The 72,089-nt window shown below is 38.6% G+C and overlaps 1 protein-coding gene across 7 annotated transcripts; it reads right to left on the minus strand.

Annotated features, from left to right (window-relative positions):
- Positions 1-3,159: 3,159 nt before the first annotated feature.
- On the minus strand, positions 3,160-41,445 carry LOC142179384 (uncharacterized). 7 transcript variants are annotated; one of them, XR_012707377.1, is made up of 14 exons: positions 41,371-41,445; positions 41,040-41,131; positions 40,861-40,926; positions 12,467-12,691; positions 11,395-11,934; positions 10,526-10,858; positions 10,001-10,219; positions 9,166-9,498; positions 8,998-9,063; positions 8,659-8,877; positions 7,859-8,158; positions 3,997-7,691; positions 3,678-3,783; positions 3,160-3,562 (listed from the first exon to the last, which is right to left on the minus strand). XR_012707377.1 is itself a non-coding variant. In XM_075249160.1 (12 exons), the coding sequence occupies exons 2-11, from the start codon at positions 40,921-40,923 to the stop codon at positions 4,020-4,022; spliced, it is 5,970 nt and encodes a 1,989-aa protein (XP_075105261.1). In that variant the 5' UTR covers positions 40,924-40,926; positions 41,040-41,219; the 3' UTR covers positions 3,160-3,562; positions 3,997-4,019. The 7 variants fall into 7 exon arrangements, 1 of the variants encoding a protein (XP_075105261.1); XR_012707375.1 differs by lacking the exon at positions 41,371-41,445 and having other exon boundaries at positions 3,678-3,727; positions 41,040-41,219; XR_012707376.1 differs by lacking the exon at positions 41,371-41,445 and having other exon boundaries at positions 41,040-41,219.
- Between the last annotated feature and the right edge of the window lie 30,644 nt (positions 41,446-72,089).

Raw genomic sequence — 72,089 nt, forward strand, 5'->3', positions numbered from 1 at the left:
ATTATCATGTGACAGAGTCAAAATTGGATCCAAGGGCAAAAAAGGCTATTTTTATGAGAATTACTTCTGGAGTCAAAGGATATCGCTTATGGTGTCCTATGACAAAGAAATTAATATTCAGCAGGGATGTTACCTTTGATGAATCTGCTATAGTAAATAAGGTAACAGAAGATACCAAATAAAATAAAGGTGCTTCTAAGCAGGTGGAGTTTGAGGGAAAATTTATTTTTCCTACACAAGAAGCAGAGGAGGAAACAAATGAAGATTACCCTCTGGAAGGAGAGCCAGTAGAGGAGATTCCAACTCAGGAACCTCAATAACAACTTGAATCAATAGCAACCAGCAGGCCAAAAAGAACAATAACGAAACCTGTTCGTCTCATAGAGACGGTTGCTTGTGCAACCTCAATTGTAGCTGATGATGTTCCTACCACTTATAAAGACGCTGTCCAAAGTTCAGAAGAAGATAAGTGGAGGATTGTCATGAATGATGAAATACAATCCCTTCATCAGAATCATACATGGAGATTGGCCAATCTCCCGAAGGGAAAGAAAGCAATTGGGTGCAAATGGGTATTTGCAAAGAAAGAAGGATTTCCTAACCAATTAGATGTTCGCTACAAAGCAAGATTGGTGGCCAAAGGATATGCTCAAAAGGAGGGAATTGATTACAATGAAGTGTTTTCTCCAGTTGTAAAACATTCCTCCATTAGAATTATATTGGCTTTGGTAGCACAATTGGATTTGGAACTAGTTTAGATGGATGTAAAAACTGTGTTTTTACATGGAAACTTGGAGGAGGAAATCTACATGACTCAGCCAGAAGGATTCAAAGTTGTTGGAAAAGAAAATATGGTGTGCAAACTTGAAAAATCGTTGTACGGATTGAAACAATCTTCTAGACAATGGTACAAGCGATTTGACGAGTTTATGTTGCGGCAAGGGTACAAGAGAAGCAAATACGATCATTGTGTGTATTTGCACAAGCTTAACGATGGTTCCTTTGTATATCTTCTCCTATATGTTGATGATATGTTGATAGCTTCCAAGAATTCGGAAGAAATTGATAAGTTGAAGATTCAACTAAAGAAGGGGTTCGAGATGAAGGATTTGGGTGAGGTAAAGAAAATTCTTGGCATGGAGATAATTAGAGATAGACGTTCAAAGAAACTCTATTTATCTCAAAAGGAATATTTGAAGAGAGTACTTCAACGTTTTGGCATAGATGACAAGACTAAGCCAGTTAGTACTCCATTTGCTTCCCATTTTAAGATAAGTACTATTATGTCGCTAATGGATGAAGCTGAACGAGAGTATATGTCAAAGGTACCATACGCAAATGTTGTTGGTAGCTTGATATATGCAATGGTTTGCACAAGGCCTGACATTTCACAAGCTGTTGGAGTTATTAGCAGATATATGCACAATCCAGGGAAGGAGCATTGGCAAGCTGTGAAGTGGATTCTACGGTATATTCATAATACTGTAGATGTCGGGTTAGTTTTTGAGCAGGAAGACAATCAGTTTATAGTTGGATATTGTGACTCAGATTTTGCGGGTGATCTGGACAAACGAAGATCAACTACTGGTTATGTGTTTACTTTTGCAAAGGCACCAGTTAGTTGGAAGTCTACTTTGCAGTCAACAGTTGCTTTGTCTACAACAGAGGCAGAGTACATGGCTATTACAGAGACTGTGAAAGAGGCAATTTGGCTTCAAGGATTGATAAAGGAGCTTGGTGTTGAACAAAAAGGATCACAATTTTTTGTGATAGTCAAAGTGCTATTCAATTAGCGAAGAACCAAGTTTATCATGCAAGGACGAAGCACATTGATGTTCGGTATCATTTCGTACGAGAAATCATAGAAGAAGGTGGAGTCACAGTGAAGAAAATTCATACTACGGAGAATCCTGCTAATATGCTGACAAAGGTGGTGACTGCGGTCAAGTTTCAACATTGTTTGGATTTGATCAACATTGTTGAAAACTGAAGATTGAAGATGAAGACACAATCAAAATTTGTTATTGAGAGAAAATTGAAGATGTGAAATTTTGCCAAGGTGGAGATTTGTTGAATTTGGCAAATCTTTTGTCCCACATCGGTGGGAAAAGAAGGGTTGGGGGATTTTCCCCCTATAAAAGAAGGTTTAATGTTTAGGATTTATACGCATCTCTCATTTGTCTTCTCATCTGTTTAAGACATTTGTATCTTCTCTCTTTAGTATTATTTCACTTGTATTTTTGGAGTGGAATAAAATATTGCTTGTGTCCGAGGAGTAGGCAAAATTAGTCGAACCTCGTAAATTCTGGTGTTCCCTTTATTGTTGCTTTATTGTCTTATTTATTATTTGGTGGCTGTCATAATTTTTGGTATAGTAGTTGTGACTTATTCACACTATATACATTTGGCTTCCGCAACAGAAGCTTACTGATGCTGCTAACAGCTTAGGGGGTAAACTTAAGCACTACACTTAAGAGTCACTTGAACCTTATGCTTTATGATTTTAACATTCGCATTTTTCACTTTACTTCTTTGGTAACTCGAGCTGCTAAGCTTATGTTCTCATTGCAGTTGCACGAAGTACATTGAAGCACATATGTAGAGACTATGAGATTTACCGGTGGCCACGTGTTAAATCAAGAAAGCATAACTGCTTCCTCTCTCAAGCGGAGTTATTACAAGCTGTTGATAGACAACCTTCAGATTCTGGTGCGAGACACCAACAATATGTTGATTTTTCTCCTAGAAGTGGCGCAAAATCCGCAACAAATTCAAAGGAATTGCATGTTCCCATGCAAAGTGAGAATTTCATAAGCGTTAAGGTAACTTATGGAAATCGAACAGTGAGGTTCCCACTCTCATTTTCATCGGGGAAAAGGAATTTGGAAGAAGAAGTAGAAAAGAGAATAAAGTTAGTTGGAAATTCGTCGATCAGGTATGAAAATGAAGAGAAAGATTTGATATTGATAACTTGTGATTCGGACTTGCACCATGCAATGCACACATCAAGATCATTAGGTAGGACCATCATAAAGATGTTGGTGGAGATTGAACTTGACTACAATCACATAATTGACTCCTGTTAAAGTCTCATTGCCGCCCATTAGTTGAAATGGCATGTTTGAATGCAAAGCAAATCTGTCAAGAAAAGTGGAAGTACTAGTTCAAGAAGCTCCACAATACTTTGACTGATCAACATGAAGCTGATACAAAAGAATTTACAACTTATAACACAGTTGAAGGAACAAATCAGGAAAAGCATAAAGCAACTGCTCATAGGCCTATTGAGGGAAAGAAAGTGGAAAATTCTCAACTAGAGGAGCAAAACAATGCACTTTGAACTTGTTTTTCTTTCATCCCATGTGCATCAACTTGTTGCGCCTCACCACTGGCAGCCACTGAGGTAGGTATAAAGACTGGAGAATTTGAATTTTCTGCATTACAGTTGAAGTTGCACCACCATCTACTCTTTCTTCACTGTTATGTAAAGTGAATACACATGTAGCCTCACCTCCAAATGCGTCGATTGGCTGAATTCTTGGTGCGTGTGAATTCCATCAGCCTGCATCACAATTATAACTCTATGCTGGGCTGATTGTGAAAGATATATAAAAACTTGAAAAAGCTGAGATATAAAGTAACCTCTACTATTTTCATATAGTACAGAGGTTGCCGACCTTTTGTTTCAGTTACTTCTTGCAATCCTCCAAATCCACTTCCTACAGCACTATTCTCATCGTTGCGGAGAGTCAGCATCCCAAAAAAGATATGATATGCAAACAACTAAAGCCATGCCCAAAAAAGAAAAGAAAAAGTATACAATAACAACAATTTGAAAGAACAAATGCTGGAGTATATTTACCCACAAAATGAAGAAAAGAAGAAAAGGAGAATGTATTAGATGCATTTGGATGTATTCCTTACATGCATTCTGCAAAAGATAATTACACATATAATGAATGAAATGGAGGAGGTAATAAGTTTGTATATACTCACATATTTTCTCAGTGTAAAAGTGCTCAAGACTTATGAACAAGGACCTGAATCCTGTCTTCTCCCATCGTATCTTCAACATCTTGCTTAATCTTCAGAGCAGATTCTTCAAGTTGAGGGCTCCACTTCAGTTCGATACTTTTTAATGAACAAATATCCCCGAAACTAGGCGGAATCTCCTCAAGCTTACGACAGTCCCGCAGTCGTAATTTCTCAAGCGCAGGAAAGGATTCCTCTCTAACCTCCCACTTAGCAAGATTCACTCGCTGCAATGTCAAACATTTGAGATTCTGGAAGGTGTCTTCCTCCCCCATGTTCCATTCTTCCCCCTCGATGATTGCGTCTTTAAGGTACAGCTCTTCAAGGTTGGACAGTATTCCTATTGTTGATAGTGAATCAGATGTCAGAGGAAACTCACGCAAACACAACATTTTCACACTCGAAGGGAAGTGAAAATCCCAAAGCCGATTTGTCGCTATAGAGAGCGCACTATCAATTGAATTTGAACTTATAAAAGTTACTTCGAGAGATTCTAGTTCATTTAAGAAGTCCAATTTCGGGAACCAATATCGCCCTGTTGAACAATCCCATGATTCCTTGAGATCAAATCGAAGCTCGTGAAGATTGGGAAACCTTTTGAAAATATCCTCTGTGTCTTTTGAATGGGAAACTTCGAGTCCCCGTAATAATCTCATGCTCTCTGACTTTGAGTCCTCTGCTACCAGTATTGACTCATTCTTATCCAAATCAAAGAAGGAACAATTATATATAGCCAGCACTCGCAACTTTACAAGATTCCAAATTGTTGGTAATAATACCAAGGGTGGTCCATATTTATTCACCCACAGAGTTTCCAAATTCAAGAGATTTGAAAAAGGCGAAAGAGATTTAACTTTTGTCCGAATGTTTAAGTACCTCAAATGAACCAATGTGCATATTTCATTCAACAAAGAATCATTCACCAGAATAAAAGAGTCATCCAGTTGCAACACTCTAAGAAGCCTCAAGTGTCTTAGGTGACAGATATCATTAAGACTATTGTCACCAAACTTGTGTCCAGTTATCCTCAAAGAATAGAGGTGTTTACCAGAATGCATATTGTTACACCACTCACGATATGCAATGTTCATTTGACGTGGCATCAAATCTGAAGAAGATGATGATGGAGCACTTGAACTTATCAAGTCAAACAACTTTTCCTCTCTTGCTTTTATCAAACAAAACTCATGCACAAGATCATGAATTTGGCAAGTCCGATCGTCACCTATTTTATTAAAAGAATTTACCAAGCTACTGGAAAATAAATTATCCAGATAAATCCCAACCACTTCTTCCACACTCTTCATATCTCTCTGCTCCAAAAATCCTTCAGCAGGCCATAAAATTTCCAAATTACGGACTGGAATTACTTCGTCCTTCGGAAAACTTGCAAGGTGAATCAAGCACGACTTTAAGGGATCAGGTAAATTATCATAACTTAATGCTATAACCCTCATCACGTCCTCTTCTTTTTGGAAAATAAAGGAATTCAAATTATTTCGAACTTCAAGCCACACACTCCTTTTCTTTTCCTTCCCTGCAATGACTCCAGCAATCAAATCAACCACCAAAGGAAGCCGTTTGCAGTTTTGGACTATCTCTTCTCCAACATCCAGTAGTTCATCAGGGCAACTTTCTTTTCCAAAGACCTTTTTCTCTAATAACTCCCAACTTTCTTCCTGTGTTAGCAATCGAAGGTCAAGAGGGTCACTATGGCGTTGTGCATCCATAGCCACTTTCTTTTCTCGAGTTGTCAAAATAATTCGACTTCCATTCTCAACTTCAGGAAAAGGTCTTGTCAACTCTTCCCATGCTGCATTGTCCCACAAATCATCTAAGACTATAAGGTACCTCTTTCCAAACAGATGTTTCCGTAGCTCATTAGCAACATCAATATTCTTACCGAATTTCGAAGATGAGCCAACAACTTGATTAAAAAGTTTTTTCAGCAACTCTATCTCGTCATACTTTTGATCGACTGTACACCATGCACGGATGTCAAAATGACCATAAACTGACTTATCATTATACACTTTGTACGCCAAAGTAGTTTTACCAGAACCCGGCATACCAGTGATCGAAATGACATCTAGCGTTTTTGGTCCACTGGTGAGCTTCCTAATTATCAAGTATGTCTCCTCTTTAAAACCTACGATTATTTTACCAGCTATTGATGACTTGCACTCAACTGGCTTGTTTGGAGAGTTCACAACAATGACGCCCATGTTCTTGGGAATCTTCTCAAATAAACTTGAGACTCTTTCTTTGATAAGATTGATCTTTTCTATGGCAAGGGGAAGTGAGAAAATAAGATGTAAGAGACCATTTTCTCTTCCAATAATTGAATTAATGATATCTTTTGTCTCGTATGCCACATCTAAAACACATGCCCAGAGATCTTTATACAATTTTTGCTCAACAATCCCGAAGAAAGATCTTATGAATTCTAGATCGTCTTTCACCAGCCTGATTTCTTCCTTTATCAAAGCAACTAAATAAGCATTGGAATTGAGCAAATCATTTAGGTGTCTAAGTAGAAGATGCATGAATAGGGGTGCATCACTCAAGGGAAAACAGAGTTGAGATGAGTCCGGGGCTTTCAAGTAAACATCTTTGAGTTCTCTCTTGAGGAGTTCAATATTTTCGAGCAAGCCTAGAGTTGCACTGTTTGTTTTATTGGTACTCTCTGCATTCTTTGATTTCACTTTTAAGTCGCGAGCAATAGCTGATACGTCTCTGGTAAGTGCTCCAACACATGCTAGGAATTCAAACAATTGGCCATTATGAACAAAATCCTTAGGCACATCAGTGAGAATGATTAATAGGAACTCTATCATGGTATGAATGTTTCGAGCCCCTGGAGTGCTAGCGGTAATAACATTTACCATGTGCTCTTGTAGATGAATCAGATATGCTCTAAGAATGTCCGGAGAGGTTTGTAGGAGCTGCTCAATGAAGCGTCCAACTTCTGCTGATTTTGAAGCTTTCAAATTTGTAAAACATATGTGCATAACCTCCAGTTCAATTGGAATAATCTTCAAGAGTAGATGTGCTAGTTTGAAGAGTCGAGAATCTCCAGGAAACTGATCATCCCAATGGAAGCGTCCTACTCTCTGAGCCATTAGTTGAAACTGAGGTAGGACATGTTCAACAATCTCATGCCCAACACAACCATTCACTATCAACCCATGGAAATCTCTTATGTTGGCACATACATTCTGAAGAATCTCATATTCAGTCACGAATGGAGAAAGTTGTTCAGCCCAATACTTGGAAAGATGAGGGAGATTCTGGAGGAGGAAGTCCAACTGCTCCCCAGTCATGGAGGCACTTGATTTAGCAAGATAACATGAGCCGATACAATATTCCATATTCTCCACCAGGCGAGGATGGATATGATGCATGCCTTGTTTGAACTGCATGTAGTAGCCAAAATCATATAAAATTGTTTCAACTTCTTGTCTTCTGCGAGTCATTATATAATTAAAATTTTCCATATTTGAATAAGAAAGCTGGACATATGTACAAAAGAATGCCAGCTTCAATTTTAGCTTTTTAATTAGATCCACGTCAACTGCTTTTTGATTTTCTTCATTCTTTAAGCTCTCTATGAAATCCAGAATATTGACAATGTCCTTGCGAAGAGAAGAAAGTGACACCTGCCAAAAAGACCAAACATTATATCAAATTCTCCCAAAGAAAGACTGGTTAATTCTCTATATATTATGTTCTTAGAGTTTGAGCAACTGCTTATGTATCCAAAATAAGCATGTCAAGAAAATGGTTTACTATGCATATGTTGAAGGAGGGAATAATCACAACATACTTCACGGATTTCAATGTCTTCAACCATAGGTTCCTTTGCTGAAGTGGAAGGAGTAAGTTTTTGCAAATAAATACCAATAGCATCAAGATACGCTCCACAAAGCCCGTGAAATCCTACAATAGCTACACCTTCTTTCATCACAAGTGAAAATGGGGTTCCACCGGCATCAGACCCAAATGGTCCATAATTATTTGCATTAGTTATAAAACATAGAGATTTTATAACGCAATGGCCATTATAACATCCAAATGTCCCCTTGATGCCTGTTAAATATTCCAATGGAGTTGCCTCAATAACAACCTGAGATTATTGCAAATCACATATCGGTTAAATAAGTAGCAGAGTCGGGAATTTTGATAAGAATTCCGAAAAGTGCAAGAAGGTCATATTAAGATTCGAAATTTGTGACCTAAAGTAAATTTGGACACTTAATTGAATCCTCTCACTGCAAAGGAAGCGGCAAACTTAAATATGAATCAACCGGTGCATTCATATCTTCGACTTGAAAGATACCAATATAATATAGATTTTACGTTGTGTGCACTGGAACTGCGAAAAGTTGCGACACTATCATATTAAGTTGACCAATAATGTTATTTTTCATATCAAGAGCCTGGTAAGGTAACTTGAAGGCCGTAAGATAAAAAAATTACATGATATAGCTGGTTCAATTGTCTTGATAATTAATTATTATTTTTAATAATTTAAGCTCATTAATAGGACATGACACAAATTTAACTTGAGAAAAATGTTCCAATCATGAGAAATAAATATGTCGACCATAATATTTTTGGACTTACCTTATTTATTCGACCTCCATTCCCACCAAACTTTGGTGAGTCTATGGTAGTACCTTGTTCAGTAATGGTTTTGAACATGATGGAGTCTATACAACCTCCATGAGCAATCAATATTTCTTTAATGTGACTTTTCAACTTGTAATTCCATTCTGATCCACCAGTGCCTCCCCATGGCCCCACCAATATCGAGCCCACTTGATCGTAACTCACTTGATTTCCCTTCACATACATAACAAATTAGATCAATGGCTCCATTATCAAATTTTATCCCTATATTGGTAGTATTATTTTGCAGTGAACAAAAAAACAGAATGAATAAAAGAAGAGATGGCAAGGTACCATTGTTGGCAATTTACTTTTACTTTTTGTTATTTTCCCTTTCTTATGGTCACTTGATCCTGATCCCTATATAAGGTGTCAGAAGAATAACATAAATTGATTAATGAAAGGGATCTCAATTAAGGAAGTAGAGGTGATTAAGCAAACAAGCGAATAATCACAACATACGTCATGGATTTCAATTATTTCTTCAACCATAGGTTCATTTGGCTCAATTGTTTCATCTTCAAGTTCCTGTGCTGAAGCAGGGGGAGTATATTTCAGCAAATAAACACCAACAGCATCAAGGTACGCTCCACAACGCCCGTGAAATCCCACAATAGCTACACCTTCTTTCATCACAAGTGAAAATGGGGTTCCACCACCCTCAGACCCAAATGGTCCATAATTCTTTACATTAGTTGTAAAACATAGAGATTTTATAACCGAATAGCCATCAAAACATCCTAATGTACCCTTGATGCCCGTTAAATGTTCCAATGGAGTTTCCTCAAAAACAACCTGAGATTATTACAAATCACATATCGGTTAAATAAGTAGCAGAGTCGGGAATTTGAAAAGAATTAGAAAATTGCAAGAATGTCATATTAGGATTCATAATCGGTGACCTAAAGCAAATTTGGGCACTTAGTTTAAAACCTCTCAATGCAAAGGAACCGGCAAACTTAAATATGAAGCAATGGGTGCATTCATATCTTTGACTTGAAAGATGCTTATGTAACTATAGATTTTATGTTGTGTATACTAAAAATGCAAAAATTTGCTACACTATCATATTAAGTTGACCAATAATGTGATTTATTCATATCAAGAGCCTGGTAAGATAACTTGAACGCCGTAAAATAAATGAATTACTTGCTATAGTTGGTTCAATTGTCTTGATAATTAATTATTGTTTTTACATAATTTAAGCTCATTGCTATGACATGATACAAATTTAACTTGAGAAGAATGTTCCAATCATGAGAAATAAATATGTCGACCATAATATTTTTGGACTTACCTTATTTATTCGACCTCCATTCCCACCAAATTTTGGTGAGTCTATGGTAGTACCTTGTTCAGTAATGGTTTTGAACATGATGGAGTCTATACAACCTCCATGAGCAATCAATATTTCTTTAATGGGACTTTTCAACTTGTAATTCCATTCTGATCCACCTGTGCCTCCCCATGGCTCCACCAATATTGAGTCCGCTTGATCGTAACTCACTTGATTTCCCTTCACATACATAACAAATTAATCAATGGCTCCATTATAAAATTTTATCCCTATATTGGTAGTATTATTTTGCAGCAAACCAAAAAGAAATAAAAAATAAAAACAAAATGAATATAGATACATTCATGTAAACGAAGAGATGGCAAGGTACCATTGTTGGCAATTTACTTTCATTTTTTGTTATTTTCCCTTTCTTATCCCTATATAAGGTGTCAGGAGAGTAACATAAATTAATTGCTTAATGAAAGGGATCTCAATTAAGGAAGTAGAGGTGATTAAGCATACAAGCGAATAATCACAACATACGTCATGGATTTCAATTATTTCTTCAACCATGGGTTCATTTGGCTCAATTGTTTCATCTTCAGGTTCTTGTGCTGAAGCAGGTGAAGTAAGTTTCTGCAAATAAACACCAATAGCATCAAGGTACGCTCCACAACGCCCGTGAAATCCCTCAATAGCTCCACCTTCTTTCATCACAAATGAAAATGGGGTTCCACCATCCTCAGACCCAAATGGTCCATAATTCTTTGCATTAGTTATAAAACATAAAGAGTTTATAACCAAATGGATACCACAACCTCTAAATGTCCCCTTGATGCCTGTTAAATATTCCGATGGAGACGCCTTAATAACAACCTGAGATTATTGCAAATCACATATCAATGAGATAAGCAGAGTGAGAAATTCTAACAAGAATTCAGAGAAAGGTGCAAGAATGTCACATTAGGATTCGAAATTAACAGGTGCATTCATATCCTTATCTTGAAAGATGCTTACAGCAACAACAACAATCCAGCATAATCCTATTAAGTTGGGTCTAAGCAGGTTAATGTGTGCGCATACACAGTTTCCGAAAGACCCTGGCTAACTTGAAAGATGCTTATATAACTATATGATTATGCTGCGTACACTGAAAATGATGCAAAAAGTTGCCACACTATCATGTTAAGTTGATCTATAGCCTGTTATTTTCATATCAAGAGCATGATAAGGTAACTTGAAGGTTGTAAGCTAAATGAATAATCTGTTATAACTGGTTTAATTGTCTTGATAATTAACTGTTATTTTTACGTAATTTAAGCTCATTGCTATGACATGACACAAATTTAACTTGAGAAGAACGTTCCAATCATGAGAAATAAATATGTCAACCATAATTTTTCTGGACTTACCTTGTCTCTTCGACCTCCATCCCCACCAAACATTGGTGAGTCTATGGTAGTACCTTGTTCGGTAATGGTTCTGAACATGATGGAGTGTATAAAATCTCCATGAGCAATCAATATTTCTTTGATGGGACTTTTCAGCTTGTAATTCCATTCTGATCCACCGGTGTTACCCCCCCATGGCTCCACCAGTATTGAGTTCGTTTGATTACAACATACGTCATGGATTTCAATTTCTTCAACCACAGGTTCATTTGGCTCAATGTTTTTAGCTTCAGGTTCCTTTGATAAAGTGGGAGGAGTAAGTTTCTGCAAATAAACACCAATAGCATCAAGGTATGCTCCACAACGACCGTGAAATCCCACAATAGCTCCACCTTCTTTCATCACAAGCGAAAATGGGGTTCCAGCCTCACACCCAAATGGTCCATAATTCTTTGCATTAGTTATAAAACATAGAGATTTTACAACCGAATAGCCACCACAATATCCAAATGTCCCCTTGATGCATGTTAAATATTCCAATGGAGTTTCCTCCATAACAACCTGAGATTATTGCAATCGGTTAAATAAGTAGCAAAGTCGATAATTTTGACAAGAATTCAGAAAAGTACAAGAATGTCACAATAGGATCCAAAATCTGTGACCTAAAGCAAATTTGGACACTTTGCCACTTCCTTTGCATTGAGAGGATTCAACTAACTTAGATATATAAGAAAATTATATTTACCCTTTCTACATAATTTTTAGATGAAGGGGATTCAATCAAAACCTGTAACTCTGTTGGCCTTGTGTTAATCCCAAGTGAGGATCTATAGTGAAAGGAACCGGTGTGTTCATATCTTTGACTTGAAAGATGCTTATGTACTATAGAGTTAATGTTGTGTACAGTGAAAATGCAAAAAGATGCTAAACTATCATGTTAAGCTGACATATAACATGTCATTTTTCATATTTTGATAATTAAATTTTTATTAAAAAGTTTAAGCTCATTCCTACGACATGACACAAGTTAACTTGAGAAGAACGTGCCAATCATGGGAAATAAATATGTTGACCACAATTTTTTTGGACCTACCTTGTCTCTTCGACCTCCATCCCCACCAAACTTTGGCGAGTCTATGGTAGTACCTTGTTCAATAATGGTCCTGAACATGATGGATTTTATACAATCTCCATGAGCAATCAATATTTCTTTAATGGGACTTTTCAGCTTGTAATACCATTCTGATCCACCAGCACCTCCCCATGGCTCCACCAATATTGAGTCTGCTTGGTCGTAACTCACTCGATTTCCCTTCACCTATATAACAAATCAATGGCTCCATTATCAAATTTTATCCCAATATTGGTAGTATTATTTTGCAGTGGAAAAAAAACATAATGAATATAGGCACAATCATGTAATAGAAGAGAAGGCAAGGTACCATTGTTGACGATTTGCTTTGATTTTTTTTCAATCCCTTTCTCTTAATATTTCTTATGATCATTCTATTTAAAGTTATTCATTCTATATAAGGAGTTAGAAGAGTAACACAAGTCATTAGTTTTACGAAAGGGATCCGTGCTTGTGTGTAAGTATGAGGTGAAGTAAAGGAAGCAGAGGTGATTAAGCAAAGGAGGAAATAATCACAACATATGTGAGAACTAGTTAATTTTATCGTATGGTCACAAAAAATTACCAGTGAGTTATTAAGCGATCATTTTATAAATTAGTCCATAATAAAAGGGATAATGCATAAAATCCTCCCCGGCCTATGACCATATTACCAGCTACACACATTTTCTTTTCGAGGGTCCTATTACCTCCCTGAACTTTTTTTAAGTAATATTATTTACCCCTTAAAAAGCAACAACCAGATGCGTGCAAGGTGGAGAAATACACGCGCCTAAAATGTGTATTTCTTATTTTCACCGTTTTCTCCTTCTTCCTTATTTTCCTATTTGCAGGCCTTCATTACCATATCCGGCCAAAAGGCAAAAACCTCATTTAATGGGTTTTATATAATACTTGTTTGATATTGTCAAATCTGGCCGGAGAACGAAACTCCGACGAAGACCCTTGCTCCAACGAAACTCCAGTGAACGAAACCGTTTTGACAATTCATAGGTTCTTACTGAATCATGCTCGTTGCTCCCTCTATTTGTAGCTCTGTTTCTATTATTAAACATATCTGCTTTTGATTTCTAGGTTGATTTTGTGTTGTTTTGAATTTTTGCTCCGGTATTTCACCGTTGAAACGACGTCCCCCTTGTTCGTGCGAGAAGAGGTTTAGAAGCGAAGGAGACCAATTAATTTGATGTAATTAATTCTGTAATGTCCCATCAAAAGATGACACTTGTACTTGTTAATCAATTTTAAAATTATTTTTATAACTTCCACTTGCCTTTAAGAGAGTGTGCACACTCTCTATGCCACGTCAGCATTTAAGGTGGTGTTTATTACACTTTAAAATAGTTCAGAGGGGTAATAGGACCCCCGAAAAGAAAAGGTGTGTAGTTGGTAATATGGTCATAGGTCGGGGAGGATTTTATGCATTATCCCTAAATAAAAAGGAGAAATATGACAAATACTTAATCTAATTTTTCATATGTCTGGCTTTTAGTTTTTTTAGGTCTATTTCATTTTCCTTTCTTTTTTTCCTTTTTAATTCCAAAATATAATGAAAAAAATAAGGACAGTTATTATTGTCATTATTCTTGTATGAACTTGAAAAAGAATTGGAGGTGTTGAGCAAATATGAAGGTTATTGATTACTGGGGTTTGATGATGATGTTGTAGTGAAATTGTAGTTGAAATTTAAGCTTGCTTGGGTCAGATTTGGTTGAGTTTTTGTTGAATTTTGAAACCCAAAATTAAATTTGAAGTTCTTGAAAAATGTGTGATAAAATGTTCATGAAATCAAGTGTGTTTTGGAAGAACGACTCATGAAAATCGGTCGTGAGAAAAGGTGTGTGGTTGAAAATTTTGATATAGATTGAGAGGGTACTTATACCTTTTCCCAACCAAAAACATTTAAAAAAAAAAAATAGTACCTGATAAATTACAATAAACATTAAACCCAAAGAGAAAAATGAAGGGAAGAAAGCAACCAAAGGAGGAAAAAGAAAAATGCTATTAAGAGTATCAAAGATTACGAGTACTGAGAAAAGTATGAACATACTATAAAATGAAGTGTTTTTTATTTATTTATTTATTCTTCCAATTATCTTATAACTTAATCTTTTTATCAAAAGATTGATAGAACCAATTATTAGTTGATTGATAAATTATTTTATTTGATTGTTCTTGGCTTATTGCTAATTGTTGTTTTTTTCCATTGAAAAGAGCTCTTCAATTCGAATTTAAGTGCGAAAGTTAGTTAAACTACTTGTGATCAGGATTAATTAAGAGAATATTGATTAGTTTTGTTATTTGATCGGCTTTATGCAATAATCAATCGTTATACTCATGAGAGCAAATTAATAAATTAAGAATCCGAAGTAATTGGAACTAGGGATGTACGAAGAAAATCGAGAAATCCCACAAAATCGATAATCAGAATCAAACTGGAAAACAAAATCAACTGTGATTTAGTTTCGTATTTGATAAATGATGAAAAGTGCATATTTTTGAGTATATTTGCATATTAATTCTTATGTGAGCCGCAGGAATTTACGTGGTTTTCGAAGTGAAATATACTCATTATGTGTTTCTTATGTGTAGGAACGAGTTTGGATGATAAATGATCAAAAGATGATAATTCGACACAAAAAGAAGAGATGGAAAGAATTGGGAGCTCGCCCAATTTCGTGCGTGGTACGAAAACGGATGCGAAAAAGGAGAAAAATGAAGGCACAAAACAACGAAGCGAAGTGAAGGTACGGATCGCTTCGCGAACTGGAAAATTGCAAAAACTGAGTCTGCGTCCAAGTTCGCACGTTGCACGAAAGTTGACGCGCCCTCCAGCTCTCATATCCGACTTTGGATTGCCTTGGACTGCCCTCCACCCTACCTAGATCATATAAATACATCCTAAAACTACTTTGGAAGGGATGAGACACTACTTTAGGATTACACAGCATCTTTGGAGGCAAGAATACACTGGGAGCAAGGAGGAAGATTTAACCACAAGTTTTTCCATTCTTCTTCCTATTTTCTATTGTTGGTTATGAATTTTAGTATTGTATTTTCACATACTATTATGAGTAGATAATTTATTATTTAGGGTTTTGATGGAACCTTTTGGAGGATGAATTCTTTTTATGTTTGAATATAATTTGGCCTTTGAATTTCTTTACTTGTTCAACTACGTGCTTATTTCTGTTGATTGAATGGCCATCAATTTACTGTGCCTATTTATTATGTATTGCTTGGGAAATGGTACATATTTAGGTAGGTGTTGAATACCGTCACTCTTAACTTATACGAGGAATCAATGCATCAGGTTTAAAGGTGGGTTTAGGAATAACAAAGTCTTGACGTGGTCATAGTGCGCAATAAGATTATGTCAGTTAGCGTAGTTCGGGAGAATATATCTAGTAAATTATTGTAGTTGCTCGGGAGAGAATTACGACAACTGAAGTGCTCACGATCAGTAAAGAATAATTAGGCAAAATTATAGGAGACATAGCGGGAAGGATTCTAACAATTGGGGAAATCATAACTCTAGACCTCCTTAATCTTGTCTCCAACTCTTAGTATCTTTATTTGTTAATTTTCTATTTTAATTTGTTATTGAATTAGTTAGACATAGCAATTTTCATCTTTATAACTTAGAAATTGTTCGAACTTGTCTTCTTGGTAATCGTGAATAGTTATAGTTAAACTTTAGTTCTCTGTGGGATTCGACTCCTGACTTTTAGAACGGATTATATTTGCAACGACCGCTTATCCTTTTTAGGACTAGAGTTGGGCATGATCAAATTTTGGCGTTGTTGTCAGGATGCTAACGGTATAGCTGTAGGTGTACATATTTCTTGGTTGCAAGTTTGAACTTTTATTTTTGTTTTCTTGTATTTGATTTTTTTTGTTTTACTTGTTGATTTTAAAAACATGGAATCTTGGAATTATGAGATTTTTGATATTAGTAATACTACCTTTAATCCTCCTTATGCATATTGTGGAGGAAACTACCCATGGCAAAATTATCAAAATATTTTCGAGAGCGAGTTACGTCCACCAATTCAATCTTATATGTGGAATATGTGTGATATGTGTGATGGTCAAGATGGTCATTTTCATGGTTGTGAATATATTTCTTATCCTCTCCCAACCACTTACTATGATGGTTCTACTTTTTCTTGTTAAGTAACTAGGAACAAAGAACCCATGGATGATAATATGAAAGAGATCAAGGATATGCTAAGGTGCCTTGTGGAACAAAATAATGAGAACAACTGCACATACAAATGCAAGATGCTACTATTCGCAACCTGGAGGCACAAGTGAGTCAACTAGTTGAAGTATTTAATGCTCAACAAGACAATATTGTGAATAATAGCCAAGAAGAGCATGAATAAGATACCGAAATTGAGGTGCTAAGGAAGGAGGTCATAGTAGAACACCAACAATCAATCGAACTAGATTTTGAGGATGTCGATGTTATAGAAAAGATACTAGAGTCAACCAAGGACATTGATGATACATATTTAATTGACTCTAGTGTCATGGGTTTTGACGATGTTGACAGTCCCACTGTTCATGTAGTTGAGCGCATTGATCCACACTCCAAGCATTTTTTCATATTGTGTTTGGATGATGATATGGAAATAAAAGTCATCTAAGCCAATTGAGAAGTCAAGGAATGAGGAACAAGGTGCCCATATTTGGAATTTTTCTTGACAAAAAGTCAGGATTACATACCTCATGCAGAGGCTAAGAAGTGCAGAATACTACATTATTTTCTTGGGGCAGTTAGATTTATTCCACCACTCTTGGAACATAGTAGAAACCTTAGAAGCAAAACTTTGGTCCAGTTCATAAGTTCAAAGTGGATACAAAAAGTAGTTTACGTCGTGCCACAACGTTAAATCAAGCACTTGTTGGGAGACAACCCAGCTTTACTGCTTTCTTATAAATATATATATATATATATATATATATATATATATATATATATATATATATATATATATATATTTTAATTTATTATTTTTGTAGTGTCGATTTTTGATTTTCTAGGAGCATGGAAAGCAAAGTTATTGGAAGAATGCAACAACAAACCAGATGGTTAGGACTAAGTGTGAGGTATTCGCATAAAGAACCTGGCCTAGGAGAAGTCTAAATACCCCATGAGTTGCTAGTGCTTCGGCCTCTAGCCTACCAGGGAGTTTCTTTTACCCTCTTATTAGTTATGGCGTACATTGGGAACAATGCACAATTTTAAGTATAGGGTAAGAAGATTGTCTGGATGACTTTCTGTGCTATTTTAGTTGTGTTAGTTTAATTGAATAATTTTTTTTTATTTAGAAAAATAGAAGAAAAATAAATAAATTGGATTTTTCCTGACGATGGATCTCTTGGACAACCTTCTTGAGGGATTAAGGTCCATTGAAAAAAAATCTAAAATAGTTTTTCTAGTTAGCCGTAGGCAGATAATAATCTCCCTTGGTTTTTCTTTTGGCATCGGTTCTTTTCCAAGGGATGTAACTTGAATCGGATAGTTTTTTTATATTTTTTATATTTTTTTAGGAAATCGAGGGAAGAGAACTTGAGCATCTATGATTTTTGACATATTTTATATCGTGGCTTAGAGGTGGAGCATTTGAACTAAGTACTTTCTTTGTGATCTTTGTAATTATATGCCTTGAAAATATGTGTGGCTTTCTTTTGATACTGAGGCTCATCTTTCGACTCTTGTGATTAATTCCCATGTACTTAAATTTTATGATGATTGTGCTAGTTGCTTTAACTTGAGAGTCGAGTCCCAGCTATCCTGAGTGAGTCATGTGCATTGTGTGAGGTGAGATTTTGGTGTATTCTGTGCCATCCTTGCTAGTCTAGAACTTGCTCTGTGTGTGAGTCAAAGCGAAATGATTACGTCTTATAAGTTTGGGAAGTGATATAGGCTTTCTTTGATTGACAATTTTGCCTATTTGCCTAACAATGCTAATATTATCTGTAGTCAATCCTTTTGAGCCTATAAATCGTTTCTTTGGCAACCACATTACAAGCCGAACCCCTTTTGTTCTTAATCAAATCTTGTTGAACCTTTACCTCCAAAAGCACTTAAGTAGCTAGAAGACCAAATAAAGAGATTAGGGAGCTTTTGAGTGGAACCATAAAAAGGTCGAAAAGGTGCACTTGTGTATAAACAAAAAAAATACTATCCAAAAAATACCAAATTAAGGAGAGTGAAAGGAAAAAAAAAGAAAAAAAAATGAATAACACCTCCATATCTTTGTCTGAACTAGTAAATATCTATATGTTGATGTGCTTAATGAAGAAGGGCGTAAATGTGCATGTTTCATGGCAAGACATCGAATTGGTCCTGACAAGAAGGTATGCTTAAAAGTGAAGTGTAGGGTATTAAAGTGCTTAGGAGTGTTAGTCACTATTTTTTCAAATATATACTGCTCGTCAAATATATACTGCTCGTCCATAGGCTTAGGAGTGTTAGTCACCTATAAAGTCCCACTTGATCCTAAACTTTACGAGCTTAAATTAGTAGAGTCTTGCACTACGGGCAAGCCTATGGTACTAACTTGCGTGGCATAAGAGTGTCTTTGTGAGAGTGAGCGAATTCTTTATATATTTGAGTCCTTAAACTATACTTGAATTTATATTGAGTGTGGACTACTTTCTCTATGTGGTTTGTGGGTGAGGGCACATGATTTGCAAAGGATTGGTAGAGACCTTGATTTTTGAGTAGGCACAAGGAGCGAGTCATAGTGTGGAATGCATTAGAGTCAAGTTTTGAGGTCAGGATGTTAGAAGAGTCACACAGATACTTTAAATAATCTTGGCATGAGTTTAAAATATGAGTAAATGTATGAAGAGTGCATATGTTGAGTTCTAAGCGTTGATATAAAACATTATCATTGGTATGATGTTCGAGTATGTTTTTGAAGGTATTTCTTTTCTATGCGCTTAATTTTAAGTTGCTCGAGGACGAGCAAGAGTTTAAGTGTAGGGTGGTGATAAATTATGAAAAGTACATATTTTTTAGTATATTTGCATATTAATTCTTGTGTGAGTTGTGGGAGTTTACATGGTTTTCAAAGTGAAATATACTCATTATGTGTTTCTTATGTGTAGGAACGAGTTGGATGATAAATAATCAAAAGATGATAATTCGACATAAAAAGAAGAGATGGAAAGAATTGGGAGCTCGTCCAATTTCGTGCGTGGCACGAAAACGGACGCAAAAAGGAGAAAAATGAAGGCACAAAACAACGAAGCGAAGTGAAGGAACGGATCGCTTCGCGAACTGGAAAATTGCAAAAGCTGAGTCTGCGTCCAAGTTCGCGCGCTGCACGAAAGTTGACTCGCCCTCCAGCTCTCCTATCCAATTTTGGATTGCCTTGGACGACCCTCCACCCTACCTAGGTCATATAAATACATCGTAAAACTACTTTGGAAGGGTAGAGACACTACTTTAAGGTTACATAACATCTTTAGAGGCAAGAATACACAAGGAGCAATGAGGAAAATAATGTGACGACCCAAAGGGTCATCACCTATTTTCTTATCCATTTCGAGCTTCCGAGGCCTTGAAAACCTCATTTACAGTCGCCTCGATTTGCGTGCGCAATCCGGGCACGTAGCCGGAAGCTCAAATATCAAATTTATGATAATTTGCTAAGTTTTGATATTAAAATGAATAAATTTTACTTCGGTCAATATTTTGGGTAAACGGACCCGGACCCGTGATTTGACGATCCTGGGAGGTCCGTAGGAAAATATGGGACATGGGCGTATGTCCGGAATTTGAATTTCGAGGTCCCAAGCTCGAGAAATGAATTTTTAAGTAAAAATTGTTTTCTGAAATTTGTTAAGGAAAAATTGAAATGAAGATTTATTAGAACGTGCTGGTATCGAGCCCGTATTTTGGTTTCGGCGCCCGGTACAGGTCTTATATGTGATTTAAGATATTTCTGTAAAGTTTGGTTAAAATCGAACGTCGTTTGAGGTGTTTCGGACTTGAAATCCTAAATTTGAACTTGATGAAGTTTTTCGAAAAAAACTCTTGATTTTGAGGTTTGATTCAGTGTTTTTGAGGTTAATTTGACGATTTGATCGCATGGATAAGTTCGTATGATATTGTTGAGTTAGTGCATGTATTTGGTTAGGAACCCCGAGGGCTCGGGACAGTTTTAGAGGTGTTTCAGAATGATTTTTGGCTTAGAAAATGTTGCAGGTTCAGGAAGTTACAGGCCTCTGAACCCTTGAGTGTGGTCCGCAAGAAATCGCGTGCGACCGCGGAGGGGCCAGCACGGCCGCGGTCGCCTTTGTGCAGTCCGCGGTGGAGGCTGTGTAGCCACGGTCGGCCTTGTGCGGTCCGTGCAGGGTGCTGAGCTGCAGGTCTTCAGGTACGCTAGTGCAGCCGCGGTCCATTTGATGCGGTCCGCACTGGGGGTCTGAGAGCGGTATAAATAGACGGGGTTTTCAGCTATTTTTCACTTTTCAAAACCCCAAAAGCATAAGAGGCGATTTTTCAAACAACCTTTCTTCTCCAAATCAATTGTAAGTCATTTTTAACTAGTTTTCTTCAATCATTAACATCTTTTAACATGATTTCAATTTAAAATCAAAGATTTTCATGGGGGAAATTGGGTGTTTTGGGTAGAACCTATGTTTTTCTAAAATTGGGGATTTGGACCTCAATTTGGGGTCCGATTTCAAAACAAATTATATATTTGGATTCGTGGGGGAATGGGTAAACGGGTTTTGGTCCGAACCTCGGGTTTCGACCACGTGGGCCCGGGATGATTTTGACTTTTTGAGTGAAACTTTGGGAAAACTCATTTTCATGCATTGGGGTTGATTCATTTAGCACTTATTGATATAATTAAGTAACGTATGACTAGATTCGAGCGGATTGGTGGTGAAATCAAGGGGTTAAGCTATAATTGATGCTTGAGTGGTGTTCAAAGCTTCGAGGTAAGTGTTTGGTCTAACCTTAACTTGAGGGATTAGGAGTTGAGTCTTATTTGCTACGTGCTTATTGTCGAGTACGACGTAAAGGCATGGTGACGAGTATCTATACGTTGGTGTCTAGCATGACCGTAAGTCTTTATATTATGGATATTTTGATTTTGTTGTATCTTTCATGACTTAAATGATGATTTCTACATGTTGTAAAAAGCCTGTGAAAGAAATTGTGATCTTTGCACTTCGAGGAGCATTGGCTCGAGTTATATTACCATGTGTGAAAATATGTGAAATGATTGAACCCTTTGGAGCGTTGGCTCAAGTGGTAAAGTGAGTTAAGAAGTAAAAGTGAAAGAAAGAGAAAGAGTTATCAAATTGCTCCCTTGCCAGGATGTTTGTTGCTTTGTTGATTATTTCCCTTGCCGGGATGTTGAGATTTTGATATTGTTCCCTTCCCGGGACTTAGTTGTTTAATTGTATTCCCTCACCGGGATTTCTACTATTATTTTTCTACTCCCTTGCCCCATTGTTTGTGACTGTTGTTTGGGTGAGGAAGAGTATTAAAGCACGAAGGGTGATGTCGTGCATTGTTTGCTATTGTGAGGAAAGAGTGTAAAGTACGAAGGATGATGTCGTGCAGTATGATGTGTCATTCCATACCGATATTCATTGATTATATTGTAAGGAAAGAGAGTAAAAACATGAAGGGTGATGCCGTGTATATTTTTATTATTGATATTGTTTGGGTGAGGACGAGAGTAAAAGCACGAAGGGTGATGCCGTGTAAATTGTTGATTTCTGATTATGGTTGACATTTTGGCTTTGTTGCTTCTTCCTTTTATTAAGGCTTTCTATTTGGAACTGTTAACTCCCTCAACATGTTTCACCTTCCCACATTGACCGGTTATTTCCTGTATTTCTTTTCTGTTGCACACATATATATTTGAACTGCACAGGTTATTTAGTAGTCTGGTCCTAGCCTCGTCACTACTTCACCGAGGTTAGGCTAGGCACTTACCAGCATATGGGGTCGGTTGTGCTGATACTACACTCTATGCTTTTTTCCACAGATCCAGATATTGGACAACAACAGTAGCGCGGGAGACAACTTTCAGTCCACTGAGACCCCGAGGTAGCCTTGCAGGCGTCCGCAGGCCCAACATTTCCTCTATCTTTCATTTCAGTCTGTTATCTCATGTATTCGAGACAAACAGTTTATATTTTCTTTCAAACAGTTATATTTAGTAATCTTAGGAGTTCATGAGTGATGTGACATCGGTTCCTAGGTAGAGGCATATATCGATTTTTGTACTATTGTTCAGTTTCTTTAATTTAAGTTTTCCGCATGTTTATTTAATTCTGTTGTTATCATGATAGTACTGATAATTGTTAAGGAAGTAATCAGTTAAGGATTGGCTTGTCTAGCTCTCATTAGTAGGCGTCATCACGATTCCTGAGAGTGGGAAATCTGAGTCGTGACAAGTTGGTATCAGAGCTCTAGGTTATATAGGTCTCACAACTCACGAACAAGCTTAGTAGAGTCTGCTAGATCGGTACTGAGACGATTGTATTTATCCCTCAGAGGCTACAGAGTTAGGAAATTTCACATTTGTTCTTTCTTGTTGTGCAAATTTGTTCCTCAAATGCTAATTGAATTTCTACTTTGTTCTTTCCCAGATGGCGAGAACACGCGCTTCCTCATCTACCGCTCAGCAGCCCGAGCCTCCAGCAGCAGCTCCCACTAGGGGCAGAGGGCGGGGCCGAGGCCATGCCGGAGGTCGAGGTAGGGGTAGAGCTCAGCCCCGAGCAGCAGCACTAGTGGCGGAGCCTCAAGTTGATTTTGAGGAGGAGGTTTCGGTACCAGCAGTTCCGGTGGGCCCAGCTCAGGTCCCAGAGGGGTTCATTGCCACCCCAGTTCTTCAGGACGCTCTGGTCCGATAGGTGAGCCTCATGGAGAGTGTTACCCGAGCGGGTTTGCTTCCAGTAACACCAGCCACTTCTCAGGCTAGAGGAGGGTCTCAGACTCCTGCTACACGCACTCCGGAGCAGGTAGCTCCCCAGGTTCAAGTTCCAGTGGTTCAACCAGCTGTGGCTGTTTAGACGGGTGTAGTGGCTCAAACTAGCGATGGAGCGGCTATGTCCGCCGATGCTTTGTGGAGGCTGGATAGGTTCACCAAGCTCTTCACTTCTACATTCAGCGGTGCATCTACTGAGGATCCCCAGGATTATCTGGATAGTTGTCACAAGGTTCTTCGGAACATGGGGATCGTTGAGACCAATGGAGTTGATTTTGCTACCTTTCGTCTGTCTGGATCCACCAAGACTTGGTGGAGGGATTATTGCTTAGCTAGACCAGCCGGTTCGCCATCTTTGACTTGGGAGCAATTCACAGTGTTGTTTTTGGAGAAGTTTCTTCCCGTGACTCAGAGAGAGGCCTTTCGGATGCAGTTTGAGCGCCTCTAGCAGGGTTCTATGATGGTCACCCAATATGAGACCAGGTTCATCGATCTATCTCGTCATGATCTTATCATACTTCCCACCGAGAGAGAGAGGGTGAGGAGGTTTATTGATGGTTTTATTCAGCCGATTCGTCTTCAGATGGCCAAGGAGGCCAGGAGTGAGATCACCTTTCAGGAGGCGGCCAACGTGGCCCACAGAGTTGAGATGGTTTTGTCACAGGGAGGTGGTCATGGGTCGGATAAGAAGCCCCGTCATTTAGGCAGATTCAGTGGCACCTCGTCTGGAGTTAGAGATTCATATGGTAGAGGCCATCCTCCTAGGCCCTTTCAGTCAGCTCTCCAGGTCTCCCATGGTATTTCAGGTGGTCGTGGTTCTCAGGCGCATTATTCTGATCAGCAGCCTTACAGTGCACCACCAGCTCCCATCAGTGCACCGCCGCTTCAAAGTTTCCGAGGTGGTCATTCAGGTCGACATGGCCAACAGTTTCAGCAACCGAGGGCTTGTTACACTTGTGGTGATCCGGGGCACATTGCTAGGTTTTGCCCTCGAGCACCAGGTAGCTCTCAGCATCAGGGTTCTCGTGCTATAGTTCAGGCACCAGGTGTTCCACAGCCCGCCCAGGCAGTTAGAGGTGGGGTAGAGGTGCTAGAGGTGGAGGTAGAGGTCTTAGAGGTGGAGCTCAGGCCGCCCGAGGTGGAGGCCAGCCAGCAACAGGCCATTCCAGAGTGGTAGTTCAGGGTGGTAGGGCCCAGCCCCGATGTTACGCCCTTCCAGCTAGACTCAAGGCTGAGGCTTCAGATGCAGTTATTACAGGTACTATTCTGGTTTGTGATAGAGATGTTTTAGTGTTATTTGATCTCAGGTCTACGTATTCGTATGTGTCATCTTATTTTGCACTGTGCCTGGTCATGCCTAATGATTCATTGAGTATTCCTATTTATGTGTCTACATCGGTGGGTGATTCTATCGTGGTCGATCAAGTTCATCGTTCTTGTATTGTGGTGATTGGAGGTCTTGAGACTCGTGTTGATTTGTTGCTTTTAGATATGGTCGACTTCGATGTTATATTGGGGATGGACTGGTTATCACCTTACCACGCTATCTTGGACTGTCATGCCAAGACTATGACCTTAGCCTTACCGGATTTGCCCCGTTTAGAGTGGATAAGGACTCCTAGTCATTCTACCCGCAGTGTTATTTCATATGTGAAGGCTCGGCGTATGGTCGAGATGGGGTGTTTAGCCTATTTGGCTTATGTTCGTGACTCCAGTGCTGGGGTTCCCTCTATTGATTCTGTGCTCGTGGTTCGTGAGTTTCCTGAGGTTTTCCCTTCAGATCTGCCGGGGATGCCACCCGACTGGGATATTGATTTCTGCATTGATCTGGCTCCAGGCACTCAGCCCATTTCTATTCTGCCATATCGTATGGCCCCGCCAGAGTTGAAAGAGTTGAAGGAACAGTTGCAAGACTTACTTGAGAAGGGTTTCATTAGACCCAGTGTTTCGCCTTGGGGTGTGCCAGTATTGTTTGTTAAGAAGAAGGATGGTTCAATGAGGATGTGCATTGATTACCGGCAGTTGAACAAGGTCATGATCAAGAATAAGTATCCATTGTCAAGGATTGATGATTTGTTGGATCAGCTTCAGGGTGCCAAGGTATTTTCTAAGATAGACTTGAGATCTTGCTACCATCAGTTGATGATTAGGGCATCCGATGTCCTTAAGACAGCTTTCCGCACTCGGTACGGGCATTATGAGTTCTTGGTTATGTCATTCAGGTTAACAAATGCCCCAACAACTTTTATGGATTTGATGAACCGAGTGTTCAGGCCTTATTTGGATTCATTTGTGATCGTCTTCATTGATGATATTTTGATATATTCCCGTAGCCGGGAGAAGCACGAGCAACATCTCAGAGTGGTTCTTTAGACTTTGAAGGATAGTCAGCTATATGCGAAGTTCTCAAAGTGTGAGTTGTGGCTGAGTTCAGTTGCATTCCTGGATTATGTCGTATCATCATAGGGTATTCAGGTTGATCCGAAGTAGATTGAGGCAGTCAAGAACTGGCCTAGACCAGCATCAACTACAGAGATTCGGAGTTTCTTGGGATTGGTAGGCTACTATCGTCGGTTCGTGGAGGGGTTTTCATCTATTGCAACCCCGATGACCAGGTTGACTTAGAAGGGTGCCCAGTTCAGATGGACGGACGAGTGTAAGGAGAGCTTTCAGAGGCTCAAGATAGCTCTGACCATGGCACTGGTGTTAGCATTGCCCACAGCTTCAGGGCCTTATACAGTTTATTGTGATGCTTCCCGTATTGGGCTTGGTGCAGTGTTGATGCAGGATGGCAAGGTCATTGCCTATGCTTCGAGGCAGTTGAAGATTCATGAGAAGAACTATCCAGTGCATGATTTAGAGTTGTCAGCCATTGTTCACGTATTGAAGATTTGGAGGCATTATCTGTATGGCGTGGCATGTGAGGTGTTCACTGATCACAAGAGTCTTCAGTATTTGTTCAAGCAAAAGGGGTTGAATTTGAGGAAGAGGAGGTGGTTGGAGTTGTTGAAGGATTATGATATCACTATCTTATATCACGCAGGAAAGTCCAACGTGGTGGTCGATGCCTTGAGTAGAAAGTCAGCCAATATGGGTAGTCTTGCTTATATTCTAGTCGGTCAGAGGCTGCTTGCTTTGGATGTTCAGGCTTTGGCCAATCGATTTGTGAGGTTGGATATTTCTGAGCCTAGTCAAGTATTAGCTTGCACGGTCGCTCGTTCTTTATTATTGGAGCGTATCTATGATCGGCAGTTTGATGATCCCTATTTGTGTATCCTTAGAGACATGGTGCAGCGTGGAGGTGCAAAGCAGGTTACCTTAGATGCTGATGGAGTTTTAAAATTGCAGGGTCGAGTTTGTGTGCCTAATGTGGATGGGCTTTGGGAGTTGATTTTAGAAGAGGCCCATAGTTCCTGGTACTCTATTCATCCGGGCGCCGCGAAGATGTATCAGGATTTGCGGTAGCATTATTGGTAGCATAGAATGAAGAAGGATATTGTTGCATATGTGACTTGGTGTTTGAATTGTCAGCAGGTTAAGTACGAGCATCAGAGGCCTGGTGGTTTATTTCAGAGGATTGAGCTTCCCGAGTGAAAGTGGTAGCAGATCACTACGGACTTCGTTACTGGACTTCCGCTAACTCGGAAGAAGTTCGACGGAGTTGGGGTCATTATTGATAGGCTGACCAAGTCAGCGCATTTCATTCCTGTGGCAGTCTCCTATTCATCCCAGAGGTTAGCTCAGATCTATATCCGGGAGATTGTTCGTCTTCATGGTATTCCGGTCTCTATCATTTCAGACCGAGGTATGCAGTTTACCTCTCATTTTTGGAGAGCAGTTCAGCGAGAGTTGGGCACCCAGGTTGAGTTGAGTACAACCTTTCATCCTCAGACGGACGAGCAGTCCGAGTGGACTATTCAAATATTGGAGGACATGCTCCGAGCTTGTGTTATTGACTTTGGAGGTTCATGGGGTCAGTTTTTGACTTTAGCAGAGTTTGCCTACAACAACAGTTACTAGTCTTAGTATCCAGATGGCTCCTTATGAAGCTTTATATGGTAGGGGTGTCGATCTCTGGTTGGATGGTTTGAGCCGGGAGAGGCTCGGTTGTTGGGTACAGATTTGCTTCAGGAGGCTTTGGACAAGGTCAGGATCATTCAGGATAGACTTCGTACAGCTTAGTCCAGGCAAATGAGCTATGCAGATCAAAAGGTTCGAGATATGGCTTTCATGGTTGGTGAGCGGGTATTGCTCCGAGAGTCACCTATGAAGGGCGTGATGAGATTCGGGAAGAAGGGCAAGCTTAGCCCTAGGTTCATTGGCCCGTTCGAGATTCTTGATCGAGTGGGAGAGGTGGATTATAGACTTGCATTGTCGCCTAGCTTATCAGCTGTGTATCCCATTTTTCATGTGTCCATGCTCCGGAAATATCACAGCGATCCAACCCACGTGTTAGATTTCAGCACTGTCCAGTTGGATAAGGAATTGTCTTATAAGGAGGAGCCAGTGGCTATTCTAGACCGACAGGTTCGTCAGTTGAGATCCAAGAGTTACCCTTCTGTTCGTGTTCAGTGGAGAGGTCAGCCTCCTGAGGCATCGACCTGGGAGTCCGAGTCCGACATGCGGAGCTGTTATCCTCACCTATTCCCCGACTCAGGTACTTCCTTCTTTTGTCCGTTCGAGGACGAACGGTTGTTTCAGAAGTGGAGAATCTGACGATCCCAAGGGTCATCACCTATTTTCTTATCCATTCCAAGCTTCCGAGGCCTTGAAAACCTCATTTACAGTCGCCTTGATTTGCGTGCGCAGTCCGGGTGCGTAGCCGGAAGCTCAAATATGATATTCTGTGAAAATTTGCTAAGTTTTGATATATTAAAATGAATAAATTTGACTTCGGTCAATAATTTGGGTAAATGGACCCGGACCCGTAATTTGACGGTCCCGTGAAGTCCGTAGGAAAATATGGGACATGGGCGTATGTCCGAAATTTGAATTCCAAGGTCCCAAGCCCGAGAAATGAATTTTAGGTAAAAATTGTTTTTCTGAAATTTGTTAAGGAAAAATTGAAATGAAAATTTATTAGAACGTGTTGGTATCGAGCCCGTATTTTAGTTCCGGCTCCCGGTACAGGTTTTATATGTGATTTAAGATATTTCTGTAAAGTTTGGTTAAAATCGAACGTCGTTTGACGTGTTTCAGACTTGAAATCCTAAATTTGAACTTGATGAAGTTTTTGGAAAAAAACTCTTGATTTTGAGGTTTGATTCAGTGTTTTTGAGGTTAGTTTGGCAATTCGATCGCACAGATAAGTTCGTATGATGTTGTTGAGTTAGCGCAAGTATTTGGTTAGGAGCCCCGAGGGCTCGGGATTGTTTCGGAGGTGTTTCAGAATGATTTTTGGCTTAGAATTGCAGGTTCAGGAAGTTGCAGGCCTCTGAACCTTTGAGTGCGGTCCGCGAGAAATCGCATGCGACCGCGGAGGGGCCAGCGCGGCCGCGGTCGCCTTTGTGTGGTCTGCAGTGGAGGCTGTGCGGCTGCGGTCGGCCTTGTGTGGTCCGCGCAGGGTGCTAAGCTGTAGGTCTTCAGGTACACTAGTACGGCCGTGGTCCATTTGATGCGGTCCGCACTGGGGGTCTGAGAGGGGTATAAATAGACGGGGTTTTCAGCTATTTTTCACTTTTCAAAACCGCAAAAGCAAAAGAGGCGATTTGTCAAACAACCTTTCTTCTCCAAATCAATTGTAAGTCATTTTTAACTAGCTTTCTTCAATCATTAACATCTTTTAACATGATTTCAACTTAAATTAAAGATTTTCATGGGGGAAATTGGGTGTTTTGGGTAGAACCTAGGTTTTTCTAAAATTGGGGATTTGGACCTCAATTTGGGGTCCGATTTCAAAATAAATTATACATTTGGATTCGTGGGGGAATGGGTAAACGGGTTTTGGTTCGAACCTCTGGTTTCGACCACGTGGGCCCGGGGGTGATTTTGACTTTTTGAGTAAAACTTTGGAAAAACTCATTTTCATGTATTGGGGTTGATTCATTTAGCACTTATTGATGTAATTAAGTAACTTGTGACTAGATTCGGTGGATTAGTGGTGGAATCAAGGGGTAAAGCTATAATTGAGGCTTGAGTGGTGTTCAAAGCTTCGAGGTAAGTGTTTGGTCTAACCTTAGCTTGAGGGATTAGGAGTTTAGTCTTATTTGCTACGTGCTTATTGTCGAGTACGACGTATAGGTATGGTGACGAGTATCTATACGTTGGTGTCTAGCATGACCGTGAGTCTTTATATTGCGGATATTCTGATTTTGTTGTATCTTTCATGACTTAAATGATGATTTTTACATGTTGTAAAAAGCCTGTGAAAGAAATTGTGATCTTTGCACTTCGAGGAGCATTGGCTCGAGTTATATTACCATGTGTGAAAATATGTGAAATGATTGAACCCTTTGGAGCGTTGGCTCAAGTGGTAAAGTGAGTTAAGAAGTAAAAGTGAAAGAAAGAGAAAGAGTTATTAAATTGCTCCCTTACTAGGATGTTTGTTGCTTTGTTGATTATTTTCCTTGCCGGGATGTTGAGATTTATTGATATTGTTCCCTTGTCGGGACTTAGCTGTTTAATTGTATTCCTTCGCCGGGATTTCTACTATTATTTGTCTACTTCCTTTCCCCATTGTTTGTGACTGTTGTTTGGGTGAGAAAGAGTGTTAAAGCACGAAGGGTGATGCCGTGCATTGTTTGATATTGTGAGGAAAGAGTGTAAAGCACGAAGGGTGATGTCGTGCAGTACGATGTGCCATTCCGTACCGATATTCATTGATTATATTGTGAGGAAAGAGAGTAAAAACACGAAGGGTGATGCCGTATACATTTTTATTATTGATATTGTTTGGGTGAGGACGAGAGTAAAAGCACGAAGGGTGATGCCGTGTAAATTGTTGATTTCTGATTATGGTTGACATTTTGGCATTGTTGCTTCTTCCTTTTATTAAGGCTTTCTATTTGGAACTGTTAACTCCCTCAACATGTTTCCCTTCCCATACTTGACTGTTTATTTATGTACTTCTTTTCCGTTATATATATTGAATTGCACAGGTTATTTGGTAGTTTGGTCCTAGCCTCGTCACTACTTCGCCGAGGTTAGGCTAGGCACTTACCAGCACATGGGGTCGGTTGTGCTGATACTACACTATGTGCTCTTTTGCACAGATCCAGATATTGGACAACAGCAGTAGCGCGGGAGCCAGCCTTCAGTCCACTGAGACCCCGAGGTAGCCTTGGCGTCCGCAGGCCCGGTGTTTCCTCTATATTTCATTTCAGTCTGTTATCTCATGTATTCGAGACAAACAGTTTATATTTTCTTTCAAACGGTTGTATTTATTAATCTTAGAAGTTCGTGAGTGATGTGACACCAGTTCCTGGGTAGAGGCATATATTGATTTTTGTACTATTGTTTAGTTTCTTTAATTTAAGTCTTCCGCATGTTTATTCAATTCCGTTGTTATCATGATAGTACTGATAATTGTTAAGGAAGTAACCAGTTGAGGATTGGCTTTCCTAGCTCTCATTAGTAGGTGCCTTCACGATTCCCGCGGGTGGGAAATCCTGGTCGTGACAATTCAACCACAAGTTTTTCCATTCTTCTTCTTATTTTCTATTGTTGGTTATGAATTTTAGTATTGCATTTTCACATACTACTATGAGTAGCTAATTTATTATTTAGAGTTTTGATGGAACCTTTTGGAGGATGAATTCTCTTTAAGCTAGAATATAATTTGGCCTTTGAATTTCTTTACTTGTTCAACTACGTGCTTATTTCTGTTTATTGAACGACCATCAATTGACTATGCGTATTTATTATGTATTGCTTGGGAAGGGGTACATAGTTAGGTAGTTGTTGAACAACGTCACTCCTAACGTATATGAGGAATCAATACAACAGGTTTAAAGGTGGGTTTAGGAATAACAAAGCCTTGACGTGGTCATAGTGAGCGGTAAGATTATGCCAGCTAGCATAGTTCGGGAGAATATATCTAATAAATTATTGGAGTTTCTCGGGAGAGAATTACGACACCTGAAGTGCTCACGATCAGTAGACAATAATTAGGCAAAATTATAGGAGACATAGCAGGAAGGATTCCGACAATTGGGTAAATCATAACTCTAGACCTTCTTAATCTTGTCTCCAACTCTTAGTATCTTTAGTTGTTAATTTTCTATTTTAATTTGTTAGTTAATTAGTTAGACATAGCAATTTTCATCTCTGTAACTTAGAAATTGTTCGAACTTGTCTTCTTAGAGATAGTGAACAGTTGTAGCTAAACCTTAGTTCTCTGTGGGATTCGACTCCGGACTTTTAGACTGGATTATATTTGCAACGACCGCTTATTCTTCTTAGGACTAGAGTTGGGCATGATCAATATTAAAAAAAAGGTAATCCAACCATAATTGATTTGGTTTGGTATTAACTTAAAAATTCAAACCGAAACCAAACCAACCCGAGATTACATATGTATATTTTAAAAATATTGTATTCAGAAAAATATTTATTGTAAAGTAGTTTATAAATATTTAATAAACTTTTTAATAATATTTAATATAATTGTTTAAGTCTGAGCTTATAATTTTCGAATAGTCCAAATAAGTGTTCGATCGATTGAGCCCAAACAAAATTTCCTAAAAACAATCTAACAAAATTGCACCTTTTTACTTGACCCCCCTTCCCCATATAACTCATTCCATTGTTTTAGCTCAGTCATCATAAAACTCTTGAAGCTTTTCTTTAGTGACAACGAAAATGAATGATTATTGAACTATAATTGTTGTATCTTATAGGGATAAAAGGAATATTTGGAGCATTAATTATATTGTTGTCCTGATATTATGGGGGAAAACCCGAAAGAATCACACTGGAAAAAAAAAGACCAAAAATTCGCCTTTTACTGGTTTGATTTGGTTTATAGATTTAAAACCCGTATATAATTGATTTAATTTAGTAATTAAATAAACCTACCGACCCGACCTATATACACACCTAATTCGAACATTTATCAATTACCAGACAATCATAAAAGTAATCAATTTAATAAAAGGAGAAGTTTTAACTTTCACCAATAAATAGGAACTATAATCAATTATTTATAGTTATTTAATTTAATCGATTCTTCAATTAGTACTTTAACTTAATATTTTATTTGGGTTTAGAAATAGTTAGGTGAAAAATTTATTAGAAATATTTATTCTTGACCTATGTAGGATAGACAGTTGACTCAAACCAATAACTCAAAGTTGTTTGCTAATTCCCCTTTCTCTCTTTCTCTGTCAATTTGTTTTCCTCTTTCCATGATCTGATCAGGAGAAAAAAGTAAGAATACAAAGAAACTGAAGCAAGAAGCAGAAAACATTTTTGCAGATATAGCCATGCATAAAACGTAGTAATTGTTTTTGAAGAATATTTCCCCATCCGAGTACCAAAATTAAACATGCCGATACTTTGGGACCCATATGGTCGTCTTAGTGTTGAATTTAATTATTTTAAAATGTACATTTCATACTGAGTCATGTTCATCCATTGTGAGGATATTTATGGGATCGGGGTTGCCCGCCTGCAGCAGGCCATATCGGCTTTATATATATTATCATTATATGGATCGGAGTTGCCCGCCTGCAGCAGGCCATATCGGCTTTATCATTATATGAATTGGGGCTGCCCACCTGCAGCAGGCCATATCGGCTTTATATCACGCTTGGGCTGAAGGAGCCCTTCCAGAGTCTGCACCCCCTTTGTTGGGAATAAACCCCGTAAAAATAATATTCACAGTATTAGTGATAAACGCGGACCATTATGTTATGGTTAAATCAGCAAGAATAAAAATGCAGCAAAAATGACACCAAGATTTTACGTGGAAACCCTTCTGAATAAGGGAAAAACAACGGCCAAGAAGAGCAACGGATATCACTATAGCGAGGATTTTACACTGTGTAGTAACGAGTACGAATACTCCTAAGACCACTACACCCTCAAAAGAAAAAAATACTCTTTTGTTTTTTCACCTCACTGCAATATCTCTCACACTCTATTTTTCTTCACACACTATTTTCTTATAGTCTATGGAATACCTTGCTCTCTCTCTCTCTCTCTTTTCTCTCTTTGTTGGTGTGATGAAATGAAAGTTGAAGCTCTCCTTTTATAACCAAAACCTCACTCTCTAAAGCCTACAATATTTGACAATTTTGCACACACTTTTCACAATTTCAACAAGGTTGGCTACCAAACCAAACCAATTCAACAAGGTTGGCTACCAAACCAATACCAATTCAACAAGGTTGGCTACCAAACCTTTTGAATGAGATGGAAACCATCAATATCCCCCTCTAGTCTCATTCATCTAGAGGAGGTAGCATTGTCTTCTAGTTTGAGTGCATGCCGACAAGTTCTTTATATAGCTCGAACTTGTCTCTTGGTACCACCTTGGTCAACATATCTGCAAGATTTTCACTCGTGTGAATCTGTTTGACTTGAAGGGTTCGTTCTCCACTTGCTCATGAATCCAATGATATCTGACGTCGATGTGTTATGTTCTCACATGGTACATGGAGTTTTTGCTTAGGTCTATTGCACTCTGGCTGTCGCAATAGATAACATACTCCATCTGTCGCAATCCAAGTTCTTGAAGAAATCTCTTGAGCCATATTATCTCTTTGCCAGCTACAGTTGCCGCAATATACTCCGCTTCAGTTGTAGATAGTGCGACACACTTCTGCAACTTCGACTTCCATGATATAGCTCTCCCTGAAAAAGTAAACAAATATCCAGTAGTGAATTTTCTATTATCAAGGTCACCTGCCATATCAGAATCTGTGTAGCCCTTCAAAATTGGATTTGATCCTCCAAAACATAAGTGTTCATGTGAGCTTCCTCTTAGATACCTGAGTATCCACTTTACAGCTTCCCAATGCTCTTTTCCTGGACTTTCGAGAAATCTGCTAACAACACTGACTGCATGAGCAATATCTAGTCGAGTGCATACCATTGCATACATCAAACTTCCGATAGCAGAGGAATAAGGAATCTTGGCCATTCTATCTTTTTCTTCCGTTGTTGTAGGACACATCTTTTTACTCAACTTCAGATGACCAGGAAGGGGTGTGCGAACCAACTTAGCACTTTTCATATTGAAGTGCTCCAGTACACGTTCTATGTACTTCTCATGTGACAACTAAAGCTTTCTTTCGTTTCTCGAACGAGTAATTCTCATGCCCAAAATCTGCTTAGCATGACCCAAGTCTTTCATTGCAAAAGACTTATTCAACTGTTTCTTTAACTCATCAATCTTGGAAGCATTCCTGCCCACAATCAACATATCATCCACACATAGCAAGCGAATGATAAAGTTATCATCAGAAAATCTTTGTACTAACACACAGTGATCTGAAGAAGTCTTCTTGTAGCCTTGCTCCCCCATAACAGACTCAAACTTCTTGTACCACTGTCTGGGAGCTTGATTCAATCCATAAAGACTCTTCTTAAGTTTGCATACAAGATTTTCCTTACCCTTTGTCTTGAAGCCCTCAGGTTGTTTCATATAAATTTCCTCTTCTAAGTCACCGTGAGGAAAAGCAGTCTTCACATCCATCTTCTCAATCTCCAAATCAAGACTGACAGTCAACCCAGAACTGTCCGAATGGAGAACATTTTCACGACAGAAGAAAATATTTTGTCAAAGTCAATACCTTTCCTTTGACCAAATACCTTGACAACCAATCTAGCTTTGTATATGGGCTTCAAACTATGTTCTTCAGCTTTAACTTTGAACACCCACTTGTTCTTCAAAGCTCTCATGCCCTTAGGTAATTTCACCAACTCATAAGTATGGTTCTCATGCAGAGATTTCATCTCATCTTGCATGGCTTCAATCCATTGATCATTATACTCATCTTCTATGGCCTCCCCATAACATTCAGGTTCTCCCCTATCAGTGAGTAATACATACTCATTGGGTGAATAACAGGAGGAAGGAGTACGAGGTCTAGAAGACCTCCTGAGTGAAATATCTAACTCGCCCACAGCTTCGTGAGTAAGAGCATTTACCTCATCAGCATTAGCATTGTTATCACCATCACCATCAATATTCTGATCTGGAATATGGTTCTGGGCATCACCATCATCATTAAGCCCACCAACGTCATCCTCATTTGTATGAGGAATTTGATCAAGATTAACTAAACCTTCAGAACTTGGAGATTTTAGCTTCTCTGCTTTGTTGATATCTTCAATGGCTTGATCCTCTACGAAGATAACATCACGACTTCTCACGACCTTCTTCTTAGCTAGATCATATAGCCTGTAACCAAACTCATCAAGGCCATAACCAATGAAGATGCACTGCCTTGTCTTGGCAGTTAATTTTGACCTCTCATCTTTAGGTACATGTACAAAAGCTTTGCAACCAAACACTTTCAAGTGGTCATAGAAAGCATCCTTGCCATACCAAACTCTATTTGGAACATCACTTTGCAACAACTGTAGGAGATAGATTAATGACATGTGCGGCGGTCAACAAAGCCTCACCCCAAAAGGAATTTGACAACTTTGCTTCAGAAAGCAAACATCTGACTCTTTCCATCAAGGTCTTGTTCATCCTTTCTGCTAAACCATTAAGCTAAGAAGTCTTAGGAGGAGTCTTCTGGTGTCTGATACCCTGTTGCTTGTAGTATCCATCAAACGGTCCACAATATTCACCACCGTTATCAGTACGAATACATTTCAGCTTCTTTCCCGTTTCTCTTTCAACTGAAACCTGAAACTACTTAAAGACACCCAACACTTGGTCTTTAGTCTTCAAGATGTAGACCCAAAGTTTTCTTGAGCAATCATCAATAAAGGTAGAAAAATAAAGTGCACCACCCAAAGTCCTTGTGTTCATTGGACCACATAAATCTGAATGCACCAACTCAGACAACTCTGTCTTTCTGAAGGAGGATGAGATTGGAAAGAAACTCTTTTTTGTTTTCCAGCCAAGCAGTGCTCACATTTTTCTAATTTTGCACTTTCAAAATTTGACAACAATTTCTTCTTGGCCAGAACATTTAGTCCTTTATCGCTAATGTGGCTAAGCCTCTTATGCCATAACGTTGAAGAGTTATTGCTCTCAACGGCATTCACCATATAAACACAGGTAGAGGTCGTAGTCTAGTATAGACTACGACGCTTTTCCCCACGAGCCACAATCATAGAACCTTTAGTGAGCTTCCACTTTCCAGCACCATTGGTACTGACATATCCCTCATCATCCAAAACACCAATAGAGATCAAGTGCAAATGAACATCAGGTATATGCTTTACGTTGTTTAAAACTAGTTTAGTTCCAATACTAGTTTCCAAACAAATCGTTCCAACACCAGCCACCCTAGATACAGTCTCATTACCCATACTCAAAGTTCCAAAGTCACCCTGAGTATAGGATGAGAAAAATTCCTTCCTTGATGTCACATGAGATGCGGCACCACTGTCCACAACCCAGCTTGACTCATCACAAGCAATATTTATCAGATCCGCATCAAGGACGGTAACAAGGTCTTCTGTAGTGATGGTGGACACACGATTGCCATCTTCTTTCTGTTCTTCTTTGTCTCTATTCTCCTTTTTCAAAATCCGATAGAACTTCTTTGTGTGTCCTTTCTTCCCTCATTGATAGCACTCAATATCTTTAAGTCTGCTTCTAGATTTGCTTCTATTATGTTCTCTATTTTGAGAACCTCGATTCTTTCTTCTACCCCTAGAGTCAGTCACCAAGAAATCTGATGAGGAGGAACCTTGAGATTTTCTTCTCATCTCTTCATTTAAAAGGTTGCTCTTGGCAAGATCCATAGAGATCACACCATCCGGAGCAGAATTTGATAATGAAGTTCTAAGAATTTCCCAAGAATTTGGTAGGGAACCAAATAGAAACAGGCCTTGAATTTCTTCATCAAATTTAATACCCATAACAAATAACTGGTTCATGATCCCCTGAAAATTATTCAGATGATCTGTCATCGCGAAACCATCATGGTATTTTAAACCCAACATCTGCTTTATCAGAAACATCTTGTTGTTTCCAGTTTTCTGAGCATACAAACTTTCAAGGTGCTCCCATAGGGTCCGAGCATGTGTCTCCCCAGAAATATGATTCAAAACATTATCGTCAACCCACTGTCTAATAAAGCCGCAAACCTGCCTGTGTAACAAATTCCACTCTTCATCTGATTTATTATCAGGCTTTATAGCGGTGAAGGCAGATTAATGAAAATTTTTGACATAGAGCAAATCTTCCATTTTGCTCTTCCAAATGGCATAATTTGTGCCATTCAAAGTAATCATTCTACTAGTATTGGCTTCCATCGTTTATCACAAATACAAATACTATTTATTAGGAAACCAAAGTAATTCTTTTCTGATGTGGAAGTTCAGACTGTGCTGCAACCACATAGCATACTTAGACAGAACCTTGGCTTTGATACCACTTGTTGGGAATAAACCCCGTAAAAATAATATTCACGGTATTAGTGATAAACGCGGACCACTATGTGGTTAAATCCGCAAGAATAAATGCAGCAAAAATGACACCAAGATTTTACGTGGAAACCCTTCTAAATGAGGGAAAAACCACGGCCAAGAAGAGCAACTGATATCACTATAGCGAGGATTTTACACTGTGTAGTAACGAGTACGAAAACTCTTAAGACCACTTTACCCTCAAAAGAAAAAAATACTCTTTTGCTTTTTCACCTCACTATAATATCTCTCTCACTCTATTTTTCTTCATAGACTATTTTCTTATATTCTATGAAATACCTTGCTCTCTTTCTTTTCTCTCTTTGTTGGTGTGATGAAATGAGAGTTGAAGCTCTCCTTTTATAGCCAAAACCTCACTCTCTAAAGCCAACAATATTTGACAATTTTGCACACATTTTTCACAATTTCAACAAGGTTGGCTACCAAACCAAACTAATTCAACAAGGTTGGATACCAAATCAATACCAATTCAACAAGGTTGGCTACCAAACCTTTTGAATGAGATGGACAATATCACCCCCACAGTGAGTGTAGATGATTTATATATACGAGTTGGACTTCCCAGGGCGTGGACTTGCCTTACTTATTTATAATTGTGATGAATTTCCCTGGACATGGATCTTATTTGAAACATTTACATTTGGGGATAAATTACCCCAGGGCTGGTTTGGTCTTGTACGGTACTGAGTGACTGACTGTCAGTCAATGTGTGTGTGTGTATATATACGAGATGGAATATCCCTAGGCTGGATTGGCCATAAACAGTACCGAGTGACCGTGCGATTAGTTATGAGGAGTACACGAGGTTTTCCACTGAGATGATATCCCTCGTATCATGCAGTATTGATCTATCTTACTTGTACTAAGTTTAACTATTGAACTTGAAAGCATGCCTACATTTCTGTACCGTTATTTATATGCTGGACTAGATCTGCTAAGCTCGTAACTACTTTCAGTCCAAAGGTTAGTCTTGTTACTTATTGAGTACTCATATTACAATATGCACTTCGTGTGCAAATCCAGGTGCTTGACTGTTAGATCTCAGAGTGTTATCGGTTGGAGACTATCAAGGTAGTTGTCTAGCGTCTGTTGACCTTGACTCTCTTACTTTTAGTTATTGTACTGTTCTATATTTTCAGATAGTGTTTTTATTAATCATACTTTGTATATATTTAGATGCTCATGTACTCAGTGACATCGGATTTTGGGAGTGTATTTATATATGTATTTGTGAGATTTTTCCACTGGATTTAAATATTATGTTTTCAAGATTAAAAGATATTGGGTTTTATTATGATTGTCGGCTTGCCTAGTATTGAGATAGGCGCCATCACGACATGCAAATTTTGGGTCGTGACAAAAAAAGAAGGTAAGCTTTGGAAATTTGCGGTCTAAAATAAACCATAAATATTTGTGTGGCTTTAAATCAATTCATTAAGGATAAAGTAGAAATATTAAAAATAGATTGTTTCTAAATAAGAAAATATGACATTCTTTTTGGGACTGATTAAGAAAGAAAGAGTATCACATAAAATGCGACGGAAAGAGTAACAAACTCTGGTTGTAAAATTTAGCGGAACTATTCATAGTTAGAACTGAGAAGTGTCATTTTTAGAGTTTCTGCTATTTTGGTCTTTTTCTTGTGACTAGTGTTGTATTTTGGGATGTAATTTCCATTATTTGTCCTTTTTTTTTAATGTGTGGTGCAGTCTTTGATGCTCCAATTTTTGGAATTTGACACCACTTTCCTAGTGTTTATGTTTGAAATCTTCTTTTATCAAAGTTCCCGCTAAATCTATCTATATAATTTCTGAATTTTTTTCTTTTCCTTTACCTTTTGCTTTTACTTCTTTTTTCCTTTCTTCTCTAATTTCGGCGGCTATTCACTCGATGACAACTTTGTCTAACCATTCTTCTTCTGTTTATTCTATTTTTTTTCTTCCTCTTTCTATCCTTTTCACACACAAATTAAACTCTAAAAAATATCTATTCATAAGCAAACAAAAATATACTCAAATTTGGAGAAAAAAATTCATCATCGGAAAACCTTCCCCTACCGGAAAAATAAAGGTATTGAAATTTTAACTGGAAAATTTTTTCTTCTAACCTAGCAAAGACACTTATACTAATATTGTATGTCATCACTCACCTCTTAATTATAACGTCTATCATCTTTATGCCACACACAATCACGAATTATAGCCACCATCCAAAAATCTTTTACCGTAATGGACATTAAAGAACCGTAACAGCAGAAATAGAACAATATGAGTTGATCTTTGTTATTCGGGTTTACTAGAGTAATGAAGAAGAGAAAAAAAAAAAGGAAAAGAAAAAGTATTTTTTTAATGAAATCTTATGTGTCAAGCGAGTGTGGTCACTGCCCAAAGAAAATTTGGTTATGGTACTTTAAGGGTGGATTTATTCTATTTTAAAATAGTTTAGGGGATAATAATAACCCACAGAGATAGAGTGTGTAGTTGAGAATAAGGCTATAGATCGGGGTAATAAATGCATTTTCCCTATGCACTAATAGAATCGGGGAGTACCATGGCTATCTACATTGTCCATTTGATAAATCCTTAATTAAGAAAGAATTGTTAGTAAAAGAAGATGTTTTACCTTTTACCCATATATAGGAACTATAATCAATTATTTGGTTATATAATTTAATATATTCTTCGGTTAGTTCTTTAACTTAATCGTTTTATTTGGGTTTAGACCGTTAGGTGAAAAATTTATTAGAAATAGTTATTCTTGACCTACGTAGGATAGAGATTTGACTCAAACCAACACTACTAGCACAAACTAATTATGGCATACCTCAAAGTTGTTTGCTAATTCCCCTTTCTCTCTTTCTCCGTCAATTTGTTTTCCTTTTTCCATGATCTGATCAGGAGAAAGTAAGAATACAAAGAAACTGAAGAAAGAAGCATATATAGCAGAAAACATTTTTGCAGATATAGCCATGCAAAAATGTTATTAGATACTAAATGACTAACCTTTTTACTTGATGACAAATCTGAGAAATGGCTTTAGCTAGAATGAGGCAACAGAAAGTATGGAATGGCTGTTTTTGTGTATGAATTCTCCCCTTTTTCGACAAACCGACAGTTTGAGATAAGGGTATAAGGGCACCAAAATCATGAGGCTGGGAGAAAAATGATAAAAAGTGGTTGTGCATTAAATTTGAAATAAGTCTCATACATATATTTCAGAGTAGTTTGGTTAAGTTGTGTAAAAGTGAGAAATTTTTATGTATTTGATAAATAGTGATTGTTAGATTTAAACAGAATTGTGAAAAAAAAAAAAAAAAAGATAAAGGGAACTCACATTTGAAGGTGCAGGTTATATAGTTTCTGCTATTTTTGGTCTATTTCTTGTGGCTAGTGCAGTACGTTGAGGTGCAATTCTTGTTTTTTTTTCTGCCATATTTCTAGTGTCCGATACAGTCTTTAATGTTGTAGTTTTTAGGATTTGACAGGACTTTCCTCGAAAAACGGCAAACTTCAGGTCCTTAATAATATAAAAATCAATTAAGGTAATGCAAATGTTTTATCCACAAATTAATTATTGGGTCCTAAAGAGGTGGTGGATAGAACTAAGACTAACAAGAATGTATTTATAATTCCTATATTTCAACCAAGCAAGGCAATAAAGTATGTCACGATCCAAATTCTCCCTCCGTGAACTGTCGTGACGGCACTTAATCTCTATGACTAGGTAAGCCTAATATTTGCGGAAATGAAATGAAACATAAAAGATAACAACTAACAAATATTTTTAATAAGAAGAAAAGATGTCGCTCGGCATATACAAACAACAGCTCCTGAAACAATACGCAACTTTCCCAAGAATCGGAATATTGTAAGTCACAAGCTTCTAAGAATTTCTAACTGCTCTATATATCAATGTATGAAGAAACAAGGGAAGAATTAACATGAGGGGATAGAGGGGGACTCCGAGGTCTGTGGACGCGGGCAGGTGTACCTTAAAATCTCCTGAAACAGCAACCGTGCAACTAAACTCGAGGCTGGTAGATGGTACCTGGATCTGCACACGAAAAACATGTGCAGGAAAGGGCATGAGTACACCACAATGGTACCCAGTACGTACCAAGCCTAACCTCGGTCGAGTAGGGACGAGATGAGGTCTCGTAGTTCCAGACGTAAATATGCAGAGGGATCTCTCGGATTACCGTTTCGTAGTCCAAAAGTAAAAGTGCAGGAAGATCTCCCGAAAAACCGTTCCGTAGTTCCAAAGTAAATATACAGTACAGGGGGGTCTCCTAGAATACCGTTCCGTAGTCCCAAAGTAAATATGTTGCCCAAACAGTAGAAACAACAGCTACAACACAAAATCCTACAATTTAGACTAAGTACAAGTCATGGAAAAACAAGAACTTCAATAAACATGTTGCACAGAGTTCAGATAAGCAATTAAGGCAAGTAGACATGCTATTCTAAGCTAACAGGATACTACACATGTTGATATAACTCAAATAAGAAGAACATGTTATTACTCAGTGAAATTCGGGTTTTTACAATAATTAGCCCGTGTATGTACTCGTCACCTCACGTACACGACGCTCACATATCAAAACAGTACCAAATTCTAAGGAGAGTTCCCCCACACAAGGTTAGACAAGTCACTTACCTCGAACCAATATCAAATCAATCCGTCACAATGCCTTTCCCACGAATATTCGGCTCCGAGGCCCAAATCTTTCCAAAATCTATTACATAACATAAATATAACTACAAGAAACTAATCTAGCTAATGAAATCAAAGCTCACGCAAGAAATTGGAAAAATCGCCCAAACGCCTCCCCGGGCCCACGTCTCGGAATCGGGCAAAAGTCACAAAATATGAACACCCATTAACTCACGAGTCTAACCATACAAAATTTACTCAAATCCGATACCAAAATCTCGATCAATACCCCAAAATTCGGGCTAAGAAATTTTCTCAAATTTCTCCAATTTGACCCCAAATCCGAAATTAAATGATAAAATTAATAATACATTAGTAGGATATAATCAAAATCGAGTGTAGAATCATTATACAATTGATATCTCTAAAAATTTCTCAAAACCCCGTCCAAATCCGAGCTCCCAAACTCAAGTTTTGATAAAAATGGACAAACCCTCGTTTTTGAAATGTTTAATACTGTCCAGTGATTTCTTAACAGCGACCGCGGAAATATCCTCGCGATCACGAAGAACAACTTTGCTGCCTCAAAAATTTACTCTACGCGAATGCGATGTTCTAACTCTCACACTTACGCGATTGCGAACAATCCAACGGGTTCACGATGAACAAAATGCGTGGCCCAGCTTTGGTCCACCTAACACTACGGGAACGCGACCTTGGCTATGCGTTCACGAAGAACCACCTCACATCACTAAGAGTTCGCATTCTCCTATCCACGAACGCGAAGAACAAATCCATCCTCTCGCCTAGCTAGCCTATGCGATCGCGGATCACCTCACGTGATCGCGTATAAGGAAACAAGAACTCAAGACCCCAGAAACTTCAGCAATCTTCTAAGTCCAAAAACTAGTCTGTTGAGCATCCGAAACTCACCCGAGGCCCTCGGGACCTCAACCAAACATACCATCCAATCCTAAAATACCATTCAAACTTAGTCGAACCCTCAAATTACATTAAGTAACGCTAAAATCACAAATCACCCTCCGATTCAAACTTAAATAACTTGAAACTTTCAAATTCGGCAACCAATGCTGAAACCAACTAAAACACATCCGATTGACCCTAAATTTTGCACAGAAGTCATCAACATTACGAACCTACTCCAACTTTCGGAATTGGATTCCGACCCCGATATCAAAAATTCCACTACCGGTCCAAATCTCCAAATATTCAACTTTCGCCATTTCAAGCCTAAATAAGCTACAGACCTCCAAAGTACAATCCGAACACGCCCCTAATCCCAAAATCACCCAACAGAGCTAACGGAATTGACGGAACTCCATTCCGAAGTCATCTTCACACAGTTCCACTACGGTCCAAATCCTAAAACTTAAGCTTCCGTTTTAGGGACTAAGTATCCCAAAATACTCCAAAAAGCAAAACAAAACCTCCCGAAAAGTCAAAATAGTAGAAATAGATATGAGGAAAGCAGTTAATAGGGGATCGGGGCTATTACTCTCAAAATGACCGATCACGCCATTACAAGGCATATGTCTATCCTAACTGTGAAATTTTCCTCGATGCCTAGTTTCAAGAACTTGCTCTATTTTATCCTATATACAACTTAGAATTCTCACTTTTGAGTTCAACTCTAGATTCGTAGATAGACTTCGTTGTTAGCTACGCACAACAAAATAATTAAGAAAATGATTAAATAAACAAACTAATATTGAAAAAATCAAAATCGTCAATTTAAACTTCCAACGTTAATATTCCTATAACCCCAGAACGAGAAGAACTAGCCACACATAGTCATGCTAGTCATCATAAGATGTATGAGAGCATAAAACTACAAGTAGTACAAGAAAGAAAGAAAAACTCTATGATTTTTGGCTCCTAAATTGCTCTGGCAGCATTTCTCCTTTTCTATGGTCTAACTCCACTCAAAAAGTATGTTTAAGGACTATTTATATGTGTAGTAAACGTTCTAGACGATTTAAACCAAGTCCAAGCAAAACAGGAAAAAGTTGGCTTCCGAAATATGTTGGGTGCGTCGTACTTCTTATGGCACTTAGTTTGGGTGCTATGGTGAGTGATGCGCACTAAGGATAGCACTGAAATTCAGTGCTATAGTGGTCCTGAGAGCTAAGGATAGCACTGAAATTCGGTGCTACAGTGGGTGTTGGGCACTGGCTCTGGCACTGATCTACTGTTCGTCTATTCTTCTTTCAATCACTCCTACACAAGTAAACAACACAATTAGGCTCAAAACATCATAAAGTACTCTAAATTGTATCACTTATTATTATACTAAAATGAGAGGCAATTATCATCATATTATATGTTGTTTTAGCCAATTATCATGTAATTTCTGAGATTTGACCAGCTTTCCTCGAAAAACGACAAACTTTAGGTCCTTATTAGCCATGTTACACCAAGCTGTGATAAATTCTCTCAATCGATTAAAAGAATCATATAACTACTAACCATTGTGGCATTTCAATCCCAAGAAAGTTGAGATCAACTTAAAGGCCATATGTTTTTATTAAAATTAAAATGTATGAATTTGAATACACATTAAGATGTATTTAGATCTGAATATTGGATAATTAAGATTGTTTATTTTTCCATCATCTTAATATTTATAAATTATAGTTATTAAAGTTAATAATATAAAAATCAATTAAGGTAATGCAAATGTTGTATCCACAAATTATTAGTTCCTAAAGAGGTGGTTGATAGTAGTTGTCTGGTGGTACTTTAAGAGTCCGTCGCATTTTGCACCCCTAATGTGTATCCTTTTTTGTAATTTGCACCGTGCCCCTTTTTTTTTACGATTTCAACCCTAACCTCTTTATTCCATTGCACAACAATAAAATCACCATTTATATAAATTTTTCATAAGGGGAAAATAGGAAATACAAATAATATGTCTTTTTTTTTCTTAAGTTATTTTTTAGGGTAGGACGTTGTAACGATCCGGCCGGTCGTTTCGAGAGTTGTAGTATCGTTCCTCTATTTTCTGCTTCTTTTGTATTCTTCAGCTGTATTATGTCTTACCGGATCAGTTGGTTCGGGTCCGAAGTGGTTTTGGAGTGAATTGAGACACTTAGTCTCCTAATTGAAAGCTTAAGTTGGAAAAGCTGACCGGATGTTGACTTATGCGTAAATGACCTCTGATTGAACTTGGATGGTTCCATTAGCTCCGTTAGATGATTTTGGACTTAGTCGCGCGTCTGGAATGTGATTTGGAGGTCCGAAGTAGAATTAGGCTTGAATTAGCGAAAGTTGAAATTCTAGCGATTTTGGTCGGTAGTAAAAATTTTGATATTGGGGTCGGATTGAGTTTTCGGAAGTGGGAATAGGTTTGTGGTGTCATCTTTCACATGTGTGAAAAATTTGAGGTCAATCAGATATGATTTGATAGGTTTCAGCGCCAGTTGTAGAATTTGGAAATTTTAAAGTTCATTAGGCTTGAATCTGTGTCCAATTCGCATCTTTTATATTGCTCGAGGTGATTTGATGATTTGACTAAGTTTTTATGATGTTGTGGTATGTATTGGTATGTTTGGTTGAGGTCTCGAGGGCCTCGGGGTTTCGGGTGGTTAGCGGCTAGACTTGAGTTTAGGGAATGCAGCTGAAGTGTTGTTGCTATTGGTGTAACCGCACCTGCGGAGTGGGCACCACAGGTGCGAGTTTGCAGAAGCGAGCAAAAGATCGCAGATGCAATATTGGAAGAGCTGGGCAGAAGGTGCATGTGCGATGAAATTCCCGCACCTACAATGGTCGCGGAAGCATATTTTTGGGCACAGGTGCGAGCGAAGACCACAGGTACAATATATTTCCGCACATGTGATAGGCGCAAATGCGGTCATGGGGCCGCAGAAGCGGAGTTTTTGATTTTAAGTGAAATCCGCACCTGCGAGGCAATTTCCATAGGTGCAACATAGCAGAAGCGTTAAATGAGCCGTAGGTGTGGAAAACCTGGGCAGAATATTTAAAAAACAAGGGTTCGCAATTTTATCTTATTTTAACATTTTGGACTCAGACTTAGGCGATTTTGGAGAAGATACTCGTGGGGATTTCTGAGGTAAGCATCTTGTACTCATTTTTATCATAAATCTTGTTTCCCCATTGTTTCTCCCACCTAGATTGTATGGTGTCGAGGTGAAATTTAGGGGGTTTGAGACTAGGGATTTGGAGAGTGAGTTTTGGGGAATTGAATGGCCATTTGAGGTCGGATTTTGAAAATTTGGTATGGTCAGACTCGTGAGTGAATAGGCTTTCGGGTTTTATGACTTTTGTTGGATTTCGAGACGTGGGCCCGGGGGCTGGGTTTGAGCTAATTTCGGATTTTGGCTATAAATTGGTAGTTTTCTTGTGGGATTGATCCCTTTAGCCTTAATTGATTGTGTTGTACTATTTGTGGCTAGATTTGGGACATTTTGGAGGCTGATTGAGAGGCAAAGGCATTGCGGAGTAGGATTTTTGCTCGGTTTGAGGTAAGTAACACTTTCAAACTTGGTTCTGAGAGTTTGAAAATCCCAAATTATGTGCTGTGTGTTTGGTATTGAGGTGACACACATGCCAAGTGACGGGCGTGCGGGAGTGCACCATCAGGATTATGACCTGGTGTCACGACCCAAGTTCTCCCTCCTTGAACTGTCATGACGGAACCTAGTCTCTATGACTAGGTAAGCCTAACAATTTGCAGAAAAGGAAATAAAGATACGAAACTAGCAATTTACGGGTAGCATAATGGAGAAGTTTAAAATGACGCTCAGCATATACGGTATCACTCTCTCAAACTGAACACAAAACACTCCCAAAACCTGGAATCTCATGAAATAACAAGCTATAGAAGTACATAATGTATCTAATCTCCACAACGCCTAACAACGACGAAAAAAATATAGGAAGTCTGTAACTAAATGAGGAATAAAGAGGGACTTCTAGCTCTGTGGACGCGGCAGATATACCTCGAAGTCTTTGGATCGCCTCGCCTCACTGGAAGTATGGATGAGAAGTAGAACCTGGATCTGCACACGAAAAACATGTGCAGGAAAGGGCTTGAGTACACCACAGCAGTACCCAGTAAGTGGCAAGCCTAACCTCGGTCGAGTAGTGACGAGGAAGGTCAGGGATATATATATATATATATATAACAAGTTAAAACAATATGAAATGTCACAGTATAGTTAAATGCTAATAGTCGAATAAGAATAACATCACAGAAAGAATATAACGCAGTATACAGGGATAGCAACAGGTAATCTCCCGGGATAGTGTCCCGTAGTCCAAATCATAAATATGTAGGGGAATCTCTCGGAATACCGATCAGTAGTTCCAAAGTAATTATCCAGTACAGGGGGGGATCTCCCGGGATGTCATCCCGTAGTCCCAATTATACATGTGCAGGGGAATCTCCCGAAATACCGATCCATAGTCCCAAAGTAACCATGCAGGGGATCTCTCGTAATACCGATCCGTAGTCCCAAAGTAAACACACAACAGTATCAAGAAAGAATCCTACAATTCTATTTAAGTTCTTATCAGGAAAACATGAAATTTCTACTCTAATCATGCTACACAAAGTCGGGGTAAGCAGTTAAAGTAGGTAAGACAGTTAAGTCACATAAGCATGCTTTCCTAAGCTAAACATGAGGCTTCATATACTAGTGCTGCTCAATTACAAAAAAACATAGATATTTACTTAATGAAAATGGGGTTTTTCAACAATTAGCACATGTACACACTCGTCACCTCACGTACACAGCACTCATATAACAACAGTATCAAATCCTAAGGGGAGTTTCCCCCACACAAGGTTAGGCAAGCCACTTACCTCGAACCAGCTCAAAATCAATCCAATATCACGCTCTTGCCATGAGGATCCAACTCAGAGTGGCCCAAATCTAATCAAATCAATTACGAAGCATAAATAAAACTACAAACAACTAATTTAACTAATGAATTCAAATCTACGGCGAGAAATTAGAAAAAGTCCAAAAATCCTCCCTGGGCCCACGTCTCGGAATTAGGTAAAGGCCAGAAATTATGAACAACCATTTACTCAAGAGTCTAACCATACCAAAATCACTCAAATCAGATACCAAAATCTCGATCAAATTCCCAAAATTCGGCCTAAGAACGTTTCTCAAATTTTCCCAAATTTTCACCCCAAACCCAAAATTAAATGATAAAACTAAGCTTAGATTAATGAGATATAATCAAAAAGGAGTTAGAAATCAATACCCACTGATCTTCTCTTCAAAAAAACCCCACAAAATCGCCTTCCACCGAGCTCCAATTTGATTTTAGAAGTTATGAACTCAAACCCTCGATTTTTCATATTTCTGCCCAGCGATTTTCGCTTCTGCGAGGGGACTACTGCACCTGAGGCTCCTAATCTGTACCTGCGAAATTTCATTAAACGACTAGATTATGCATTTGCGGCCCTTTACACACAGATGCGGTTCAGCTTCTGCGGTCCATGGGTCGCATCTGTGACTATTTCCCTTATGCCTTAAATCGCACCTGCGATTTCCTAACCGCTTCTGCGGTGCCGCACTTGCGGTCCAAACTCTGCAGGTGCGAAACCAATAGGTTCAGCAAAGTTTAGAAATTTCCTATGTTCAATTCAACTTCCATTAAGCATTCAAAACTCACCCGAGGCTACCAGGACCTCAACCAAATATGCCAACCAATCCTAGAACATCATACGAACTTAATCCAACCTTCGAATCACATCAAACAACGCTAAAACCATGATTCACCCTCTAATCCAAGCCGAATGAACTTGAAATCTCAAGAATTCTACAACTGATGCCGAAACAAACCAAACCACGCCCGATTGACCCCCTAAATTTAGCACAGACGTCACATTCAATACTACAGAACTATTCCAACTTTCGAAATCAGATTCCGACCCCGATATCAAAATCTCACTATCAATCCAGAAACTTCAAAAATTTAACTTTCGGCATTTCAAGCCTAAATAAACTATGGACCTCCAAAACACAATCGAAACATGCCCCTAAGCCTGAAATCACCCAACGGAGCTAACCGAATCAACAGAATTCCATTCCGAGGCCATCTTCACACCGTTCAAACTACAGTCCGAATTCTAAAGCTTAAGCTCTCATTTAGGGACTAAATGTCCCAAAACACTCCGAAACTCAAAATAAATCTTCCATGCAACTCACAATAGCAGAAACAAACACAGGGAAAGCATTTAATAGGGGATCGGGGCGTTAATTCTCAAAACGACCAGCCGGGTCATTACATCCTCCCCCTCTTAAAACATTCGTTCATCCTCGAACGAGCATAGGGACACACCTAAAGTGGTGAAAAGATGAGGGTAACGGTTGCGCACATTCTGCTCGGTCTCCCAAGTCGCCTCCTCGACCGGCTGACCCCGCCACTGAACCTTCACCGATGCAATGTTCTTTGACCTCAGCTTTCGAACCTGCCTGTCCAATATCGCCACTAACTCCTCAACATAAGATAGATCATTGTCCAACTTGACTGAACTGAAATCTAACACGTGCGATGAGTTGTCGTGATACCTCTGGAGCATCGAAACATGAAATATTGGATAAACTCTTGCCAAGCTGGGAGGTAAGGCAAGCTCATAAGTAACCTCCCCAACAAGTTGGAATACCTCGAAAGGACCAATAAACCTCAGACTCAATTTCCCCTTCTTCCCAAATCTAATACGCCCTTCATAGGCAAAACCTAAAGCAAAACCTGCTCTCCAACCATAATTGAAACATCGCAAACCTTCCGGTCTGCATAACTCTTCTATCTGGACTAAGCTGTGCGGAGTCTATCCTGAATAACCTTAACCTTCTCCAAGGCATCCTGAACCAAGTCTGTGCCCAATAATCTAGCCTCGCCCAACTCGAACCAACCCACCAGGGATCTACGCTACCTACCATACAAAGCCTCATACGGTGTCATCTGAATGCTAACTGGTAACTGTTGTTGTAGGCAAACTCTGCCAGTGGCAGGAATTGATCCCAAGAACCTCCAAACTCCATCACACACGCACAGAGCGTATCCTCAAGAATTTGAATAGTGCGCTCAGACTATCCATCCGTCTAGGGGTGAAATGTTGCGCTCAGCTCCAACTGAGTAACCAACTCATATTGTACGACCCTCCAGAACTGTGATGTGAACTGAGTACCTCTATATAAAATAATGGAAACTGGAATACCATGCAGACGAACAACCTCCCAGATATAAATCTCAGCCAACCACTCTAAAGAGTAGGTAGTACATACAGGAATGAAGTGTGCGGACTTGGTCAGCCGATCCACGATCACCCAAATGGCATCAAACTTCATTAAAGTCCGTGGGAGTCCAACTATGAAGTCCATGGTGATACGCTCCCACGTCCACTCCGGAATCTCTATCTGCTGAAGCAAACCACCCGGTCTCTAGTGCTCTTACTTCACCTACTGACAATTGAGGCACTGAGCTATAAATCCAACTATATCTTTCTTCATCCGCCTCTAGCAATTGTGCTGCCTCAAATCCTGGTACATCTTCGCGTCACTCGGATAGATGGAATATCGCCAAACTATGGGCCTCCTCTAGAATCAACTCCCGAAGCCCATCAACATTGGGTACATATACCCGACCCTGCATCCTCAATACCCCGTCATCACCAATGGTCACATCTCTAGAATCACCATGTGGAACCTTGTCCTTGAGTACAAGCAAATGAGAATCATCATATTGACGCTCTCTGATACGATCAAACAAGGAAGACCGAGAAATCACACAAGCTAGAACCCGACTGGGATCTGAAAGATCCAATCTCACAAAATGGCTAGCTAAGGCATGAACATCCATCGTCATGGCCTCTCCGCTGCTAGTAGATATGCTAAATTCCCCAAACTCTCCGCCCTATGACTCAAAGTGTCGGCCACCACATTGGCCTTCCCCGGGTGGTATAAAATAATGATATTATAGTCCTTCAGTAGCTCTAACCACCTCCTCTAACGCAAATTACGGTCCTTCTGTAAGGCCCCGAAAAACTTCACTATATAAATTAAGGTTTTGTGGTGTCAAGGTAGGCTAATACATTGTATTTTTTGGAGTTTTGGGTTGAACAATGCGTTAGGGAGTTGAAATTTTTTATCACAGCTAGACCAGGCTAAAACCAGGCTGGACCGGGCTTTAAGCTGGCGAGGCCTAGATAAAGCCAGGCTAGACCAAGCTTTAAGATGGCGAGGCCTGGATAAAGCCAGGCTAGACCAGGCTTTAAGCTGGCGATGCCAGGCTTGTAGTCGGTCCGGAATCTTGGACTATCCATTCTTCTATCTTTATAACCCGATCCAACTTCATTAAATACTCGCAATGGGTCATTTTTGAGCAAAAGTCTGATGCTATGGAGTGAGAAAGGGAGCCCTAGAGTGAAAAAGTGATCTTCATTAAAGCATCCTTCAATTCTTACACAAACCTTTGAAGATTAACAAGGAAAAACACACTATATTTTCATCCTTGAGGTAAGATTCTACACCCTAACCCTTAAATTCGAATTTTATCTAAATATGGGTAATTATCAAGAAAGTTTAAGGGTATTGGAGCTATTAACTTGCATGCATGTATGATAAAAGGGTATAGGGATATTGTGATCTAAAAATGTTAAAGATTGGGGTGTCAGATGATATAATTTTACACAAAAAGAGTCTTGAAATACAATGCACACATAATGTTTGGTAGAATGCTTTAGTGAGCTAGAATTGCACATCATTTTCCTAATTTTGTGTCCCATTTTGTGATATTGCTAAAATAGATTGAAGTTGCTAATTTTGGAAACCCCCCTTTAAAGTATTAAGGAAAGCTCTATTGAAGTACGTATGGCTAAACCCCCTTCTTCTTAGAATCGAACCCCTAGCATCCGTGAAATTGGTATAAGTCCGTAAATTGATCATGCTAGAATCGTTTGTCCCATTGTGTTGTGTTGATAGATTCATGTTCAATGATTGTCTAACTGATTATCATGCCTGATCTTCCTATGTGAGTATGTTTGACAATGTAGAATATGTGTGAGGAAGGTTAAGAACTCATGTCAAGAAATTAAATAAAGGTTTTTGTGCCAATTCATATGTGAAGTCTATGTATGTTTAGAATTCCCGAACTTTTCCCTTGCGTGTGAACATGCCCTACATGATAGGCCTTATTGTTGCTATGATGATGTTGTTGAACGTGTAAAAGGGGAACTTGAATTGTGAAATGTGGCCAAAGGCCAAGAACGATGTGATATATGAGGTTACACGTGCCATGTAATGAAAGATTGAAAGAAAATATGAATTGAGATGAACGATTGAAAGGATGATGTCTCAAGTGAGATGGCCTAACCGATCGGGCCGTGATCGGACACCATGCCGCACATATGGTGGTAATTGTGCTGGATTGATTGATTGAAATTATGGAAATGGATGATGTCTCAAATGAGATGACATAGTCGGTCGGGTTAAGATTGGACTTCGTGTAGGAACACAGTGGTATTGTGGATTGTGGCACATGGAACTCATAATATCAAACATAAATAAGATAGGAACTTGTACGGAAATTATGTGATCCTTTCCTGATGTTTTGATATGTTTTGAAGCTCTTATTGTATATCATGACGACCTCCCTTCTTGATTTCTTTTTGTTTCATTGTTCATTTTATTAAGATTGGTGTTTAGCTTTACATACTAGTACTATTTGACAGTACTAACGTCCCTTTTGCTGGGGGCACTATATCTTTGAATAGATGTAGATGGTTCTGTAGCAGACAGTGCCGATCATAGATAGCAGTGCATCCTCCTCTCAGCAGTCTTGGTGAGCCCCCTTTCTTCTAAGGGTCATGTAGTATATTATTTTGTTATAAGTTATCACATTTTAAGGTATAGTCGGGGCCTTGTTGCCGGCATTGTTATGACTTTTTTGTATCATTAGAGGCTCCGTAGACATTATGTGGGTTGTATATGGGTATTGAAAGGGTTAGTGGATTATGTTGTGTTCTGGACCCTTATTCCTTCAAATTGAAAAGTGTTTGTAATTTTGAAAAAATCTTACCAATGAGGTAACAATTGAATTAATGTTGAAATTTTTACAAAATCTTCCAGTTGTATATTTTTTAAAAACCTATTTTCTTGATCATAATGAATTGGGTAGAAAATATCTAATAGGCTTGCTCAGTAGGGTTCACTCAGTTGAGCGCCGGTCGTTCTCCCTGAGGTCGAGGTGTGACAAACTTGGTATCAGAACCTAAGGTTTTAATATGTCCTAGGATGTCTCGGATCCATGTCTAGTAGAGTCCTTCTTATCGGTGTATTGTCGACCACATCTATAAGTTGGAGGTACATGGACATTTAGGAATGTTACCCTTCTTCAACACTCGAGATCGTGTGATAAAGCCTGACTATAAGATTGTCTTCTAACTCGTGCGTTGAGATTCAAGGTAAGTTTAAACGCTCTTTCGTCTATTCCAAGTAATGTTATCTTATGGCATGACCAATGGGCAAAGGCATGAATATTAAGGAGATGGAACATGTATCTTGTTGAACGAATGGTATGGGTATATAGGATAAGTACATAGTACCATGAGCATAATTTATTCGAGAAAAGTGTTAAAAATTATTACCACCTACAAAGAAATATTGAATTGATAAGTGATATGTAATCTTGAATAGCACATATGGGTAGTGTGGGAAGTATGTAAATGATCCTAAGGTATGAAAGAAAATTGGTTATATAAGCATGTGATATATGGGAGGCATGACCAGGAGATTAATGATGAGAGTGCAAGTCTCTCCTAGGAGACAAGAAGTTATGAAAGGAGAGTCAGTTGAACCCACATGAAAAGACCTCTGTACTACGAACTTTATAAAAATTCCAGAAATGTACGAAGTGATATTACACTCGTAAAGGATATTGACATGAGGAATTGGAATCCCAAGCCTGTGTGGCTGAATAAGAGCAGAGAACTTATGAGGTTAATACCATGGTAACTTAAATCTCCCTAAAAGTCGAACATATATATGAGGGATATAGACATGAGACATATGTCCATAAAGTTGCTAAATTCAATACTTGTGCTGAAATTCGGGACTTTCGCCCCAAGTGGGGGAGGAAGGGTCATAGTGAGGCCACTTAAATACCATGAAATAAGAGTAAGACCATGTAGCTATAATGTTTGAATATTTTGTTGAAGACATGCGTAGTCTAGAAAAGTGATAATAGGTAACGTGAATCTCTGAAAGGATATGCTAATAATAGACCATTAGTACCCCCCAAAAGGTGGAAGGTTAAGGAAGGTAAATTCTTCATACATGGCAATGTGAATGAAAATGTGAATGATAGGGTCAGTGATCCTAGAAACTAAGAGTATGTTTGTAAAGGGATTTTATACTTGTTAAAGGGTCAGGACCAATGGAAGCTAAGGAAGTGCTATAGGTCAAATGTGGAAGGTTGCGAGTTTTTAAAATGGTTTAATCATAGATTTGCGATTTAACCAAAGTTCCAAGGCGTTAAGAAAGGCGGAATGAGTGGGAGAAATAAATGTTATGCTATAATAATCCAAGAGGGTATTTGGGCTTGATAGAGAGCCTCTAAAGAATCTTACAAGCAAAGAAGTGTTAAGTGATATGAGGATGAACACACTTTCCCACGGATATCCCAACAAGAGTTAAGAGGTGAGCGGGATGAAATACCAACTGAGGGAAAAGACCACATAACATATGGAAGAGTGCATGGTTGTTCACTAGCTAGAAAGAATGAGGCCAGAAGAAATGGGGAGAAAACCTATAAATTGGGATGGTCATGGTTATCATAAAATGTCTTGTATCAGAATGGTGGACTCGCTTAGATCATAAGTGTTAATAAAAGTTATAAAGGACTAACCGTAATGCAACCGACTTAGGTGACACTGAATATCAACTAAAGGATATAGAGAGAGTTCATGTCTACATACAATGAAAAGTGAGACTAATGGTGGTAAAGTTGTGGTATGATAAACTGATTAAACCAGGCACAATAATATTATAAGTTCACGGGAGGCAGACAAATGTGTGGCACAATAAGGCTATAAATTATGCACTATGCGCAAAATGGAATGGGAATGAATATTCCAGTTAGAAAGAAAAGATGGTACCAGCATATTGTCCAGACCAAAGGGTGATCAAAAAGGGAAAGACAACACAATCTACCCAAAAGGCAAATAAAAGGTTCGAAATAGATTGAAAGAGGATGAACACTTGTTATGGACCAGACATGTTTATCATGGTAACTCTTAAGCTGCAATATCAGGGAACTCTATTGGTAGCTACAATACGTGGAATGAGGTGAGTTACTCATCAGGGATGGAATCAGGTGGACTAGGTCTTACACTTAAGAGCAAAACCAAAAGTTGTTGTCGAAGAATTAAGGAGGATCTCAAGTTTCAGAGAGTGCCCTGTTCGGGCCAGTGACTCTTCCTAAATTGTATATATATAAAGGGTGTTGATATGTGTTTTGGGAGGTGTTTAACCGTAAAGAGAGATCATGAGAATGTTCACAGGGGAAGTAGTGTGGTTTCTTGAATTCTGTAAGGCACATACGGGGAGAAGAGGTTGGCTAAGAAACATCGGAGCACAATGTTACCTTACATTTGATGCAATGTCATGCAGGTTGATATTATCAGGGTATGTGCGCAAGTTAGCAGGTGTTATTCATTTGAGACAGAAGGTCCTATGAGAAAACTCATTCAGTAATGTCTTTTGTTGAGAATTCGGAAGAGTTAGTTGCAAGTATTCACAGGAGATTGTAACCATATCAGGGAAATTATTGTAGAATTCGATCCGTGGGAGGTCTTATGTAAGAGAAATGTGATAAAGATGTTCCACTAATGATGCAACATGTTAAGGTGATAGTTTATGCCTCTAGGCAACTCAAGAATCATGGAAAGAACTATGCAGCACATGACTTAGAACTTGCAGCAGTGGTATTTGCATTAAAGATTTGGTGTCATTATCGGTATAGGGTCCATGTGGATATAGTTACGGACCATAAGAGCCTTCAATATACTTTCAAACAAGAAGGAATTTAATTTGAAGAAGAGAAGATAGTTGGAGTTACTCAAAGGTTATGACATCGATATTCTATATCACCTGGGAAAAGCCAATGTCGTGGCAGATGCTTTTAGCCGGAGATCTATGGGTAGTTTGGCTCACTTCAAGGCACATCAAAGGCTGATTGGCTAGTGAGGTTCATTGGTTGGTTAGTTTGGGAGTTCGTCTTGTGGACTCTAGTGAAGGAGGGGTAATTGTGCAAAATAAGGCTGAATCATGGCTTGTTGGGGAAGTCAGAGAAAATCAATACGACGATCTATTATTGGTACAGTTGAAGGAGGGGATTCATAGACATAAGACCACAATTTTTTTTCTCTTGGCATGGATGATGGTACGCTACGGTACCAAGGGCGGCTATATGTTCTAAATGTAGACGATGTTTGGGAGAGAATAATGACTGAGGCTCACACTTCTAGATATTTTGTGCACCCAGGTTCTACAAAGATGTATCATGATCTTAAGGAAGTGTATTAACGTCCAAACTCTCAGCAAGTGAAGACCGAACACCAAAGGCCTGGTGGGTTGGCACAGAACATAGAAATTCCAATGTGGAAGTGGTAAATGATTAATATGGACTTTGTGGTAGGACTACCAAGCAATTTGCGCAAGTTTGACTCAATTTGGGTAAGTGTGGATTGACTCATGAAATCAGCACACTTTTTGCCCATTAAATCTACCGACACAGCAGAACAGTATGCTTAGTTGTATATCAAAGAAATAGTGAGGTTTCATGGCACCCCAGTTTCTATCATTTCTGATCGAGTGGCACAGTGCACATCTAATTTTTGGAAGACATTTCAGCAAGGTTTGGGTACTCAGGTAAATATTAGTACATCCTTTCATCCACAGACCAACGGGCAGGTAGGGCAGACTATTCAGACACTTGAAGATATGTTGCGCGCTTGTGTTTTTTACTTCAAGGGTAGCTGGAATGATCATTTACTACTCGTAGAATTCACCTACAACAACAATTGTTATTCTAGTATTCAGATGGTGCCATTCGAGGCTTTATAAGTGTTGCATCTCGCGTTTTCATACGTTAAAATTTCATTTTTCAGTTAACCGATGTAGACTCGGGGGTGAGATCATCTTGACGATTAACGTACTTACGCTATTTATAACAAGCAATAAATAAGTGTTATGAACGATAAAGGGGTACACGGATTAAAGAAAACGAGTTTCGTTGAAAGAGGACAATTTAGAATAAAATACGGGTCGAGCGATAATACTCGATAATTATGAACTAGTACCATGCAAGGTATCATATGTCCACGGTAGTATAATATATAAAATATATATGAAGTATTCTAAAAATAAATAGAATTTTAAGTAATTTGTGATAATTTTTAAATTATGCGGGTAATTGATTAATTACCGGATAACAGGACATTACCCCGTTAACTAATAAATGGATAAAACTTCATTAATTATAGGACATGTGGCAGTACTAACATGAAGTGACTAAGCTATTGAACATCCTAGGTGTCTACCTAAGAATATAACCTAATTATGACTTAAAGTAAAGTCTTAATGAGACTTGAAAAATCTTGTCCAAATAGACATTCTGATTCTAGCCTCATTTTAGTGTCTTTGTGCTCATTTTGTTACTTTGGCCTAAGACCAAAAGTCTTCAAAAATTTCAAAACCAAGAAGAAAACGTGAAAAGCAGAATCATTTCGTCAAAAATATTTAAATCCAAGCAAAGTTCAACTTCAACAAATCTAAGTAAGTTAAATTCGTCCAATTTCAATTCAATCCTTAGCCAACATTTCGTTCAAAAACGTTAGAAGCAGAATAATTTCGTCCGAGATTTCAAGTCGTCCAAGTGTGAATTTCCTCCATGAATTTCTAAGGAGCAGAGGCAAATTTCGTTCAATCAACAAAGGTTTTCCAACGAAATATTATACGAAGTTTTTCCTACTCTAGGTATGTTAAGGCTAAGCTCTTCTTTCATTTTGGCATGATCTCGTAATTACACAAGTTTGATAATGTGACATAAAGAAAAATTTATATCCCAGAATTTATGTATATTTTCTTAGTCTTGTAAGTTACAATATTCTCCTTATCGAGACTTCATATTCAATTGAGTGTTTCCTCCTTCCAGTCAAGAGATCAGAGAGTTTATATATATATTTTCATTACCATCGAGCTATAATCGATAGGCAGGCCCCTATTGGGCAACCTCTGATCAGATGGTAAGTTATGTACTGAGCCTACTGTGGCCGAGCGCTTATGAGCGAGCCTAGTTGGTCGAGACACAGAGCCTAGTATGGCCGAGCGCCTATGAGCGAGCCTACTACAACAGAGCAGTTATAAATATACCGAGCCTCATAGGGCCGGAAAATTATATATATATATATATATATATATATATAGGGCCGGACAGCTATTTTACTTACTATATTGAGAGAGTTGAGTCAGTATCATCATGTAAGCATATCTTTAGACTATCTTTGACTTCCAGCTACTTGCAATTATTATGTTATCAGTTCAGTTTCAGCTTTCAGTATATTGCCTTACATACTCGGTACATTATTTCGTACTAACATCCCTTTTGCCTGGGGATGCTGCATTTCATGCCCGCAGGTCCAGACAGACAAGTCGAGAGCCTCCAAGTAGGCTATCAGCTCAGCGAAAGATGTTGGTGCGCTCCATTTGCTTCGGAGTTGCGTGTTTGATTAGTATGATTTAGACGTGTATTATTTGGTATGGCGGGACTCTGTCCTGACCTTTATGATATTTATGTATTCTTAGAGGCTTGTAGACATATGTCGTATACGTGAAAGATTGTATGGCCTTGTCGGCCTAAGTTTTGAATTTATAAATGATCATGTTGGCCTATTAGGCCCGTATGTCACGTGTATATGATAATGTAATAAGAAAGATATGTTACGTTAGTACTCAATTGAGTAAGGTACTGGGTGCCCGTCACGGTCTATCGGTTTGTGTCATGACAAAAGTGGTATCAGAGCAGTTCTGTCCTAGGGAATCTGCAAGTCGTGTCTAGTAGAGTCTTGTTTATGGGTGTGTCGTGCACCACACTTTTAAGTAGGAGGCTACAAGGCACTTAAGATTGTCACTCTTTCTTCTTACTCTAGATCGTATTGTAGAGCTCAGTCATAGGAATTCAAATTCCTAAATCCTATTCGTAATAAGACGATACCTATATCCAGAAAGAAGGTTGAAAAGAGAGGTTGTTGTGGAAAAGCTGAGTCAGAGGAATTGGATTTTTGTATGATGCCTACGATAAGTAAATGTGAGGTCTTTAGCAGATCATGGGTGTACTGAAAGGTGTAAACTTCCTAATAAGAAGCCTTAAGGCAAGAATGCCTATCCACCTTTATGGTGAATGAAAATGAGAGATTAAGAAGATAAATACAAATTTCAACAAGCAAAAGAAGCAAGATGAAGAAGGGTACGAGGCGCCCAGTTAATGAAGGTTAACAACGTTTATAATTGAGGTAGAAGAACATAAGCTTTTTGAGTTATATTCAATACTAATAGAGGTATATACAATTGGTCGCACCCATTCCAGATATGCCCTATGGGGGTTAATAGAAGTAGTATAAGAAGATATGATGGATGAATTATTTGTGTCAGTTGACATTTCCGAAGGATATTGCAAATGTGCTAATAGATCTCCTTGTGAGACACCCAGATGGTATACTTTAAAATAGTGTAGCCAGATATGAGTACTACAAAGACATGCACTATAAGCCTTAAAGGGATACATATTACCTTAGTGCGGCTCGCGTCCCTAGTAAAGCGAGAACGTTAAGAAACTTGAAGAGCCACTGGATGGAGCAAAGGGAAGCTAAAGGCAAAAGAATGTCTTGTTCGAGTTTTCAGAATAAAGTGATTGACAGAAATGTTAGCAAGAAAATAAGAAGAGAGTTAATGAAGCATTATGAGTAAGATGTGATACATGAATGACAATGGTAGATAAAAAAATGACAATATTACATAGTTTATAGTCAAGTGAAGGGAAATACAAGAGGTGACAAGTCTTGAGAGAACAAAATAATATAGGCCATAAAGTCATATCGTCACTTTGAGAAATATGTTCGTGACTCTAACATGACTACCAAAAGGAAAAGTTAGACCCCATAATAATAGAAATTAGTGTGGATTGGTGAACAAGATAAATTAAACATGAATTATTGAGTGATTTGATAATGGTTGGCATCACGAAAATTTCAGATTGCATTCTGGCAATAACAGAATGGATGACAGAAGAATAACCTTTAAAGGTCATTCAGGAAGACACTTCCCTAAAGCAAGAAATATGAGCAAAGTTAAGATTAAGCAACTGTATGTGCCAGTTACACTAAATGTCACCATCGCAAGTGAGGAAATTTTGTTATCCTTGGTACGGAAGGACTATCGCAAGGCGAGTAAGGATCATCGATGATGTGAAAGGATGACAAAGATAAAAAGGTAAAACATCTATAAGCAGGTCGTCGTAGCTCCAACTCTTAGTACACCCCTAAAGGGGGGAATATGGAATGGTATGGTATTAAGTCAGAATTAAATGGATCTAGTAACTATGAAATGATAAAGGAAGAATGTGATAAGAATGATAAAGGGATGAGATTGTACTTATTCAAATGTTACAGATATGCTATGATTCCAAAACATTATGTAAGTACAGCACCAAGAAAAGGAAGTAAGGGTTCCTGCCCGGGATGTTTTTGATAAATAAGGAGCCAGTGCACGACGTAAGTTAAGACAAAGGAAATAACCCAAGAAAGATTACGAGGAATATTGATATGAGAATTGGCCAACGAGAAGTTAGTAATTGGTCAGGAAGATCCCAGTTATGGCTAAACAGGAGGTTACAAACGAGTCATCAGATCGTGTAAGATAAACATAGTAGAACCCAACATGGAGAATTCAGCCTCAAAGAATATCATTATAATACTTGAGATATATTCAAACAAGAGTCGGGATAGTTAAAGGTATCGTATGAGTGTTACGGGGATAAAAGAAAGTGTCACTGGGAAGGCAGTCAAAATATCAGTTCAGAAGCAACCATACAAGCACACGGGCATGGAAGTAAGCAACTATGGATGATTATAGGCAAGTAAGGATACCGAAAAGGTCTGTAATAAGCCCATAACTTTACGAGAGTCAAGGGTTCTCCCTAAGTATTACAACGAAAGACTAGCTGAGGAAATAGGAAGAAGGCTTCAACTTAAGCACAACGACCTAAAAAGAAAATGGTCGTGTAACAACAGTCTCGCAACAACATTGTAAGCACTCCAAAGGAAAGTGTCACCTACCGTGGCTAATAAACGGGAAGTAAAGATAAAAGTAATATTCGAGATCATATGAGTTATATGAAAACTCGGGCATGTGTGGACACTAAGATAAGCTAAGTATGGACGCAACAAGGAGTCAGAAAGCCAGAAAAAGTAATAGCTTACATTGAAAGAAATCTAAGATGGAACGAAAAAAATTATTCGATCAATAATCCAGAGTTGGTTGCGTTAAGAACTCACTTAAGGGTTTGGAGTTTTATACTTGCAGTATATACATCCGTAGAAGATTTTGGTAAAAGTTAAAAGAAAGAATTGAGCCCAGGTTATGAACAAATGATTAAATTATTAAAGGATTGTATCATGCATATTTCTCAAGCCCATGAAAGGCTAGACAGGATAACTAATACCATGAACCACAGATCGGAAGATAACTTAAGCCTATATAAAGGTTGATCAGAGGGAAGAGGAAACTAAAGAGTGACATCAACTAAATAATCAGGAGTTTGATTATTGGACCCAGAAGTTATAGGAATCATGATTGAGAATATAGCAGATTTGTTGCTCAGTGTCCTAACTGTCAATAGGTTAAGATTGAGCATCAAAAACCCAGTGGATTGTTGCAGGCTATAGAGATTTCGACTTGGAAATGGGAATAATCAATATGAACTTCATTGTAGGCTTACCTCGTACCCAGCGTAAGTTCGATTCGATATGGGTGATTGTCGATAGGCTTATAAAGTCAGCCTATTTTCTCCCTGTTAGGACTACATATTCCTCAGAGGATTATGCAAGACTTTATATCAAGGAGATAGTGCGACTGCATGGTGTCCCTGTATCTATTATCTCGAATAAAGAAGCTTAATTTACAGCTAACTTCTGGAGGTCCTTCCAAAAGGGATTGGGAACTCAAGTAAGTCTTAGTACAACATTTTATCCCTAGACAGATGGACATGCTGAGCGTACTATTCAAACACTGGAGGATATGTTACGAGTTTGTGTAACAGACTTCAAAGGTAGATGGGATGATCATCTACCGCTTATTGAGTTCGCATATAATAATAGTTACCATTCTATTATTCAAATGGCTACATACAAAGCTCTTTATGGACAAAAGTATAGGTCGCCTATAGGGTGGTTTGATGTTGGGGAAACTATGTTAGTAGGACCATAATTGGTACAGCAGGCAATCGAGAGAATTAAGCTTATACAGGAAGGGTTATTGGTGGCTCAAAGCCATCAGAAGGCTTATGCGGATAATCGACGATGAGACTCGAAATTTCAGGTGGACAACTGGGTATTCCAAAAAGGTATCGCCGAAGACAGCTTCCATGAGGTTCGGAAATAAAGGAAAATATAGCCCTCGGTACATGGTACCATAAAGGATCATATGCAAAGTAAGCCAGGTAGTATATGAATTAGACTTGCCTTCGGACTTGGAGTCTGTACATTCAGTCTTTCATATATCTATACTCCAGAAATGTATCGGAGATCCTTCTAGAATTGTGTTAGTTGACGACATTTAGGTCACAGAGCAGCCATCATATGAAGAAACTCCCATTGCTATATTAGACGGACAGATTCAGAGATCGAAAACTAAAGACGTAGCTTCGGTGAAAGAACTTTGAAGAAACAATAATGTGGAAGATGTGACTTAGACGGCCGAGGAAGACATAAGATTTAGATATTCCTACTTATTTCCTCCTCAAGAGAAGGATCCGACTGAGACGTCATAACTTTAAGGTATGAATATAAATTCTTGTATTGGTTATTGTCGTTGGTCATGTGAGGCCATTGTCGTTATTCATAATCATGGATGTTTAAGCTTCTACGAGGAAAAGATGGTAGTGGTGTTGTTATAAAGACAACCTTGCCGAAGTTATATAGATCATGAGGAGTTGATCATTCGAGGACGAATGTTTCTAAGGGGGAAAGGATGTTACATCTCGCGTTTTCGTATGTTAAAATTTCATTTTTAGTTAACCGACGTAGACTCGGGGGTGAGATCATTTTGACGATTAACGTACTTACGCTATTTATAACAAGCGATAAATAAGTGTTATGAAGGATAAAGGAGTACACGGATTAAAGAAAACGAGTTCCATTGAAAGTGGTCAATTTGAAATAAAATACGGGTCGAGCGATAATACCCGATAATTATGAACTAGTACCATTCAAGGTACCATATGACCATGGTAGTATAATATATAAAGTATATATGAAGTATTCTAAAAATAAATAGAATTTTAAGTAATTTGTGATAATATTTAAATTATGGGGGTAATTGATTAATTATCGGGTAACGGAATATTACCCCATTAACTAATAAATGGATAAAACTTCATTAATTATAGGACTTGTGGCAGCACTAACATGAAGTGACTAAGCTATTGAACATCCTAGGTGTCTGCCTAAGAATATAACCTAATTATGACTTAAAGTGAAGTCTTAATGAGACTTGAAAAATCTTGTCCAAATAGACATTCTGATTCTAGCCTCATTTTAGTGTCTTTGTGCTCACTTTGTTACTTTGGCCTAAGACCAAAAGTCTTCATAAATTTCAAAACCAAGAAGAAAACGTGAAAAACAAAATCATTTCGTCAAAAATGTTTAAATCCAAGCAAAGTTCAACTTTAACAAATCTAAGTAAGTTAAATTCGTCCAATTTCAATTCAATCCTTAGCCAACATTCAGTTCAAAAACGTTAGAAGCAGAATAATTTCATCCGAAATTTCAAGTTCGTCCAAGTGTGAATTTCGTCCATGAATTTATAAGGAGCAGAGGCAAATTTTGTGCAATCAACAAAGCTTTTCCAACGATATATTATACGAAGTTTTCCCTACTCCAGGTATGTTAAGGCTAAGCTCTTCTTTCATTTTGCCATGATCTCATAATTATACAAGTTTGATAATGTGACATAAAGAAAAATTTATATTCCGGAATTTATGTATATTTTCTTAGCCTTGTAAGTTACAATATTCTCCTTATCGGGACTTCATATTCAATTGAATATTTCCTCCTTCCAGTCAAGAGGTTCAATTGAGTATTATCTTCTTCCAATCAAGGGAGCAGAGAATCTATATATACAGTATTATAGTATTTTCATTATCATTGAGCTATAATCGATGGGCAGGCCCCTATTGGGCAACCTCTAATTAGATGGTAAGTTATATACCGAGCCTACTATGGCCGAGTGCCTATGAGCGAGCCCACTATTGGGCAACCTCTGATCAGATGGTAAGTTATATACCGAGCCTACTGTGGCCGAGCGCTTATGAGCGAGCCCAGTTGGTCGAGATACAGAGCCTAGTATGGCCGAGTGCCTATGAGCGAGCCTACTACGGCAGAGAAGTTATATATATATATAGAGCCTTATATGGTTGGACAACTATTTTACTTACTATATTGAGAGATACTGAGCCTTATAGGGTCGGACAACTATTTTACTTTCTATATTGAGAGAGTTGAGTCAGTATCAGCATGTAAGCATATCTTCAGACTATCTTTGACTTCTAGCTACTTGTAGTTATTATATTATCAATTCAGTTTCAACTTTTAGTATATTGCCTTACATACTCGGTACATTATTTCGTACTGACGTCCCTTTTTCATGAGGACGCTGCATTTCATGCTTGCAGGTCCAGATAGACAGGTCGAGAGCCCTCCAAGTAGGCTATCAGCTCAGCGGAAGATGTTGGTGCGCTCCATTTGCTTCGAAGTTGCGTGTTTGGTTAGTATGATTTATACATGTATTGTTTGGTATGGCGGGACTTTGTCCCGACCTTTATGATATTTATGTACTCTTAGAGGCTTGTAGACATATGTCGTGTACGTAAAAGATTGTACAGCCTTGTCAGCCTATGTTTTGAATTTATAAATGATCATGTTGGCCTATTAGGCCCATATGTCATGTATATATAATGATGTAATAAGAAATATACGTTACGTTGGCACTCGGTTGAGTAAGGTACCGGGTGCCCATCACGGCCCATCGGTTTGGGTCGTGACAATATGGTAGGAGATGTAGATCTCCCATTGGGTGGTTCGAGATTGGAGAAGACGAATTGATAGGACCAGACCTCGTGCATCAAGATATGGAGAAGGTTAAGATCATAAAGGAACAATTGAAAACTAATCAGAGTCGTCAGAAGTCCTAATTTGGATGTTCGTCATAGAGACTTGGAGTTCAAAGAAGATGATTGGGTATTGTTGAAGGTCTCCTCCATGAAGGGCATAATGCGGTTTGATAAGAAAGGAAAATTGAGTTCGAGGTATGTCGGGCCGTACAGAATCATTCAGAGGATCGGACAGGTGGCATACAAGCTCGAGCTAGCACCTAAGATGTCATTAGTGCACCCGGTATTCCATATGTCTATGATTGAAGAAGGCAGTTGGAGATCCATCGGCTATTGTGCCAGTTAAGACTATAGAGTTAATGAAGAGCTATCATATGAAGTAATTACAGTTTCTATTCTTGATAGGCAAGTCCAAAAGTTAAGAAATAAAGAAATTGCCTCTGTAAAAGCGTTATGGCGAAACCAGCAGGTTGAGGAGGCTACTTGGGAGGCCGAGGAATAAATAAAGAAGAAGTACCCTTATTTGTTTGAATAGCTATATAATCTTTCTGTGAAACTGTCGCCTATGAATTTTGTATCACTTGTGCAGTTAATGTTAGAGGTGTTCCTTTTGGTTATATGTTGGTTGTGAGGCTATTGTCGGTGTTGTCTTGAGTTATGTTATATCACTATGTTATGTATATGTTGTTAGAATTGGTTTTTTGGATTCTCTGACAGGTGGATAGACCCAATTACAAAATAAACTCTGATGTAATTTTTGGAAAATTTGAGAGTTAGTAAAAATGTGGGAGATTTAGCTATGCGAAAGAAGATATATATTATGTTAAGTGTTTGGGGCAGACTCTACTTCTCATTTGAGGACGAATGATCCTAAGCGGGGGAGAATGTAAGGCCCCGAAAAACTTCACTATGTAAATTAAGGTTTTGTGGTGTCAAGGTAGGCTAATACATTGTATTTCGGAGTTTTGGGTTGAACAATGCGTTAGGGAATTGAAATTGTTTCGTCACGGCTAGACCAGGCTGGACCAGGCTTTAAGCTGGCGAGGCTTGGATAAAGCCATGCTAGACCAGGCTTTAAGCTGGTGAGGCCTGGATAAAGCCAGGCTAGACCAGGCTATTAGCTGGCAACGCCAGGCATGTAGCCCAATCCGGAATCTTGGACTATCCATTCTTCTATCTTTATAACCCGACCCAACTTCATTAAATACTCGCAATGGGTCATTTTGAGCAAGAATCTGATGCTATAGAGTGAGAGAGGGAGCCCTAGAGTGAGAAAGTGATCTTCATTAAAGCATCCTTCAATTCTTACACAAATCTTTGAAGATTAATAAGGAAAAATGCATTATATTTCATCCTTGAGGTAAGATTCTACACCCTTACCCTTAATTTCGAATTTTAGCTAAATATAGGTAATTATCAAGAAAGTTTGTGGGTATTGGAGCTATTATCTTGCATGCATGTATGATAAAAGGGTGTAGGGAGATTGTGAGCTAAAAATGTTAAAGATTGGGGTGTGAGATGATATAATTTTACACAAAAAGAATCTTGAAACACAATGCACACATAATGTTTGGTAGAATGCTTTAGTGAGCTAGAATTGCACATCATTCTCCTAATTTTGGGCCCCATTTTGTGATATTGCTAAAATAGATTGAAGTTACTAATTCTGAAAACCCCCCTTTAAAGTATTAAGGAAAGCTCTATTGAAGTACGTATGGCTTAACCCCTTTCTTCTTAGAATCGAACCCCTGGCATCCGTGAAATTGGTGTAAGTCCCTAAATTGATCATGCTAGAATCATTTGTCCTATTGTGTTGTGTTGATAGATTCATGTTCAATGATTGTCTAACTGCTTATCATGTCTGATCTTCCTATGTGAGTATGTTTGACAGTGTAGAATATGTGTAAGGAAGGTTAAGAACTCATGTCAAGAAATTGAATAAAGGTTTTTGTGCCAATTCATATGTGAAGTCTCTGTATGTTCAGAATTCCCAAGCTTTTCCCTGCGTGTGAACATGCCTTACATGATAGGCCTTATTGTTGCTATGATGATGTTGTTGAACGTGTAAAAAGGGAACTTGAATTGTGAAATACGGCCAAAGGACAAGAACGATGTGATATATGAGATTACACATGCCATGTAATGAAAGATTGAAAGGAAATGTGAATTGAGATGAACGATTGAAAGGATGATGTCTCAAGTGAGATGGCCTAGCCAATCGGGCCGTGATCGAACAACATGCCGCACACATGGTGGTAATTGTGCTGAATTGATTGATTGAAATTATGGAAATGGATGATGTCTCAAATGAGATGACCTAACCGGTCGGGTCGAGATCGGACTCCGTGTAGGAACACGGTGGTATCAAACCTAAATAAGATGGGAACTTGTCCGGAAATTATGTGATCCTTGCCTGATGTTTTGATATGTGTTTAAGCTCTTATTGTATATCATGACGACATCCCTTCTTGATTTCTTTTTGTTTCATTGTTCGTTCTATTAAGATTGGTGTTTAGCTCCACATACTAGTACTATTCGACAGTACTAATGTCCCTTTTGCTGGGGGTGCTACATCTTTGAATAGATGTAGGTGGTTTTGTAGCAGACAGTACCGATTGCAGATAGCGGTGCATCCTCCTCTCAGCAGTCTTGGTGAGCCCCATTTCTTCCAGGGGTCATGCAGTATATCTTTTGTTATAAGTTACCACATTTTGAGGTATAGTCGGGGCCTTGTTGACGGCGTTGTTATGACTCTCTTTTGTATCATTAGAGGCTCAGTAGACTCTATGTGGGTTGTATATGAGTATTGGAAGGGTTAGTGTATTATGTTGTGTTATGGACCCTTGTTCCTTCAAATTGAAAAGTGTTTGTAATTTTAAAAAATAACTTACCAATAAGGTAACAATTGAATTAATGTGGAAATGTTTACAAATTCTTCCGGTTGTATAATTATTAATAACCTATTTTCTTGATCAAAATGAGTTGGGTAGAAAATATCTAATAGGCTTGTTCAATCGGGTTCACTCGGTTGAGCGCTAGTCACGCTCCCTGAGGTCGGGGGTGACACCTTCTGCTTGAATAGATGCTTCAAACTCCAGTGATCAGTGTAGATCTCACAAGGAACGCCGTACAAATAATGACGCCAGATCTTCAAGGCATGAACAATAGCAGCTAACTCAAGATCATGGACATGATAATTCTTCTCATGCGCCTTCAGCTATTTGGACGCATAGGCAATCACCCTACTATCCTGCGTTAATACCGCTCCAAGGCCAATCCTCAAGACATCACAATAGACAGTATAAGACCTTGAACCTGTAGGCAATATCAATACTAGGGCTGAAGTCAAAGCTGTCTTGAGCTTCTGGAAGCTCTCCTCACACTCTTCCGTCCACTTGAACGGAGCACCCTTCTGGGTCAGGCTGGTCATAGGTGCTACAATAGATGAAAATCCCTCAACAAATCGATGGTAATAACCTGCCAAGCCAAGAAAACTATGGATCTCTGTAGCTGAGGACAAGGACGTCTCAATAAAATTCGTGGCCTAAAGCCAAATTTTAATATGGGGCCTTTTTTTCTTTTTTCTTTTGTTTATACTGTGGTTATCTTACAAAATATAATACTAATATTTACTTTGGTTTTTTCCTTTCTTTTTGTCTGTAATTTAGTTATCTTACAAAATATAATACACAATACTAATATTTATATTGGTAAGAAAATTCAAGTTACTAAGATGTCTGCAACATATTTACAATGTGTTACCATGGATCTTATTGTAAAAAATATTATTTACCAATATGAAAATTTGAGTATCTTAATTCAAAGTTCTAAAATATTTCTATTGTTAAAAATAGACAGTCTTTATTTCTACTTTTATAAGGAGTTTGTATAAACTTCAATATTGTCAAAGCAAAAATAAGATAGAAAAATCACAATTATTTTTGGGGCACCAAAATTTAGAGGGCCTAAAGCAAATGCTTTACTAGCCTACCCCTTGAGCCACCCTGGCTGAGGATGGTCTGGGCCAACTCTGCACTACTTCCACTTTCTTCGGATCCACCTTGATCCCTTCACTTGATACCACGTGACCCAAGAATGCCATGGAATACAACCAGAATTCACATTTTGAGAACTTTGCATATAATTTATTTTCTCTCAAAGTTTGAAGCACTGTCCTCAGGTGTTGCTCATGATCTTCCCTAATCCGGGTCTATACCAGAATGTCATCAATAAAGACAACGACGAACGAGTCAAGATATGGCCGGAATACACTGTGCATCAAATGCATAAATGATGCAGGGGCATTGGTCAGCCCAAATGACATAACAAGGAACTCATAATGACCATACCGAGTCTTGAAAGCAGTCTTCGGGATATCTTGTTCCCAAATCTTCAACTGATGATAACTGTGAGCACGTGATTTTTGCCTCACGAAAACTACTCCAAAATAAATCAAAAATAAAATAAATCTCTTTTAGTGTGCAATTTTTAGAATTTGTGTGGTGTTTGTTAATTATTTGTGTTGTCCGTAAATGTTTTCTTTGTTATAATTAAACAAAATTAAAATAAAAATATATGTTTCATGCATATCTAGGATTTAATTATGAATTTAAGAGTTAATTAAAATAAAATCAAAAAAAATACGCATTTATTCTATTTTAAATGTTTCACTGTGTGATTAATATTTTGTCTATGTGTTAATAGTTGTTAAAAGTAATTAATATTTTGTAAGAGTAATTTTGTTTTTATAATTTTAATTAGGATTTTAATAATTAAAGAATAAAATTGGAAATTGAAAAGAGTTGATTTAAATGGGCAAAACGGATCTGGGCCAAAAATCCTAAACAAAAATCAGGCCCAAACAAGTTCAACCCTCCACAGCCCAATCCCAACACTCCCATGTCCGGTCCAATTCAAACGAACCAAACGACAGCGTTTGGTCGTATTTCATCAAGGGCCGTTGGATCAAATCCATCCAACGGCTGAGATCTTACAAACCTAACCCGTGATCCTTACCCGATCCAGTACCCGGCTCAACCCGTCTCCCCAACCTAAACCAAACGACATCGTTTGGTTAAGTGAATAGATCCTAGCCATCCATTCTACTTGATCTAACGGTCAATATCCATCCACCCCTTCCCTATATAAATCCTAAACCCATACCCCAGCCCCCTAACTAAACACCGCCCCCCTCTCCACTATTCATCATCGTCTCCAAAAACATACCCCTAACCCTAGCCGCCCTAATTCCCCGTTGCCTGAAACCCGGCGGCAACAACGCCGCCGGTCACCACCTTAACACCCCGGAACCCCCTGACCATCCTTTATCCGAATCTGTTAGCCACTTGGCTCGAATCCTCCTGAAGATTCGAGCCAAACTCATATCTAAACCAAACAGCCCTTAATTAACACCATAGCTTCCCCTAACTACCCTCGTTGTGGATCTGGTGTTGGTTTGGCTCGAATCACCTCAGAACTCTTCGAATCTTCTTTTGAAGATTCGAGCCAAATATGAACTCACTCAGATTCCTTCCAAATTAACACCAAATGACCCCTAGGCCTCCCTCACCCTTGTGTCATCTTTGGTTCCCTTCGAATCTGCCCAGAAGTGTTCGAATTTAAAGATCCAAGAATCTGAAACCCTAAAAATTTTCCAATATTGGAATTTTTCCAGTTCGAGTGAAGGATTGAGGTCTAAGAGACTTTAATCGAGGTATTCTCAACTGAGAATACTTCGAATAAAGTCTGTTCAGCCTCAAAAATGACTGAATCCAAGTTGAGTCTGTGTCCGAATCAATTTGAAGATTCAGAGGTATTTTTCTACTTCCTTTGTGTATTCTATGTGTATTTTATGTTTGTTTCATTAGTCTGTGTAATTTTCCCATCTTTTATTTTATTTCTGTCTCATACCCGTCTATTTGATCAGAATTATACTATTGTTTCTGTTGATTATGATT

Source organism: Nicotiana tabacum, chromosome 3 (genome assembly GCF_000715075.1).
Source record: "Nicotiana tabacum cultivar K326 chromosome 3, ASM71507v2, whole genome shotgun sequence".
NCBI classification, from domain to species: Eukaryota; Viridiplantae; Streptophyta; class Magnoliopsida; order Solanales; family Solanaceae; genus Nicotiana; species Nicotiana tabacum.

Coding starts and splice junctions, on each gene's coding strand:
- LOC142179384 (XM_075249160.1), bottom strand. CDS start 40,923: ATGGAAAAAGGAAAACAAATTGACGGAGAAAGAGAGAAAGGGGAATTA. Junction 12,692..40,860: donor AATTAGCAAACAACTTTGAG/GTATGCCATAAT, acceptor TTTGTTATATAG/GTGAAGGGAAATCGAGTGAG. Junction 7,692..7,858: donor AAGACATTGAAATCCGTGAA/GTATGTTGTGAT, acceptor TCTTTTTGGCAG/GTGTCACTTTCTTCTCTTCG.